The sequence below is a fragment of the Nerophis lumbriciformis genome, linkage group LG15 (genome assembly GCF_033978685.3).
Source record: "Nerophis lumbriciformis linkage group LG15, RoL_Nlum_v2.1, whole genome shotgun sequence".
NCBI classification, from domain to species: Eukaryota; Metazoa; Chordata; class Actinopteri; order Syngnathiformes; family Syngnathidae; genus Nerophis; species Nerophis lumbriciformis.
In genome coordinates, this window is record NC_084562.2 from 41,422,167 (window position 1) to 41,494,255 (window position 72,089).

The following is a 72,089-nucleotide window of genomic DNA, read 5'->3' on the forward strand; positions in this document are numbered from 1 at the left end:
TTGCGGGCACAACCGGGCGGATGAAATTTAAAAAAATTAGATTTTATCAGCGGGTCGGGTCGGGCGATTGAAATGAAAAAAAATTAGATTTTAAATAGATTCAGGCGGGTGGCAGTTAAACCAATTCGGAAATATATATACATAGTTAAATGTTGTTACCCACATACGAAAAACGAGCAGGCACCTGCTGCATATGCCACAACAGAAGAAAAAAAAGAAAAAGAGATGGACACTTTTACAGAGCGGAGAAGGCCCCCGACGCCTCGCCGGGGTCCGGGACCGAGGCCCCTTCCCCCGAGAGGGCCCCACCGGGAGCCGTAGCTGAGGCGATCCGCGAGAAGGGCCCGACGCACGTCCAGGGTCACCACCGCGCCCACCGCACCGACACCCCGCCTCGTCCGCCTTCGCCGCGGCCGGCGTCACGCGCAGCAGGTAAGCAGCTTACCTGCCCGCCACCCCCGTGGCCGGGGGCTCGTAACAGGGGTCACTCCACGCGCTCCGCCCGCGCAGCTTACCTGCCCGCCACCCCTGTTGCCGGGGGCGCGTAACAGGGGTCACTCCGCGCGCAGTGCGCTCACCCTGGTTGATATAGACAGCAGCTAGGACGGTGGCCATGGAAGTTGGAACCCGCTAAGGAGTGTGTAACAACCCACCTGCCGAATCAACTAGCCCTGAAAATGGATGGCGCTGGAGCGTCGGGCCCATATACCCGGCCGTCGCCGGCAGCGAGACGCGCTTGGAGGTGCGCTCAGCGCGGCTCCCATATGATTGCGCACTGGTGTGCGTCTGGGTCGTGACAGCGTGGCACGCGAATGTCTGTGCTGCGTTGGATCAGTCTCCTTTCTTTAACAGGCAAAAGCTTTATAACCTCACTAATGCCTTTCATCGTCTATATTAGATATATAACAACGGGCGGGTGCGGGCGGATGGCGGGCGGATGCAGTTCTGATCAAATGTTAGATCGGGTGGATTGCGGATGGTTGACGACTTTCTGATGCGGTTGCGGATTAAATAATTGCCTATCCGCGCATCTCTAATGTAAACAAACTACGGTGAGTTCAAGGACCGCCAAAATTAGTAGGACAAAGCGGCGCTCACCAAATACTCGAATCAGTGAAGCATGTTTAATACAAACAGTGTGCTTTATAACAATTAGGGAGGTTTGTGTCATGTTTGTCCTCCTACAGAAACCATATTAAAACAAAACAAAAAATGTTTCCCCTCATCTTTTTCCATTTTTCATACATTTTTGAAAAAGCTCCAGAGAGCCACTAGGGCGGCGCTAAAGAGCCGCATGCGGCTCTAGAGCCGCGGGTTGCCGACCCGTGCCCTAGAACATACCTGGGCAAATTAAGGCCCGAGGGCCACATGCGGCCCGTTAAGCTCTTCAATCTGGCCCGCCGGACATTCCCAAATAATTTGTTTGGGTCTTTAAGATTGAGACTGTTGCTGCCATTATGATGTGCAGTGCCATCCATCTATCCATTTTCTACCACTTGTCCCTTGTGGGGTCGCTGGAGCCTATCTCAGCTGCATTCGGGCGGAAGACAAGTCGCCACTTCATCGCAGATGATGTGCAGTGATGTTTTCAAATTACTGTAAATCTTGAACTATACAAAGTATTTCAATGGTTGGAATCTGCGCTTTTGCCTGATATACTAGTTCAGTGGTTCTTAACCTTGTTGGAGGCACCGAACCCCACCAGTTTCATATGCGCATTCACCGAACCCTTCTTTAGTGAAAAAGAAAATGTTTTTTTTTTTCAAATTCAAGACAAAGTTATATGTTTTTGGTAACACTTTAGTATGGGGAACATATTCTAAGTAACAAAGACTTAATTTAGAGTTTTTTGGAAACTAGGGGAACATATTCTAAGTAACAAATACTTAATTTAGAGTTATTTGGACACGAGCGGAACATATTTTAAGTAACAAAGACTTAATTTAGAGTTTTTTGGACACGAGGGGAACATATTCTAAGTAACAAAGACTTAAATTAGAGTTATTAAAACAAGCTATTAGTGCACTTTTGTGCACTAGGGGAACATATTCTAAGTAACAAAGACTTAATTTAGAGTTTTTTGACACTAGGGGAACATATTCTAAGTAACAAAGACTTAAATTAGTTATTAAAACAAGCTATTAGTGCACTTTTGTGCATTAGGGGAACATATTCTAAGTAACAAAGACTTAATTTAGAGTTTTTTGGACATGAGGGGAACATATTCTAAGTAAATAACACTTAAATTAGAGTTATTAAAACAAGCTATTAGTGCACTTTTGTGCACTAGGGGAACATATTCTAAGTAACAAAGACTTAATTTAGAGTTATTTGGACACTAGGGGAACATATTCTAAGTAACAACGATTTAAATTAGAGTTATTAAAACAAGCTATTAGTGCACTTTTGTGCACTACGGGAACATATTCTAAGTAACAAAAACTTAATTTAGAGTTTTTTGGACACTAGGGGAACATATTCTAAGTAACAAAGACTTAATTTAGAGTTATTTGGTTAGGGTTAGGGTTAGAGCCAGGGTTAGAGGGTAAGGGTTATAATAAGGCCATGCCGAATAAAGCATTAATAAGTACTTAATAATGACTATTTAAGAGCCAATATGTTACTAATTTGCATGTTAATAAGCAACTAATTAATGGTGAATATGTTCCCCATACTAAAGTGTTACCATGTTTTTTTTACTGGTGCACAATATGAACCGTGCATGAACATTACTTTGTTCAAAGAACAAAACCAACACAGTGCATAAACTCACAACAAATTACACACCTGCAAATCAGTCTGACTTCTGCTGTTGCCGTATCCGTAATACGCCGCTAGGGAGAAGTTTGTATTTACACGATGAGTCGGGTGTGTTTTGACCTCCGCCGAACCCCTGAGCCCGACTCACCGAACCCCTAGGGTTCGATCGAACCAAGGTTAAGAACCACTGTACTGGTTACTATGGTAATCTAATTAGTTACAAAGTCACAGCAGCTCAGACGAGACACCAAGCAGTGTGGGTGGGGAGCGTTTCCACAGAGTGTTTCCAGAGCGGCCATCCTGAAATGCGGATGTCAGGGACAAACGGGGAAGGAGATTTTTACAACAAAGTTCTATAGCTTAGTGATATATCAGATGTATCAGATAGTAGGTGGGGTTTTTATTTTACCCTTCGCGGTCATATTTTGCTGTGTTTTACGCTTTGCGGTCATATTTTGCTGTGTTTGTTGCATTTTTGTTGCGTTTCGCTTGATTGTAAAATATGTCGACCGAGAGGGGGTGTGACGTTCATATGTTGTCAATACTCAGTGTTTTATTGTTCATAGTTAATAATGTAAACCCCACCACACCTAGTGTGTGTGTGAGACAATCATTGGTACTTTAACTTTAACTTAACATTCTTTATTTTCATGTACATTCTGGGTGTCTCATTCAGTAAAAAAGTTAAAAATTCCATTCCATTTTTTTAAGGCGGTCTGTCATAACATACCTTGTTGTGAGATTTTGTATTAGTGTTCCTAAAAATGTATATACCGGCCCCCAGACACATTTTTTTTCTCAAAATTTGGCCTCGAGTCAAAATAATTGCCTGCCCTAGAAGGAGAACCTTATGTCTATATACCTTATGTTTTAATATCCTCTTCAATTTGTATGTGTTTTGCATAATGCGATAGTTCTCAAGTATAAAAGACATGCAATTGTATGCAGTACATGAAATCTTTATGTCAAAATGTATTTAGTAAGAAAGATGAAGTGCTTTATTGATGCACATTTCCCAGGCCACATACAGTAGGAAGGGGATTCATATGGCCCCATTTGTAGCGGTATACCTAACACATGAAATATGACAAATTGGGGGTGTGCACTATCCATTTTAGCCCCCAGATGGCAGTAGAGAGTCGAATATCTTAAAATTGGAATTCCTATGTTCACCACAGCACCAGTTGCTATTAAGAGTGGCACTTTCTAACATTTTCAGCAGACTGCATTGCAAAATAATTACCCCCCCCCCCCCTTCCTCTCAAGCAAGATCCACCTAGCAATGGGGCCATATGAATCCCATCCTTACTGTAACTCGATGTGGCGGGCCAGGTCTGGCCCCCGGGCCTTGAGTTTGACACCTGTTGTCTCGGGATATAATGTCTTAACCATAGGCCCATTGTTGGGCCCCCAAAAAGTATCTGTTTCTCAGCTGTGGTCCGTATGGGCCGCAGCGGTACTCAGTTGTAATACACTTTTTAACCACTTGTGGCAGAAATGACAATCTTAAACAAACAGAAGAAGTCTCGAGCTAAAGTCACGGAGAAGTTTCCAAGTGCAAAAATTACGACTAAAGCGTTATTTTCCTTTGCACTTTAATTTTATTGACATTTTAGTTAAGAAATATATTTCACATTTTCCATACTTTTGCAATATGTTTGGGTTAGCACTCATTTTTCTAATCAGCCTGACCAAAGACTAAAGTTGATGTGTCATACATGATAATCTTTGTGATTAACACATGGTTTTATATCATTTGACAAGGTTATAATATAATTATTGAATACAATTACAATCAAGAGTAACATTACTAATTCAGTGTTAATATTTGAGTGGGCCCCGGGCCCCTCCCTCTATGGTAGAAAAATTGGGCCCTGATGTCAAAAAGGTTAAGAACCTCCGGAGTAGGGTTGTACGGTATACCGGTATTAGTATAGAACCGCGATACTAATGAATAATTTTCGGTACTATACCGCCTCTGAAATGTACCGGTCCGCCACCCCCCCACTAATCCTCGCCTCCATGGCGACATACAAAGTAAGTTACTTACAAGTAGGGTTGGAAAGTTTCCGGAAAATTTACCACGGGAAGTTAAACTCAGGAAATTTTGACCATTTTTTGATTATTCAAAGTTGGACACCGTCCATCTTATTCTGTAGAATAAGATGAGAAGCTTGTAAAACACTAATGCAATGCCACACACGGATATAAATAGTCAGCTAAACAATTGGAGTCGTCTTTAGAATATTTTTACTGATGGACAAATGAATAGAAATAGAGTAGATTAATAAATGAACACTCAATCAGCATGCTAAATCAAAGTATAAGCTACATTCTTGTATGACAACAGAATGGCTAGCAGAACAGAAGGCGGAGAAAACTACACGTTTTGATTTAGTATTTGCTCGTTGAACTTTACACATCACAAAAAAGGTAAATTCGGATGGCTAACATTGTTAGCATAAATGAATGGGATTTAACATAGAGAAAATTAGCATCCCGGCTAACGGAGAAATATTTTCGGTTCATCATGAGACTGCGGTGGTACATAAACCTAGCTAGCTGGAGATATTGGCCCCAAAATCATTTAACAAGTACAAGAACAGCTAGCTGGATTGATTGGAAGTCTGCTAGAGTAGTCTACAGTCATACAGTAACAAGCAATTACACCTCTATTCAACTTAAATACCACAGATCAAATACATTTACCCCAGTAATATCATCAAAACTTACCTGACTGGTTCCTTGGGCTCAAATACTAGTGTAGCCTCAATAGCCCTGCTGTAGTGTGTAGCATGCTGGGAATTATCTGAGCATGTGATGGAAGAATGCACTGCACATGTGATGGAGGAATGCACAGTGGAGGGTTGAAATTCAACTGAATTTGCATTAAATCAGGTTGTTTTAGCTAATAATCATGCTACAAGATCTAGCATGTTGCATTCAATATTTATTCCCATTAATTTCCCATTAATTCCCGTTAATTCCTGTTAATTCCTATATATTCCCGTTAATTCCCATGGAAAGTTTCCAACTTTCCCTGCAGGACGAGGAATAGCTGAACATGCTTCACTACACACCGTAGCTCACCGGCGTCAAAATGTCAACAAACGCCATTGCTTCCTTACTAATAAAAGACAAGTTGTCTTGTATGTTCACTATTTTATTTAAGGACACACTTGCAATAATAAACATATGCTTAATGTACCTTAAGATTTTTTGTTAAAATAAAGCCAATAATGCAATTTTTTGTGGTCCCCTTTATTTAGGAAAGTACCGAAAAGTATCGAAAAGTATCGAAATAATTTTGGTACCGATACCAAAATATTGGTATCGGGACCACACTACTTTTTAGACCATTGGTTCCCAGGGGGCCATTTTTGTACTGAGCCTCTAAAAATATAGACAATGATTTATTTTTAAATCTCTCTATTTCTATTTTAACCAAAATAGTGACTGTGTATGATGAAACCAAAGATGTTATTCAATCATTTAGTCTTGCAGTTTCCCACATGTCAAAAACGTGGTCTTTTTTCTTTTTTCCTGAAAAGACCATAGAGGAAGTACCGTCAGCGTTCTCCCTCGGTGTGATAGCGGGCCCCTAATGACAGTAGCAGAACATAGTTGCATACTTTCACTGGTAGAGTCATTACAAGGACCAGCAACAACCCCCAGTGCGCTCCTTGGAACTTCTGTCTCTTCCTTCTTTCTGTTCTCACTGCTCTGGAGAAGCATTTTATGAAACTACAAAAACTTTCTGTATAACAGTTTCACACGGCTTTGAGGTCACAGGAATTATTCCTACTGTGTTTGAAATATGATGAAGTTCATCTGAGGCTCATTGACAGTGTAGTGCAGGGCAGTTACAAGAGCCCAATTGCTTAGGGGCCAGACATCAACATTTGGATGTTTCATCAGAAAGTGCCTCTGCAGGTTATATTTTTTTGAGGCTGCGTTTACTTAATTGCAAAGTAAATGCTGCACTGTCATAAAATTAATTATTCTACGCTTGCTTCTCTTTTCCAGTGTGTGCAGCTGGGCAGATAGTTAACAGCATTAAAAAACAAAATGTTCAGAAGTTTTGTTGCGGATAGATGTTCATTTTTTTTTGTTATTATCTTCCTTCCTCAGTTGTATTTCTTTACAAATCTTCCTGCGTTTAGACTGAAAATATAGACATGAAAAAAACGTTACAGAACGTACGTCCATTGTGCATTTTACACAAATAAAACAGAAGGTTTAGTGTTAATACATTCACACAATAAACTCCAGATGTTTACGTATATAGAAATTAAACAACAATGTGGCTCAACACAATTGAGCGTTATCGCCCTTTACTGGTCAAATTTAGCGCTACATGTATTAAACGAGCTTTGATATCAGACAAAATACAACATGAACACCAACACTAAAGATATCACAAAGTCAGCAATTTCAGTACAAAACAAACTAAATCGCATTATGCACAATATCTACTTACAACGTTCTGTTTCTGGATAAAGCTTGCACGTGTGGATATGCCGGTCTAGAACACTGTGTCCGCCTTTTAAAATGTCCGATAGGAAACAATGACTCGAGGACTTGCAAAACATTCATACTTCCTTCTCCAGTCGCTGTTAAATGTAAGATTTTAGCAATTTGTTCAGATTTTTTTTCAGGGTCGATAATTACATTTTATGAGTGGTCTTCTTCTACTTACCCCACTACTGCTTCATTGTGACACATTTGCCTCACTGTGGCCCCCTGCAGGGTGGCGGGAGCACTGCCTACATGAGCCGACCTAGTTAGAATGGTTTCATCGAGCCTATTTGGGTGATGTTTGGCGGGCCAAATGAAAAATTTTAGCGGGCCGCCAGTTGAATAGATCTGTTGTAGTGGCGGACTTCATAGCAGCCAGTGTGGGCGGAGGTCCTGTGAATGTGAGTGTAGTCTGTGCCTCGCCCGCACCCAGCTGTGATAGACTCCAGCTTTCAGACTCCCTTAACAGGGTAGAGAATCAGAAAATCCATCCGTCCATTTTCTACCGCTTATTCCCTTCGGGGTTGCGGAGGGCGCTGGAGCCTATCTCAGCTACAATCAGGCGGAAGGCGGTGTATACTCTGGACAAGTCGCCACCTCATCGCAGGGCCAACACAGATAGACAGACAACATTCACACTCACATTCACACACTAGGGGTAATTTATGGTTGCCAATCAACCCATCCCCAGGTGCATGTCTTTGGAGGTGGGAGGAAGCCGGAGTACCCGGAGGGAACCCACGCAGTCACGGGGAGAACATGCAAACTCCACACAGAAAGATCCCGAGCACAGGATCAAACCCAGGACCTTCGTATTGTAAGGCAGACACACTAACCCCTCTTTCGCCGTGCTGCCAGAATCGGAAAATGATGAAGTCATTGATGAAGTTATTTATTCATGCTTAAACAGTACACACACCTGCAGCCAGGTGGCAGCAGTGATAGAACTAGGCAGCAGTTTAATCAAAGTTGAACCTAGTAGAATAAGTACATACAGTTGGTTTGTACTTAAAGAAATATGTATCAGGTTCTCAATAGTATTTAATTTCAGGGTTGGGGCATGACAAGGGATGGCCATCAAATTCGGTTCCATAATAGCACCGGTTCCCACTTACAGGGTACTAACCAGACCGAAAAAAGAAAAATGCTCACTTTGGTGATCTATTAAATGTTTTTTTAATTAGTTAGATCTTGTTTTCTCTATTGGCTCTTGGCAAAGGCGGTCACACTCCTTCCCCTCTTTGTGTCTGACCTGCTTGCCTCTTTGTCTCGTCCTGTCTTTGTTGTTGCCTCTTTTTGCACTGCTCTCCAAAATCTAAATAATGGAATTGATCAACTTGTCTCTTAAAAAATGAGACAAGATCTTTGGTTCAGGTGAACCTGTCTGTCTTGTCAGAACGGTTGTTGCTGGACACACGACAAACTCTTGGGAGAAGAGTAGGGCCAGGCAATCCTCTCAGTTGAGGACGTTGATGATATCTACCTATTCAGAATCATGATAACAGGACATCTGCTGATGGGAGCAAGTGTTACCCGATGTATCGACAAATTAGAAGATGCTGACAGCCATTTAAAGTACCCCAAAGCTGCCACAAGTGATTGGAGGATGCGGGCAGAACTGTGGACACTCAGACTTTTATGATTTTGGATAATATCGGACCGTCTCCCCTGCAGGATGAATTTGAGGACCAGAAATAGACAATTAAGAGTGAAACGTTTAAATTAGTTTTCGCCCACTCAAACACAACCATCCTAATCTTGACGGTTTTCCCTGGCTGCGACATGGCAATGGCGGTGCTTCAAGATCCCCCTCGAACACAGTGCAACGGAGATGAAACAAACTCCTTCTGTCAACAACAATCAATCAATCAATTCCTTTATTGTCATTGTCATAATAACCCTTAAGTCATACATGTCAACAAGATTTTGTTTGAGCTTTGTCCAGCGGCATAGAAACTGCATTGACGTGCATGTTGACCATAGTTTACAGTTTAGCCTTGTTAGGAAGATGGCGAATAGAGGGACGTGGGGGTGGGAACAGTCAGATGTCTGATGGGTGTTACGTTGATGTTGCAGCAATGCAATATCCAGAGCACAATTATTGAGGTGGTGAAGAGTGAGGTAGTAAGATGGTCCGGGGCAGCAAAAGGAGCAGGCTGTTCATTTAGCAGTCTCACAGCCTGGGGATACAGACTGTGAGACATTCTGGTGGTCCTGGCGCAAATCGATCTATACCTCCTTCCAGAGGGTAGCAGGTTGAAGAGGCCATGTGCTGGGTGGTATCTGTCCTTCAGGATGTTGTGTACTCGCTTTAGGCAGCGAGTTGTGTACATGGCACTCATCAACACCTGGAAAGATAAACTGTTCCTTTGCCACGTCTTGCAGAGCCACCCCAGGCCTACAGACTTGACATTCACACACACCATGGACCATGGCTACATATGCACACACACCCCCAACCCCACCACACGCCTTTGCCGCTGCTTAAACTCCTTAAAGGAGATGGAGCGGCGCTAAGATAGCAGCAGCTCGCCACTGTAGCCCCACCCACGTTGCAAGTCTTGTGGTTTCCGTGTAACATGTTTATGTGTGCTTATTGACCTTCAAGTTTTTTTTTGGCCTCAGTCTGGATCTACCCCCAAGAGCCCAGTCTCAGATCAACCTTTATTTACTCGTCCTTCCCCCAGCATCCACTTTTTTAGGGGCGTCATAAGTGGCTACCCGTCAGCGTTTCCTGTTCTGTCTCCCTGAATGTTTGTCCAATCTAGAACAGGTCTGTGCTGAAATGTAATTTTGCTGCACTCGTGCAATGACAATAAAGAGCATATTTTTCTTCTTCTTCTTGTACCTCTGCTGGGGCATAGGCCAGCAACAACTCCCCGCCATTGTCCTCTGTCCTGGGCGATCCTGACTTTCTCCCTCCAGGTTTGCGCAAACTAAAACACATGCAAACTTAATAGCATATTCAAAGCAGGGGATTGCATCTCCTAAGTGAGCAGAATAAGGCGCGCAATCCTTTTAGCGCAGTGGTTCTAAACCTTGTAGGAGGTACCGAACCCCACCAGTTTCATATGCTTATTCACCGAACCCTTCTTTAGTGAAAAATAAAATGTGTTTTTTCTTAATTTAATCTTAATTTATAAATATTAATCATGAAATTATTTTATTATATTAAATAAATACTAATAAAGATATATTTTACAAACAGAAAGTTACAGGAATGTACACATAATCCCATGTTTACATCTCATTGTGCAACATGTGAATGTTTAAGTGGGAACTAAATGCGATATCTGAAAGGGGTACAAATTATTTCCAAAGCAGGACCCCCACCCAGACATACAATACTCGTACACAGCTCCTGAAAAAACAATATGTTTTGTTATTGTCATTGTAAGTGGGCCAAAACACTTATATTAAAAAATAATCTCATGTAAATGACTGATGTCATTTGATTATAATAATAAAACATTTAACTTGTTATTTAGTCAGGTTTGGAACAGGTGTGTTGCTGGTGTGGCTACAGTGCATGTGCACGTCTGACGTCGCTCACATGTGCTTCACTGAATGCTCAAGGAGTTTTTGCGTTTGCTCACACATATGGAAAATTAGAGGGGACATTGTTTGGGGGTATCCAAAATACGTCGATAGGGAAAAGTTATTTACACGATGAGACGGGTGTGTCTTGACCTCTGTCGAACCCCTGAGGCCGACTCACTGAACCCCTAGGGTTCGATCGAACCCTAGGTTAAGAACCACTGTTTTAGCGTGTCTGCCCTCATAGAGATGCAGAATATATGCTGATATATCGCCTACAATACTGGGAGGGGGAGATGCAAATACGATCATTCAGCACGCGTAATGTGATTTATCAAGACTGATCACTGTCCAGAGAACGCTATTTTGAAAAGTATGTGCAAATTTACAGAGTTACACATTCGGCTGTGAGAAAGGAGGCAATTGTGCTGCAAAGACATACGATGGACAAAGAATCCTTTGTTCTACGTGTGTGTGTGTCAACATTTTTAGACTGTTAGAAATGAAAAATATTGAACTAACTATTGACTAAATCTGGTTGATTTAAGGGACTGATTAAAACAAATCCAATTGAATGATTTTTGTCTTTTGTTTTTCAAATGCCACTTTTTTTTTCATTTACGAAATATATTTTATATATATCTCCTACGACGTACATGCAAAAACGTCTTTCAATATGCATTTTTTGCCTTCCAAATGCATGAATGTGCTGTGTTGTTGTGAGGGTTCACTGCCTCTCTGCAAAGCGTCAGCGTGCTAAAAGTAGTATGTGTTGTCTAAAAATTGGAGTAGACGAGGTACAGAAAAGGTGGTACAGTTTATAGACATATAGTGTGCTGCTATTTTAATAACACTGCACACAGGTCAGAGAGTATAATAGCACAAATGTGGTGGGAAATGAGTGTTTCCATGGCGCAGCCAATAGTACATGCAAAAGCCTTTTGAATAGGACGGTCTGCACCACAATTCAATTGTACAATTGTCTTAGTAGATCACACGCAACACGCCCACTAATAGTACACAGTTTATTTATAGTTTGCACACGCTGTTTAGCGCGTGTTACTTGTTCAGAACCAATGTCTTATAAGTAACGTAGTGTCCCGACTGAAGTACACAGAGTCTGATACTCTTTTTAAACTTTATTGCTGACCTTCCAGTAACACGCCCTCTTTACACCGCTAGCTAGTGACCACAACAGCAACACAGCACTTTATGCTCCAATGTTACAGCGAGCGAGGGTGCATTCAGGAACACCCAAATTTATGACGATCAAACATTTTTATAACTGAAGTAAAACGTTTTTTTGCATGTTCTTTCGTTAATGACAATGCAATCATTATGACAATTTGTTATATGCTTTATTTTGGAATCATTTAATTCATATACAAACCCCGTTTCCATATAAGTTGGGAAATTGTGTTAGATGTAAATATAAACGGAATACAATGATTTGCAAATCCTTTTCAACCCATATTCAATTGAATGCACTACAAAGACAAGATATTTGATCATCAAACTCATAAACTTTTTTTTTTTTTTGCAAATAATAATTAACTTAGAATTTCATGGCTGCAACACGTGCCAAAGTAGTTGGGAAAGGGCATGCTCACAACTGTGTTACATGGCCTTTCCTTTTAACAACACTCAGTAAACGTTTGGGAACTGAGGAGACACATTTTTTAAGCTTCTCAGGTGGAATTCTTTCCCATTCTTGCTTGATGTACAGCTTAAGTTGTTCAACAGTCCAGGGGTCTCCGTTGTGGTATTTTAGGCTTCATAATGCACCACACATTTTCAATGGGAGACAGGTCTGGACTACAGGCAGGCCAGTCTAGTACCCGCACTCTTTTACTATGAAGCCAGGTTGATGTAACACGTGGCTTGGCATTGTCTTGCTGAAATAAGCAGGGGCGTCCATGGTAACGTTGCTTGGATGGCAACATATGTTGCTCCAAAACCTGTATGTACATTTCAGCATTAATGGCGCCTTCACAGATGTGTAAGTTACCCATGTCTTGGGCACTAATACACCCCCATACCATCACAGATGCTAGCTTTTCAACTTTGCGCTTTTAACAATTGGATGGTTCTTTTCCTTTTTGATCCGGAGGACACGACGTCCACAGTCTCCAAAAACAATTTGAAATGTGGACTTGTCAGACCACAGAACACTTTTCCACTTTCTATCAGTCCATCTTAGATGAGCTCAGGCCCAGCGAAGCCGACGGCATTTCTGGGTGTTGTTGATAAACGGTTTTCGCCTTGCATAGGAGAGTTTTAACTTGCCCTTACAGATGTAGCGACCAACTGTAGTTACTGACAGTGGGTTTCGGAAGTGTTCCTGAGCCCATGTGGTGATATCCTTTACATACTAATGTCGCTTGTTGATGCAGTACAGCCTGAGGGATCGAAGGTCACGGGCTTAGCTGCTTACGTGCAGTGATTTCTCCAGATTCTCTGAACCCTTTGATGATATTACGGAGCGTAGATGGTGAAATCCCTAAATTCCTTGCAATAGCTGGTTGAGAAAGGTTTTTCTTAAACTGTTCAACAATTTGCTCACGCATTTGTTGACAAAGTGGTGACCCTCGCCCCATCCTTGTTTGTGAATGACTCCCACCCACCTGTTCCCAATTTGCCTGTTCACCTGTGGGATGTTCCAAATAAGTGTTTGATGAGCTTTCTGTGTGGAATTTGCATGTTCTCCCCGTGACTGCGTGGGTTCCCTCCGGGTACTCCGGCTTCCTCCCACCTCCAAAGACATGCACCTGGGGATAGGTTGATTGGCAACACTACATTGGCCCTAGTGTGTGAATGTGAGTGTGAATGTTGTCTGTCTATCTGTCTTGGCCCTGCGATGAGGTGGCGACTTGTCCAGGGTGTACCCCGCCTTCCGCCCGAATGCAGTAGAGATAGGCTCCAGCGACCCCCCCCCCCCCCCAGACCCTGAAAGGGACAAGCGGTAGAAAATGGATGGATGGATAATTTAGACCAAGCATGCGGCAACTGTTGGTCATTATGGCATTTTACTCTGTCTATTTTCACTTCATTTTTGACTTTTCATGCACTGCCACCAGATGAGTCTACTGGGATTAATAAATTACGAGAGTACATTTGTAACCACAGAGCGTCTTAACAGGACTGCCTGTTCTTAAAATGTTATGTAATGTGCCAAATCATTTCCACCAGTTTTAAGAAAAAGTCAACATCTCGACGGTTCATATGTAAAATATATTGGACAATTTGATTCTACCACTGACTGCAGCAGCTGGATGAAAAAAATAAACATTATATTTTCCCTGTTTGATATTCCTGCATCTGTTGGAGCATTATGTTGACTAATGACAACGTGCATGCCTGCCAGTTATTGTTTATTATAAGGATATTATTATATTGTGTGAAATTCCCTCATGACCTCATACAAGTAATAATTATACTTGTTACTTACTGTCAAAAGGCTGCATTACTCACAGTCAGGTGGCAATAAAATAAAATTAGAACTGTCTGCCTAAATGGAGGACATTCTGTCTGAAAGATGTGTCAGCATGTGTGTGTGTGCTTGTGTGTGTGTGTGATGGAATCGGAGTAGGTAAACACAGATGTTGCACATTGTCAAACAGTGTTTTGTAATGCTGTTACTGTGTAATTGTCTGTGAGACTTTATTTAAAATGCAAGATGAAAGACTTCTAGAGAACAAAACAATGATAGGCTGCGTCCAAACAGTAAATTCACGTTATCCTTTGTTTTTTTGATGGGAGATAAGTTGTTAAGTTGCTCTGAAAAACTTGCGCTTTGGTTCATGAACTTGCAGCATTTCTCCCAGCAGCTGTTTTGGAGGTTTGTGTCTGTTTTTGGAATTTTAAGCATTTTATCTATTGCATTTGTTGTTTAATCTTACAGCATTTATGTAAATATAGCATCTTTGATTTGCACCATTTTTACTACGTGGTGACAGATCTAAACATTCTAGCTTATATATTTTAAATATACAGCTCACTTTTCTCACATTTAGCTCATTTTAGAAATTAACTGGTGAAACTGACTGGTAAATCTAAATGTTAAATCTAAGTCTAAATGTTAGATCTAAATGTTAAAACTAATATTTAATGTCAATGTTAAAACTAAATGTTGAATCTAAATATGACTTGTTAAATTTAGATATAAATGTAAAATATGAATACAAATGATAAGTTGAAATCTAAATGGTAAATCTAATTGTTAGATATAAATGTTAAATCTTAATATTAATCTTTACACTTGGCGAGCCATTTATATTCCGCTTTAACATTTATATTTAGCAATTATGTTTACCATTTAGATTCCACATTTGTATCAATATCCCATTGGGTTGAGTTTTTCCTCGCTTGATTAAGGGCTATATGAATAAAATTTGATTGATTGATATTAAAATGTAACATTCATATTTAGCATGTATATTTAGATTAAACATTTTACAGTAGATTCAAAATGTACAGTAGATTCAACATTTAGATTTCAAATGTGAGAAAGTGAGCTTAATAATCAATATATATTAGCTAGAAAAGTGTGATTGGAATTTTACATTTGGCACTTTATATTCAAAATTGCATCTGTTTCATGGTGTATGTGTGTTTTTGGTTCTTGATCATTTCTGTATTCGGAGAAAGGGTAGTCTCGTTAAAAGAGCTATCAGGCTCATTATCATGAATTGCAGTGACATTCTCGTAATCTGACATTTGGTAACAACAACACAGTTAGTCGTGTGTTAGCGGCCCTGTGCAAACAGCCAAAACAATAGTACTCTCCGTTAAAGTTAAAGTACCCATGATTGTCACACACACACACACACTAGGTGGGGTGAAATTATTCTCTGCATTTGACCCATCACCCTTGATCACCCTCTGGGAGGTGAGGGGAGCAGTGAGCAGCAGTTTTGGTGATTTAACCCCCAATTCCAACCCTTGATGCTGAGTGCCAAGCAGGGAGGTAATGGGTCCCATTTTTATAGTCTTTGGTATGACTCGGCCGGGGATTGAACTCACGACCTACCGATCTCAGTTGTGGCCTGGTGCACCCCCACCCCACCATTGTGAAATGGAATTCCTTTTTGCAGCAAGTGCAGCACTTATGCCCAATGGTACAAATAAAAACATTTGCATACCTATTAATTATGCGGCTTTATAAGCAAATTAGGGCAGAGTGAGACAAACTCCATACACATATAAGATGTCAATATTTTTTTCTAAGAGTGTGCAACGTTAGAAAAGGCTTGATCAAGTGAAATTACTCAATTAACCTATTTATCATTAACCATCTGAAATAGACTAATGCCAATTTAAAGATGAAAGATTAAAGATTAAAAGATTAAAGTGGTCATTATTATTTATTTGGCAAAATCTAATGGCCACATTTATTCATTAAGTTGAGCTTATAACAAAGTACCTCGAATGATGCGGACACTTTTGTTACTGTATACCAGGGGTGTCAAACGTACGGCCCGAGGGCCGGATCAGGCCCGCAAACGGGTTTTATCCGGCCCGCGGGATGAGTTTGCTAAGTATAAAAATGTACCTGAAATTTTTGAATGCAAGAAACTGCTGTTCTAAATGTGTCCACTGGATGTCGCAATAGCAATTCTATGTAGATGATGCTACATATGTACAAAATAAACCACATGATGTTAGTACGTCAGTCGAGGAAAATGATCAAACTACATAAATAATAGAGATGTCCGATAATATCGGCCTGCCGATGTTATCGGCCGATAAATGCGTTAAAATGTAATATCGGAAATTATCGGTATCGTTTTTTTTTTTATTATCGGTATCGTTTTTTTTTTGTTTTTGTTTTTTTTATTAAATCAACATAAAAAACACAATATAGACTTACAATTAGTGCACCAACCCAAAAAACCTTCCTCCCCATTTACACTCATTCACACAAAAGGGTTGTTTCTTTCTGTTATTAATATTCTGGTTCCTACATTATATATCAATATATATCAATACAGTCTGCAAGGGATACAGTCCGTAAGCACACATGATTGTGCGTGCTGCTGGTCCACTAATAGTACTAACCTTTAACAGTTCATTTTACTAATTTTCATTAACTACTAGTTTCAATGTAACTGTTTTTATAATGTTTTACTTTCTTTTTTATTCAAGAAAATGTTTTTAATTAATTTATTTTTTTAAAAAGGACCTTATCTTCACCATACCTGGTTGTCCAAATTAGGCATAATAATGTGTTAATTCCACGACTGCATATATCGGTTGATATCGGAATCGGTAATTAAAGAGTTGGACAATATCGAAATATCGGATATCGGCAAAAAGCCATTATCGGAAATCCCTAATAAATAACGTCCTGTTATTTATGTAGTATTTTTGATATAATTTTTTTTATCTTGATAGATTGAAAATTAACACCAATGAGTTGACTGATGAACATTATCACATCATTTATTCAGAAAATATAAGTAACGACAAATAAAGTATTTATACTACTAACCGCAACAGGTAATTGAAAAAAAAAATCCCAACAACATTATTATTTGTACAATTTCAGAATGTGCTTGTTCTATTTTTAAACAAAGAAAACAATCTGAAGTTGTCTTTATTTTTAAGTTACCGTGCTGTGATTTTACCAGTCCGGCCCACTTGGGAGTAAATTTTTCTCCATGTGGCCCCCGATCTAAAATGAGTTTGACACCCCTGCTGTATACTTTCTAGCTTGTATGTGTGTGAAACTGTATTTATTTGACACTTGTTTATATTGGCAACTGTCCTGTTTTAGATTGCAATATTGTTCAAATAAGGACATTTACTACGTAGGTAGAGCTTGTGCACTATTGTGTGCTTAGCTGCTAACTCCTAGGAGCCTTTAGTCTACGATGTTTACCTTTTGTAGATGACTTGACTAAAATACAATAAAACATTGTCTGCATATTGGAGGACAGTGAGCTGGATCGCAATGTTTATATCAAAGGTATCGGAGAGTTTGGGTTTTAGATAAAATCCAGTTTTTTGCATTACCACTAATCAATTGTTACATTGTTTTTTTAAACATTGACTTTGGGAAGACTACAATTGCTTATAAGCTCATAAATCTGTCAGTGTACTTTGCCCCCATATCAGATTGTGTCGTCACCAGTCCTGTTCACACCACCACAAATGGACTAAGTATTTAAATGTTAAAGCATGTCCTTCACGTTTCCTGTCTGGCCTCCTCAACTCAGTAAACCTTGGAGACATGTTCTGTTGAGGACTAGATTAGAAACAGGTGGGCTTGACTGGGAAGACGGGTGATATAGTGTATTTTCCGAAAAACAAAGCCAAAGAAAAAACGAGTCAAAATTCACACTTAGTTGTGTCCCTGGGATTCACTCAGTCCTGTTACTCCAGCACATTACTAGGGATTGGTACCGAATTGGGCCCTTTAATACATATTCCGTATCCGTTTAGGGTAACTCAAATGCTGCCATAGTAAATGGTAACTGGGTTATACTTGTATACTGCTTTTCTACCTTCAAGGTACTCAAAGCGCTTTGACACTTGTGGGGGGAGGTGTGGCCAGCGCGCCTGCAGGAGCAAAGGTCACCGCCTCTGTCTATGGTGCTGAGGACGAGCACCATCGGATGGGGTCGGAGCATGTGCTGACGGCGAGACACAGCTGACAGGCGATTAGATTTCACAGGTGGTACGTGTTAATCTAATCATCTGTTGTCTTTAACAGTAAGCGGCGAGAGCAGTGGAGGGGAGAGGATACGGACGTGACTGAAAAGTCACGTTCTACTGGAGAAAAACTTTGACAAACAATCCATGCACAATAAAACTTTGTTAAAACTGTCCGCTTGGCTCCTGTGCCGTGTCTATAGTGGAACTGCGAGGAAGCAACACTATTTCCACATTCACACACTGATGGCGGGAGCTGCCATGCAAGGCCCTAACCACGACTCATCAGGAGCAAGGGTGAAGTGTCTTGCCCAAGGACACTACGGACGTGACGAGGTCGGTAGAAGGTGGGGATCGAACCAGGAACCCTCAGGTTGCTGGCACGGCCACTCTCCCAACCGCGCCACGCCTAGTTCGATACCTTTTTTGAACATGCTGTCACTCAAGCAGATAATGTTATATATTTTAATGCCAACAAAGCAAGTATGCCTGATAAAAAAATAAAAAATCCTCAAATGTATTTTCACTATTTTCATACAAAAAGCATATCAGATTATAAGGCGCATTAAAGGGGTAATATTATTATTTTTTTTTTCTAAATGTAAAACACTTCCTTGTGGTCTACATAACATGTAATGGTGGTTCTTTGGTCAAAATGTTGCATAGATTATGTTGTACAGATCATCTTCAAGCCGCTTTTCTGCCATCATATTGCAGTCTACACATAACTCTTATGTGTGACTGCCATCTACTGGTCACACTTATCATTTCAACACGTACCAAATAAAATAGCTTTGAGGTCGGTAAGCACAACAAAAAATTATTCCATACATTAGGTTATAAGGCGCACTGTCGAGTTTTGAGAAAATTAAAGGATATGAAGTGCGCCTTATAGTTCGAAAAATACGGTATGTATAGATTGACTTTACGAAAGAGAAGTGTGGGATACTTATCTTGTTGCCTTATTTCTATTTGACTTGATGAAATGTTTAGATATATTTAGTGCTTGGCAGAGCCAGACTGGAGCAGGAGGGGATGAAGAAGAAGAAGAAAAAAAAAAAAAATGAGGGAGGGGAACATTTTTGGGACAATTGAGGGGACAAGACAAAAGAAAAAAACAACAACCACACCCCGCGCCCCCCCCAATTATTTTATATATATATATATATATATATATATATATATATATGTATATATATATATATATATATATCAGTGACGTGCGGTGAGGTTCTTGGCTGGTGAGGCACTGACTTCATCACAGTCAGATTTACAAACATATGAACCCTAAAGAGTATCTTATTCACCATTTGATTGGCAGCAGTTAACGGGTTATGTTTAAAAGCTCATACCAGCATTCTTCCCTGCTTGGCACTAAGCATCAAGGGTTGGAATTGGGGGTTAAATCACCAAAAATGATTCCCGGGCGCGGCGCCGCTGCTGCCCACTGCTCCCCTCACCTCCCAGGGGGTGATCAAGGGATGGGTCAAATGCAGAGGACAAATTTCATTACACCTAGTGTGTGTGTGACAATCATTGGTACTTTAACTTAACTTTAACTTTACACATACAAACTGTAGCACACAAAAAAGCACATTCAATAAAAAAAACAATATTATGGTCTTACCTTTACTTATAAATGAAGTCCATTCGCCGCTGTTGTGCTGGATTAATGCAACCCCTGACGGGAGTGTTATATCAACTAAAGCCCTCACTTAAACTTTCCACGTGCAGGATTGGATCTATTTAAAAAAGTGTAACCGAGGGTTTATAAATGTCGCCTATACTGTATGAAACTACAAAATAACAAACACGGAGGCTCCAGTTTACACGAGGACCACTTTATTTACCTTCTTTCAAAAACTTCCGCTCCACTCCAATGTGTCCTCACTTCCGCTCTTAGCGCCTTCAAAATAAGAACTCAAGGCATATACTTTATAACAGCGCATAACAGGAACTTAACATCACAAAGAGGAAAGCTCATAAAAATAGGTTACAAAAGTTATTTAATAAGAAGCCAAAAAGTGCAAAAACAATAATGTTCGTGTTGGAGGAGTTGTGAATTAGGTACACCTGCAGTCTGCAGGTGTACCTAATGTTGTGGCCCTGCAGTCATTCACAACTCCTCCAACACGAACATTATTGTTTTTGCACTTTTTGGCTTCTTATGAAATAATTTTTTAAAATAGATTCAATCTTGCAAGTGGAACATTTAAGTGTGGGCTTTAGTTGATATAACACTCCCGTCAGGGGGTGCAATCTACGGCGGGGGTGCAGGAGGCGGGATTACTGGAGCCTCAGCCAGTGCGTCTTTTGCAGCCGTTTTATGATCGCTCAGCACAAGAAATACGTTACACACATACAGTTGTTGACAAAATACACTGTACATTATATACCTCAGCTAACTAAACTATGGAAATGTATAATATAGTTCATATAGCAATACGGTCTCACTGCACAGCAGGCCAGCAGTTAGCCGAGTCCGCAATCCATGGTGAGGCACAACGCAGTGACGTGCCTCTACTGGCTGCTGATCACCTCACCGTCTCTTCTCAGTATTTGAACGGCAAATGTGAAAATTCAGCGATTTTGAATAAAAATAATCTAAAACTGGTGAAGTTAAATGGAAAATAACTTTATAGTATAATCACTGTATACATATAACAATTTAATAAAAATGTTTTCTTTTTACATTTTTTTTCTTTCCATGATGGCAGGTGAGGCCCCGCCTCACCTGCCTCTAGTGACTGCACGTCACTGATATATATATATATACAGGCCACAAGTTTGGACACACCTTCTCATTGAATGCGTTTTCTCTATTTTCATGACTATTTACATAGTAGATTGTCACTGAAGGCATCACAACTATGAATGAACACATGTGGAATTATGTACTTAACAAAACAAGGTGTAATAACTGAAAACATGTTCTGTATTCTGTTTCTTCAAAATAGCCACCCTTTGCTCTGATTACTTTTTTTGCACACTCTTGGCATTCTCTCCATTTCAGGTAGTCACCTGAAATGGTTTTCACTTCACAGGTGTGCTTGAAGCTCATGGAGAGAATGCCAAGAATGTGCAAAGGGTGGTTATTTTGAAGATACTAGAATATAAAACATGTTTTATTTCACCTTTTTTCGTTAAGTACATAACTCCACATGTGTTCATTCATAGTTGTGATGCCTTCAGTGACAATCTACAATGTAAATAGTCATGAAAATAAAGAAAACACAGGTGTGTCCAAACTTTTGGCCTGTACTATATATATTTATATCATATGGCCGTCTCATATGTTTACATTATTAAATACATTAACAGTATTGTTGTGGGCAAAACAAACATGAATGTGACTCTCTATTTTCCGTATTAGTGAATACAAGTACTCTTTAGAATGGTCAGCTTCAGGCGATTTGAGTTTGGCAACATTGAAATGCAAATTTACTGCAGTGTGGAGAAAAATGTTACTGCGCAACGGGAGGCATCTTTTCCCCGTTCAGTTGAGTCACTAAAAGACAGGAAGCTCTTTTGTGATCCAGGAAAGACAGAAAGTCCTCTGTGAAAATTGTAGAAAAAATGTGGAGGATTTGGCAGCACTTTGAGAACTTTGGGCGTATCCACGCTGGATCTCTTGTCTCGTCCCTTCGCTTCAGAACTGTTTGACAGCAAGTATTTATGCTTTTCTACCCGACTTTTGCCATCTATTTATTAGATTGTAGTCCATGTACGCTGAGTTGCAAAAACATAAAGGGCCTGATCTACTAAGATCCCAAATAACAAGTTCTAAATAGTGTGTGCAAGCTATAGACTTGTTTGTACTATTAGTGGGATCTAAGATTTCTTTCACCAAGTACCACCTCATCAAACACCTGGCTCTCCAAGTACAAACCCCGTTTCCATATGAGTTGGGAAATTGTGTTAGATGTAAATATAAACGGAATACAATGATTTGCAAATCATTTTCAACACATATTCAGTTGAATATGCTACAAAGACAACATATTTGATGTTCAAACTGATAAACATTTTTTTTTTTTGCAAATAATCATCAACTTTAGAATTTGATGCCAGCAACACGTGACAAAGAAGTTGGGAAAGGTGGCAATAAATACTGATAAAGTTGAGGAATGCTCATCAAACACTTATTTGGAACATCCCACAGGTGTGCAGGGTAATTGGGAACAGGTGGGTGCCATGATTGGGTATAAAAGCAGCTTACATGAAATGCTCAGTCATTCACAAACAAGGATGGGGCGAGGGTCACCACTTTGTCAACAAATGCGTGAGCAAATTGTTGAACAGTTTAAGAAAAACCTTTCTCAACCAGCTATTGCAAGGAATTTAGGGATTTCACCATCTACGGTCCGTAATATCATCAAAGGGTTCAGAGAATCTGGAGAAATCACTACACGTAAGCAGCTAAGCCCCTGACCTTCTATCCCTCAGGTTGTTCTGCATCAACAAGCGACATCAGTGTGTAAAGGATATCACCACATGGGCTCAGGAACACTTCAGAAACCCACTGTCAGTAACTACAGTTGGTCGCTACATCTGTAAGTGCAACTAAAAACTCTCCTATGCAAGGCAAAAACCGTTTATCAACAACACCCAGAAACGCAGTCGGCTTCGCTGGGCCTGAACTCATCTAAGATGGACTGATACAAAGTGGAAAAGTGTTCTGTGGTCTGATGAGTCCACATTTCAAATTGTTTTTGGAAACTGTGGACGTCGTGTCCTCCGGACCAAAGAGGAAAAGAACCATCCGGATTGTTATAAGCGCAAAGTTGAAAAGCCAGCATCTGTGATGGTATGGGGGTGTATTAGTGCCCAAGACATGGGTAACTTACACATCTGTGAAGGCACCATTAATGCTGAAAGGTACATACAGGTTTTGGAGCAACATATGTTGCCATCCAAGCAACGTTACCATGGACGCCCCTGCTTATTTCAGCAAGACAATGCCAAGCCACGTGCTACATCAACGTGGCTTCATAGTAAAAGAGTGCGGGTACTAGACTGGCCTGCTTGTAGTCCAGACCTGTCTCCCATTGAAAATGTGTGGCGCATTATGAAGCCTAAAATACCACAACGGAGACCCCCGGACTGTTGAACAACTTAAGCTGTACATCAAGCAAGAATGGGAAAAATTCCACCTGCGAAGCTTAAAAAATGTGTCTCCTCAGTTCCCAAACGTTTACTGAGTGTTGTTAAAAGGAAAGGCCATGTAACACAGTGGTGAACATGCCCTTTCCCAACTACTTTGGCACGTGTTGCAGCAATGACATTCTAAATTAATTATTATTTGCAAAAAAATAAATAAAGTTTATGAGTTTGAACATCAAATATCTTGTCTTTGTAGCATATTCAACTGAATATGGGTTGAGAGGCAGGTGTTGTGATGTTGCGTCTGGAATTAACCATATGCGAGAAAATGCATATTGCGAGACATTTTTTTCCATATAAAAACGTAAATAAACGGCAGCAGACATCAACATACAAACTTTGAACATAGTAAAACAATCACTTACTGTACCATGTCTGATCTCAATAGGATGCCGACTGATGGGATGTTTATATCTTACTGTTTAGATGGATGATTACCGCATTTTTCGGAGTATAAGTCGCACCAGCCGAAAATGCATAATAAAGAAGGAAAAAACATATATAAGTCGCACTGGAGTATAAGTCACATTTTCTGGGGACATTTATTTGATAAAACCCAACACCAAGAATAGACATTTGAAAGGCAATTTAAAATAAATAAAGAATAGTGAACAACAGGCTGAATAAGTGTACGTTATATGAGGCATAAATAACCAACTGAGAACGTGCCTGGTATGTTAACGTAACATATTATGGTAAGAGTCATTCAAATAACTATAACATATAGAACGTGCTATACGTTTACCAAACAATCTGTCACTCCTAATCGCTAAATCCCATGAAATCTTATACGTCTAGTCTCTTACGTGAATGAGCTAAATAATATTTGATATTTTACGGTAATGTGTTACTATTTCACACATAAGTCGCTCCTGAGTATAAGTCGCACTCCCGGCCAAACTATGAAAAAAACTGCGACTTATAGTCCGAAAAATACGGTACTCATGATCCTCAAAAAAATGTGCCGCAAAGAAGAGTCTTTTCGTGTCTTTCTTCCCATCTCCAGAATTAAGTTTAATGTTAAGCTGACCGACATCTTGGTTTATGTCCACAGCCTTCTACTATCCAGGCGAGAGGCATATAATATCAATTTTGCTAATACGTGGTTAATATTCAAGTCACAAGATGTAAATGTAATTGCTGGCGTTTTGGATGTTTTTTGGAGGGATTTATGGACGGAATAGTGTACTCCCATTAGCTGCAGTGTTAGCCGCCTCGTACCGGCCGTAATTTACGAGTTACAATGTATAAAACAAGAAAAACAAACTTATATCCTATAGCAGGCACAAGACATTAAAACAACGTAGGTCCTGACGTTGAGCAACTCAAACGTAACGTCGAAACAACATGTTTTTTGACGAAGTTTAATCAATGTTGGGTTCTGACCTTAACTTGACCATTGAAATTTGGTCATTTCTCAACCAATATTCTGCAACACAAATAAAACGTTGAAACAACATACTTTTTGTCGACGTTTATTCAATGTCAGGTTGTGACGTTGATTTGACCGTAGAAATTAGGCCATTTCCCAATCAACAACGTAGATCCAACGTTGGACATAAACATTGTCTCTATTACAAATACAACTATTTTGCAAAGTTGTCTCAAAGTCAGTTTTAAAGGGCATGTATGTATAATCAACGTTGTATCAATGTCTTGTGCCTGCTGGGATAGGGCTTGTGAATGATAGGAAAAAATTCCAAAATGTGTCCTGTTCCCCTTTAATTCCCAAGCAGTATCCATTGAGTTTCTATTGGTGTACTACAATAAACCTTTTGAACCTAAAAGATAATTCCAAAACACACCACAAAATCTATCCAGCATGACTAGAAACATTGATATTAGCGTATTTTCCGGACTATAAGGCGCACTTAAAAACTTTTGTTCCTCAAAACTTGACAGAGCGTCTTTTAACCCGGTGCGCCTAATGTAAGGAATACGTTTGGTTGAGCTTACCCACCTCGAAGCTATTTTATTTGGTTAATGGTGTAATAAGTGTGACCAGTAGATGGCAGTAAAACATAATATATATGTGTAGACAGCACTATGATGGCACCAACATTTTAAATCTTCCATTGAAAATATAGAACATTACACACGACGCTCAAAAATCTATCAAAATGTTTTAGTACGACTTTGGTAAGCTATGAAGCCGCACTGCTTGAAGGATTGTCGGCGCATTAAACAAAAGAGTATTATTATGGTGTGTGTATAAGCCAAGACATATTATCTGGTGTTTTGTTACGCAATATTATGCAAAAACAAATTTTCTTACCTTCTGGTACCTGCTGATCTGTATTTTGGATCTGTTTAAGTCCTGAAAAATTGTGCGTGTCCGCACCGACGTCGTAGTTGATAAGCTTCTTCTTTTTCACTATTTTCTTGTTATGGGACATTCATCCTCCACTGTTGCCATTTCTAATATAAAGTAGTGTAAAGTTCTTACTTATATCTGTCAGTAAACTTGCCATAAAAGCGCTAAAACATACCGGTATAGTGAGTTTACATTGTTCACCCAAGGGACTTTTGTTATTAGAGTTCCAGGTCGGACGGTTTTTCACGGGACACATGTACGCTGTTGTTGTTTCCGGATGAGGAGATGCTGCGCCGTTATTGATTTAAGTAAAGTCTGAATGTCATTAAAACAGTTAGCTCCATCTTTTGACACTTCTTCCACTTCCATCCTTGCACGCTACACCGCTACAACAAAGATGACGGGGAGAAGACGCTGCCGAAGGTGAGCCATGTAAATAAGACTGCCCACAAAACTGTGCATCTGGAAGCGACTGTCAGAAAGCGACTTGAAGATTATCTGTAAAACATAATCTATGCAACATTTTGACCCAAGAACCACCATTACATGTTATGTAGACCACAAGAAACGGTTTTCAATTTAGAAAATAATTATAATAATATGACTCCTTTAATGCGGCCTTTAATCCGGTACGCCTAATATATGAAAAAAGATCAAACATAGACCATTCATCGGCAGTGCGCTTTATAATCCGGTGCGCCCTATGGTCTGGAAAATACGGTAATTGGTCTCATCATCAGAACTTTGGTAGCACAATGGCTCACGCATCTGCCTTTTACTCTATAAGATGTGGGTTCGATTCTTGGTAACTTCAGTTCTCAAATGTGTTCATCACTATAAACATTACATTTGTTAAACAAAAGCATTCTGTATGTATTCTTTTTTTTTTAAACCAGCAACCACAAATCAATAGCTGGAAAATGGAGAGGTTTTGTAAAAAAAAAAGAATCGCCCATAAAACCAAACATTTTAATTAACTAAATCTCCTCTGTTCTGTACATCATTGTCCAAGTTACATTATATTGTCATCTTCCTCCTTATGTCATTTCCTGAAGGTGACAGAAAAACATTATACAACCTGCCCTATCATATGATTCTACCATGTTGGCACAATACAAACACACAATTTTTATATACAGGTAAAAGCCAGTAAATTAGAATATTTTGAAAAACTTGATTTATTTCAGTAATTGCATTCAAAAGGTGTAACTTGTACATTATATTTATTCATTGCACACAGACTGATGCATTCAAATGTTTATTTCATTTAATTTTGATGATTTGAAGTGGCAACAAATGAAAATCCAAAATTCCGTGTGTCACAAAATTAGAATATTACTTAAGGCTAATACAAAAAAGGGATTTTTAGAAATGTTGGCCAACTGAAAAGTATGAAAATGAAAAATATGGGCATGTACAATACTCAATACTTGGTTGGAGCTCCTTTTGCCTCAATTACTGCGTTAATGCGGCGTGGCATGGAGTCGATGAGTTTCTGGCACTGCTCAGGTGTTATGAGAGCCCAGGTTGCTCTGATAGTGGCCTTCAACTCTTCTGCGTTTTTGGGTCTGGCATTCTGCATCTTCCTTTTCACAATACCCCACAGATTTTCTATGGGGCTAAGGTCAGGGGAGTTGGCGGGCCAATTTAGAACAGAAATACCATGGTCCGTAAACCAGGCACGGGTAGATTTTGCGCTGTGTGCAGGCGCCAAGTCCTGTTGGAACTTGAAATCTCCATCTCCATAGAGCAGGTCAGCAGCAGGAAGCATGAAGTGCTCTAAAACTTGCTGGTAGACGGCTGCGTTGACCCTGGATCTCAGGAAACAGAGTGGACCGACACCAGCAGATGACATGGCACCCCAAACCATCACTGATGGTGGAAACTTTACACTAGACTTCAGGCAACGTGGATCCTGTGCCTCTCCTGTCTTCCTCCAGACTCTGGGACCTCGATTTCCAAAGGAAATGCAAAATTTGCTTTCGTCAGAAAACATGACTTTGGACCACTCAGCAGCAGTCCAGCTCTTTTTTTCCTTAGCCCAGGTGAGACGCTTTTCGCGCTGTTTCTTGGTCAACAGTGGCTTGACACGAGGTATGCGGCAGTTGAAACCCATGTCTTTCAAGCGTCTCTTGGTGGTGGATCTTGAAGCACTGACTCCAGCAGCTGTCCACTCCTTCTGAATCTCCCCCACATTTTTGAATGGGTTTTTTTTCACAATCTTGACCAGGGCGCGGTGATCCCTATCGCTTGTACACTTTTTCTGACCACAGTTTTTCCTTCCCTTTGCCTCTCCATTACTGTGTTTGGACACAGAGCTCTGAGAACAGCCAGCCTCTTCAGCAATAACCTTTTGTGTCTTTCCCTCCTTGTGCAAAGTGTCGATGGTTGCCTTTTGGACAGCTGTCAAATCTGAAGTCTTCCCCATGTTTGTGTAGGCTTCAGAACTGGACTGAGAGACCATTTAAAGCCTTTTGCAGGTGTTTTGAGTTAATCAGCTGATTAGTTTGTGGCACCAGGTGTCTTCAAAATTTAACCCTTACACAATATTCTAATTTTGTGACACACGGAATTTTGGATTTTCATTTGTTGCCACTTCAAATCATCAAAATTAAATTAAATAAACATTTGAATGCATCAGTCTGTGTGCAATGAATAAATATAATGTACAAGTTACACCTTTTGAATGCAATTACTGAAATAAATCAAGTTTTTCAAAATATTCTAATTTACTGGCTTTGACCTGTATATATATATATATATATATATATATATATATATATATATATATATATATATATACACATCGTATTTTTCGGACTATAAGTCGCAGTTTTTTTCATAGTTTGGCCGGGCTCCAGTACGACTTATATATGTTTTTTTCCTTTTTTATTATGCATTTTCGGCAGGTGCGACTTATACTCCAGTGCGACTTATACTCCGAAAAATACGGTATGTATAATGTCTACGTGCTATCGTCATGTAATCAAGCTAGCGTCGTTAGCTTTAACTGACAATCTAACCTGTTTGCAAGTGTTTGTGATCGTATTATTAACTTACAATGGCATTCTGTTTGTATTGTTTCAGTTTCGTAAATCGTGGAGTTTTTGAGTCTGTTTAGCTGACTGGAGAGTTAGCTTCTGCAACTAGTGAGTCCATGACAATGACTTCTATTGTTTGATCAGTCGTTTCACTGTCATGTTACAGACACTGTTTGGAAACAATTAAGGTATGTAAATGAACATTTACAAAATCTTTCTTTGAAAATAACTCATTTTATGATCTAAAATCAGCCAGAACCCTTAAAAAGCACCATCCATACCTTCATCGTGATTGACAAACATGTAAGGCCACAGGTTCAATGCACAAACTCTTTATTGCTCATTTTGTCTTTCTCTATCATACAGTTCAACCCTGACCAACTTTTTGACTATTCTGCAAACCTCAAACAACATTGACGTTGGGGAAACAAAGGAAACATCTCAGAGTAAAAAAAAGCATGGCGCAGTATCCATTAATCAAAATAATTGGTTTCTTTGCAAATGTGAGCAACAAAAAGCACTGCAAAAATAGACTACAAAAATAAAACTTGTACTTTTCTTTGCAAATGCAAACAACAAAAATATTTAGAAATATAATGAATGTTATTTTTTTCAATTATGCCTTTCTGGAGCACATACAAAACAGTAACCAACAAAAAGTGCTGCAAAAATAGACGAAAAAAACAAACTGTGGTAAATCGGTAAATTTGACTTACAATAAATAAATTCATAAAATAACCTCACATTATAGACATGTACAAAATAACACTGCGTATAAATAAAAATGATTACACAGTATCACTTTTAAACTCAATTTGAAATAATTAAAATCCATTTACCAGTAAACCAGATTGATGCAGCGGCTCATATTCTCAATGCGTCCACAGGTTATGGTGGCGCAGCTCTGCGTGCTGCTGCTGTCCTCGGCAGGGATTTTATTCAGCTCAGCCTTCTGAAGCTCGCTGACAAAAAAGAAAGGAGCAGAGTTCATCAGTGGGCACATGAGTCTAGCGCAGAAGGTCCTTCAAAGTACTCATGAAAACCAAGTGATATTTTGAACAGTTTGGACTCAGAAGTTAAGCTGTAAAACCATCATATGACATACATACTGGTGTTTTAAAAGCTAATTATATACCCCTTAGTGTAATGGACATCTGAAAATAGGCAAGCAAGATCATTTCCTTGCATGAGCAAAAACCTAAGCTTACTTCTGCAAAAGAGCATTCTTGAACTTGAGGGTGTCAAGCTCGACCCAGAGCTGGTCGGCGCTGTAATGGCAAAATTAATATTACAGTAATCTCTTGTCTAAAACCACAATTTGAGTCAAAGAGTTTGTGTGTGCGGCTTTGTCTGTTTTTTGTCCTAAGACACTTTTATGGCCTATGCATTTCTGGAGCCCATTCGGGATGTCTCCAAACCCACAACTGAATAGGACAAAAACTGCTGAGATGTGGTTAATCACTAAATGATGTTATATTTGTCTTTTCAGTCAAATGTTATCCTCCACAATAGGTTTCTTTAATTTTTTTGGTTGATGTTAACGGCCTTGCCCAATGTTTAACCAAAACATTCTTGTTTTCGCTAGTATCACAAATTAGATAAGATGTGTTTTGCTCATTCCTCATTTCCCCTCCCAGGATGGGACATTTTTCCCGACCCCTCCCTTCTTCTTGAAATCATATAAGATTTGAAGTTTTTTGTCTCTCTTTCTTCCTCTTCTCATTTCTGCAGCAGCGAAAACCCTTTCATCTTGGTAATCTGATGTTATTTGAATACTCAAATATTTAATAAGACCTGAGTTTTTCTGGCCATTTATATAGATTAGGAAAAAATTCCAAAATACCTCTCATTTCGGCAGCCATCAGGAGCATCGGGTGACAAGTGAGGTCACAGCTGGAAGGTCGTCTGGCCGGGTTAGGGTTGATCATAAGCTGCGACATGAAACATACACTTGGTCACAGTGAGAACATCACAAATGGAATATGATAAGAAGTTGGCATTCTACAAGAAAGTGTAATCATTTTACGAGAAAATATTGCAACATGACAAGAACTACGTAAATTCCAGACAATAAGACGCTACTTTGCACCCTGTGGCTTATAAAATGGTGACAACAGCTATAATTCAACAAATAGTTATCAACAGACACTTATAGTACCAGTTGAGTGGAAAAACAACCAGTCACGTGATCGTGTGATGTTGCGTGAGGAACCACAGAGCCCTTCCCCCCAAACAAAAATGCTAATCAAGCACACTTTGTGATAGCCAACAATGATTACTTTGGAAAAAATTAAGATACAGGACCATATATTTTTGAGCCCGAACACAAATAGGATGACTAATAAGTTTTAGAAGCTGAGTGATGGATGCAGTTTCATTGTACAATTAGCGTACGCAGCATTGCTAGGCGCTAAACATACAAACTAATCATATTAAACCAAAATTAAACAACAACTTTCTGTAATATTTCTGCTCTCGCTGGGATGGCGACCGACGGGACGATCACATAATTCTGTTTGAATGAAGAATCAATCATATTCCTCACGAAGGGTTAAACAAAAGTTACTGCAGGAAGCGTGTTTTTTGCCTTCCCGCAGGGATGTACAGGTCGACCAGCCGCTCGTACCATGGCCACATTTGTCTACTATCAGGTGAGAGATGCATGATTTTTAATATAGAATTACTTTTAGCAAGTTTGAAACGAAGCAGAAGCAGCCGCTGGCTTATAGTGTTTCAACAATAGCTGTGTAAACTAGCATTAGCTCACTGATGTCAATGCACGGCTAAAATAATCTGTATGCGTTTGCGCTTGTAGTAACAATATCACTCATATTTGGTTAATTTGCAAGTCATGACATGTAAATAGAGTATTGTTAGCACTTTGAAGAGAGTATAATGAGCGCAACAGAGGGCCCTTGATCTGTTGACTAAATTGTTAAGCTTTTTATTTACAGTATCGAATGCCTCAAAAAAGACAAGCATACATGTTCTTGTCTTACATAGAAATTGTGAATGATAAACACCACATTTCTGTCAAATGTTTGCGTTTTTCCCTTATGACTGATCTGATGACATGCTCAGAGTGCAGAAGCGTTACTATCATGACGTCAACCTCTGAAAATTTTAGGAGCTGAATATTCAATATGGCTGCCCGAATTGTTGTATTTTCACATACTTAGCGGATTGTAAATACAATTGGATATGTTTCAATGGATACAATGAACCACAAATAAGCATATAAAATCAACTTGTTTTTCCACTATACTGGTACTTTTAAAGGTGTGTTATTGTGCCCTCTTTTGGATGAGTTTTCTCACTGCAGGTGCTGCGAGGAGAACATTGACAGTCTCTCCTTCTGTTTCGTGCTTTTAAGTATCGTTCTGTTTCTTCGTTGTCCTTGCGTTTCCACACGTATGGATTCTTCGTTCATCACTCCAAGCAATGTTTGCAAGTTTTACAATATAACTAAAACAATTCATACATATTAAACCGTCCAATGTGTGATGTCTGTAGGAGTGTTTTCATGTATATTTGTACGTTTTTCGTAATGTAATCGAGCTGGCGTCGTTAGCATTAGCCAATATGCTAACATCTTTACAAGTGTCTGTGTTAGCATTATTAACTTACAATGGCATCGCCCCCCGCGGCACCGAAGGGAATAAGCGGTAGAAAATGGATGGATGGATGGCATTGTTTGTTTTGCACCAGTTCGTAAATTCACCAAAACGTCACCGTGGACTTATGGAGTCTGTTTAGCTGATTGAAGAGCTTGCTTCCGCACCTCGTCGTGTTACAGACATAGTTTGGAAACAATTAAAGTATGTCAATTAGGGCTGCAACTAACGATTCATTTGATAATCGATTAATCTGTCGATTATTACTTTGATTAATCGATTAATAATCGGATAAAAGAGACAAACTACATTTCTATCCTATTCAGTATTTTATTGAAAAAAAACAGCATACTGGCACCATACTTATTTTGATTATTGTTTCTCAGCTGTTTGTAAATGTTGCAGTTTCTAAATAAAGGTTTATTAAAAAAATATATATATATATATACATAAAAAATAATAATAAAATAAAAACAACGAATCGATGACTAAATTAATTGGCAACTATTTTTATGATCGATTTTAATCGATTAGTTGTTGCAGCCCTAATGTCAATAAACATTTACAAAATCTTAATGTGTAAATAATCCTTTCACAACGTCTATATCTCTGGCTTGTAGTCCAGTGTGGCTAATATATGGGGGGATTTTTTTGTTTGTTGAGCAAACGGTGCAATTTTATGACAAAAAAAAAAATCTATTACAAAAAAACCTGAATTGTCAATAAGTTATTGAAATTTCACAAAATGAAAGGCATAACATTTTGGCATTATAATAGTCATTTAGCAATAAAAGTTAGCAATTTACAAGGAATCCAATTCTAGTTTTACAAGAATAAATTCTTAATCTTTTGAAAAGAGTGGGACTATTACAAGAAAAAGTAGCAATTGTACTAGATTAAATCCTAATTACCTTAATAAGATATACTTTAGGATCTTAATCCTAATCTTATGTTAAAAATCATGAAAGCTGTTTACACAAAATCTGAGCAGTTTTATGTTTTGTATTTTGTTCTTATTGTACCCAAAAAGAAGCCAGTCGTGATTCTCGTAAAAATCCAGTCAGCATGACTTTTTCAATGGGCTTGACATCTTAACCGCACATGCTAACCGGCTAACAAGCTAAGATGGTTGGGGCTGTCACGCCAAATTTCTTCCCCCTACAAACCCCCCCCCCCATTTACTTCCGGGGTTATTTCCTCTTACTTACGTCATTTCCTCTTACGTCATTGACAGCGATCGATAGAATCCAAATCTCCTGAAAATGGTGGTGTCACTGAATGACATTTGTCTTTATCTTTTCAAACACCAGCAGGCTTCGAAAATTTCAGGCGGAGTGTTAGGGACGCTGCTGGGAACTTCTGTCAAAACGAATCAAAAATCGTTTAATTCTCCGTCAAATGTGCAGTCAGGAATATCCTCAAGTTAATTTGTCCGATTAATACAGACGTTTTGTTAACGCTATATTATAGAAAATATTTAAAAAAAAAAAAAGTATCCTTCCAGCGACGGGCAGTCAAAGCCGAAGTGTTATCGATCGCTGTCAATGACGTAAGAGGAGATGACGTAAGTAAGAGGAAATGACGTAAGAGGAAATGACCCCGGAAGTAAATGGGGGGGAGGAGGTTTTTGTAGGGGGAAGAAGTTTGGCGTGACAGTGCCCACACACCAATAGGCCAAAGGTCATAAAAATTTACCTGAAGCAGGCTGACAAACTCTGGCGAGAGCATTTGGGGGATGGTGGGCAGTTTGCCATGGCGGATTTCATGCCACATATCTCCATTGGTGGGAAGAGGCTTTGCCCCTGAGGCGCTGATGACAGTGAGAGCGAGGGAAAAGATGTCTGCCTTGGCCAGGTCAGTGTAATCCTGAGGGAGACAACATATAGTGAGTATGTGAAGCGCACGTCGGAGAGAGGACATGTTTACAAAAAGACAGCAAACATTTTGGAGAATTTCGTTGGCCAAATATCGACTGTCGCCTTCCTCCGCCGGAGGGCTGTTGGTCCGTGTCACATGACCCAGATCCCCTGTAAGATGAAATATGTGATAGTCAAGTGTTTGTAATAAAGTGGTAAAAAGAAACATACAAACCTATCTTGTAGATCACGCTGGTGTTTGGGTTGTCGTAGCACCTGACAGACTGGCAACAGAGGAAGATGTTGCCTGGGCAACCAAAACAACATTGTTAGTTTTACAATGACACACTTGCTGTCAAACTACTTTCACAGTAAGAGCCTCACTTGGCTTGATGTCCATGTGCACCAGTGACATGGAGTGGATATACTTAAGGCCGTTGGCGACCTGCAGCAAGAGGTCCTTGAGTTCGACCTCTGTCAGGCTAGAGATATGTTGGGCAATGGCGTCGGACAGCGTGCCGCCATCGCAGTACTCATTCTGGATGAGCATGTGGTCGTCCTCAGTCCAAGCAGAGTAGTAGCGCACCACGTGGGAGTTGTGGCCCAGCACGGCGTGGGCATACACCTCACGCAGGGCGTCCTGCCTGTGGAGGAAGTACATTACATAAATGATTCGCTGGAAAAGAAACACCGCTAGGTGGTTTTAAAGTTACATTTTTATATAACCTGACTATGTTTACTTGCACTAACTATGATTACTTTTTCAACATTTTGTTATGTAAAAACTTTATTCCAAAATGGAATAAATTCCTTTTTTGTCGATAAAATAAATTCTACAGACAAAGTGAAAAGGTTTTTAATTCACAAATGTATCAAAAATAGAAAAAATCATATGCACATAAGTATTCACAGCATTTGCTCAATACTTTGTTGATGCACTTTAGGCAGCAATTACAGCCTTTTTGTATACGATGCCACAAGCTTGGCACACCTATCATTGGGCAATTTCGACCATTCCTCGTTGCAGCACCTCTCAAGCTCCATTAGGATGGAGGTGAAGTGTTGGTTTTCTGTAACCCCTGAAAGCTAGGGGCAGGCTACTGTATAAACATATTTTGTTATAAGTTACAACAATTATTCAGTCACCCACCTCTTCTAGAGTCTTAGATAGCATTGTAGGGACTATCTTTTCAAACGGGCTACATGAATAATTTCCCCAAGTCAGTTTTGCCGACGTACATCTATCTTCTTCTTCTTCAACTTCTTCCTGGCCCGATCATTAGTTTTTTTTTTATTTAAGCCTATGTTTAGTTCTCTGAGACACTTTGAAGTCAGGCTCACAATCGCTCTGCCGTTTGCTCCAAACACGAGAGAAGCACCCCCGACTGACTTGTGATTGGTCAGACCGTGCCAAGCTCAAGCAAAGCTCAAGCAGCACATGGGTACTTTCAATATGATTTGACACGTCTGCGGCATATTTTAAGTTGATTGCGATGTAAAAAAGAAATGTGCTTGAATTTATGCGTGCGAACACTTTAATACATCTGAATTTTTACTTGTGTATGCCGTTTTCTGGATTGGTCGTAAGTCCATGTCGCTCTTTTTACTCGGCTTTGTATTCATATTTTTTCCTCCTAATGTTTGTTTCCTTGCTGAGCTTCTCACTAGCGAGTTGTGACTAGCGGGGCTCTGTCACTGTTGGAAGCTCGCAGCCCATAGTAAGGTTGGCGCCATGTGGAAAGAGGCAGGGCTTAATTAGAGCAACTTCCTGTCCAAAAACAAAGATTGTTGAGGAATGACAAAAGGACTCAATCCATTTATTGCTGCTATTGAACGAATGCTCACAGGTGCTGAGAGCGATGCACAGAGTGAAACCTCTTGCACCCTGTTTGAAAGCGAAAGACCAAGTAAACAACCACACGGACATGGCAATTTATTGATGACAGTTCATTTGAACTTATTGTTCGATTAATTGATTATCGACCCAGTTACTAAATAATTACTCTTACAATGATGGATACATTATATGTAAAATCAGAGCACACTTACAAGGAGAATATTGTTTTAATCGCCTGTGGGTGTCATAAGAAGAACACAGGACAAAATTAACTGGTAATTTAATTGCTTCATGTTCTGTTGTTAAATAAGGTTTAAAACATGAATTAATGTTGCACATTGGCGTACTGTAATTTCCGGATAGCGCATACCCACATATAAGTCGCACCTACTTAATTTGGGGGAAAATTCTATTTCATACATATGTAGGCCGCAAGTTCAATACTTACTGCCCAGAAAAGATTTTACTGTTTTTTTTTTATATGTTAACCTGAGCACTTTATATGGACCTGATGTTTTATTTTAGCACATAAAACATGCAATTTCTGTTCAAAAAACAATAAATTACTTTATAAAGTCACAGTTATATATCTTTCTCTACATAATGGTGTAGGAACATTCAGTGTTTTGAGTAACAAGCAAAAATATAAAACAAAAAAACGTTCAGACGCGTGTCTTTAAACTGACAATATAAACATCTAGTGTAAGAACTGGAAACAACGTTTAGTTTAGTGTCTTTCAACTTCCTGAGAATTGGTGTACTCTGTAGGGGCCTTTTTTTTTATTGGTTTGGAGAATGCTGATTCTCCAGAGCATAACAGACAATACAACTTTTTAAAAAGTAAATAAAATTAATGTTTGGATTTGCTGGCTTCTTTGTTGCATCAATTTCATTTTCCGGGTGATGGTTCATCAACTGGTTTGTCCTAATACTCGTATTCCCCTACTTCTGATTTAAACTTCACAGGAGGTTTTCGATGGTTTTCCACTCTGTTTACCCGCACTGCGCAGGAGATCATGGGAAATGTGGTTAAATTCTTGGCCTGGCCCCGTCCATTGTGCCAGAAAACAACTACACTGACAGGAGTACACCACATTCTCGTTTGATACCGTCACATGCCCCTGCAGTATCATGATCATTTTGAAACTTCAATACAGTTGCATCCCTATAAATAATTAATCACACTTTTTTTTTTTAATCGCTTGGTAGCACTATATAAAAGTACAGACTACGGTTGTATGGTATACTGGTACTAGTATAGTATCGCAGTACTAATGAATCAAAAACGGTACTATACTCTATTTGAAAAGTACCGGTTTTGTCTATCTGTGTTGGCCCTGCGATGATGTGGCTACTTGTCCAGGGTGTACTGCGCATACCGCCCGAATCAGAATCAGAATCAGCTTTATTGTCATTACGCAGGGTAACGAGATTAGGCTCTATCAAGCCCCGCGACCCCGAAAGGGACAAGCGGTAGAAATGGATGGATGGTTGGGTTCCCCAATATTTTTTTAACGGGCATGACGGCGCGCCTTCACGACATTGCTGGGTTTACGAGCAGAGGAGTGTGTTCGGCAGCGCACAATCACGGAGCACTTACAAGCAGACACGGTGTGTAGACAGAAAGGGAAGAATGGACACATTTTGGCCTAAAAACTGACAATAAAGGTGAAGTTATAACACTGTAACGCCCTCAGGAAGAGGTGCTTTAAGACATGGCTATAGCTCGCTAGCAGCAAACATCCATCCGCAGTCGGCAGGGTTTTAGCTACTTTTAAAATCACTAATCCTGGCCTCCATGGCGACGAATAAAGTGAGTTTCTTACAAGTATCATCCCTGCATGCTTCACTACACACCGTAGGAGGATACAACAGCTCACCGGCGTCACCGCTAACAAAAGCTAGCGTGCCTGAATGTAAACAAATGCCATGGGTGGATCTACATCTGACATCCACTATAATGATACCAAGTACAGGAGCGTATCTAGTCGATACTACTATGATTACATCTATATTTTATATTGTCACAAAAATTTTTTTCCTTTTTTAAAAAATCATATGTTTATAAACTCAGTAAATATGTCCCTGGACAAATGAGGACTTTTAATATGACCAATGTATGATCCTGTAACTACTTGGTATCGGATCGATACCTAAATTTGTGGTATCATCCAAAACTAATGTAAAGTATTCAAACAGTGATTATTACATTTTACCAGAAGTGTAGATAGAACATGTTGAAATGGAAAATAACCAGATATTAACAGTAAATGAACAAGTTGATTAATAATCTATTTTTACAGCTTGTTCTTTATAATTTTGACAAAATAATAGAATGAGAAATGATAATATGTTACTGCATACGTCAGCAGACAAATTAGGAGCCTTTGTTTGCTTACTTACTATTAAAAGACAAATTGTCTAGTATTTTCACTATTTTATTTAAGGCCAAAATTGTTCTTCGATTGTAATAAGAAATATGTTTAATGTACCGGTACCGCAAGATTTTTTGTTAAAATAAAGCCAATAATGCCATTTTTTTGTGGCCCCCTTTATTTAGAAAAGTATCGAAATACATTTTGGTACCAATTCCGGTACCACAATATTGGTATCGGGACAACCCTAGTACAGACCCATAGATGTAACATATATAATTCAAAGTGTTAGCAGACTTACTCTTCCACTCCTCCGGCTAGAGGCTTCTTGGAGCGCTTGATGGCATAAATGCAGCCGTCCAGTCTGTTTACGCACTTGAACACGGCACCAAACTGACCACAACCAATCTTCTCCAGCTCCAAGAACTCAGAGTCGTAGCGAGAAGTTATCGTGTTACTAATACTAATCCTCTGTGGGAAAGAGAAAGTGCTACATTGATCTCACTGAGCGTTAAGACAATGCCCAATGACAGATTAAAAACGTTACCTTGGATGGTGGTTGGATTTCCTCGTCTCCCTCAGCGTCACCTGTCTCTATATCTTCACCACTTGAGCTGTGAGTAGGACAATAGTCAAGTGTGTAATTATCTGTCTGTCCAGCAAGGGGCAGCAAGTTGAGGTGTTGATTTGAAAGCAAACTGCGTAATGGTAATAGGTTTTAGGTGCTGCCTAATTAACAGGTTTAATGTTGCTGAAGTTACTAACTTCTTCACATGTAACAAGGAAGAGGAAGATTACTGACTATTGTGTAGCAACTAAAGGGGATCCATTTTACACAGATAAACAAGTGTTAAAGAGATGACGTACATATTGCAGTGCATTCGCTTCCTGTTGAGCTGCTGCGTGGCTGACTTGACGAGCATGGAGTCAGGGGTGAAGGGGTTAAAGTTGACCAGGGGTGTGGACTGTCTTCTGGTGAAGCTGTCTCTGCTGGACATTGCTGCAGGCTCCACATCCTTGAAGAGGGACCTCACGCTGCGTGAGCCCCTTGCGCTGGACCCAAAGCTCTGTGCAATCATACAATAGAGGTTTAGTGCGACACAAATATCAAAGAACAACCTACATACATCAGTGTTTCACACACATTCATTTATTTGTGGCGGCCCGCCACGAAATAATTATGTCCGCCACAAATGGATTTTTCGGCTTTTGACTCGCTCGACCGCTCATAAAAGCAATGGGACTGTCTGTGAATGTTGCTTGTAGTTACACCTCCGGTGCAGTAGGTGGCGGTAGCCTACTATGCATTGTAACTCCGCCAATAGCACTTAATTCACCTGGTGGGCCAGAAGAAGAAGAAGAAGAAGAAGAGGGACGGACGGACAGGATCAAAATACTCGCCGGCTACTTTTCATAATGATGGCGCTTCCTACGTTTCTACCTCAAACGTCCAAAAGCTGCTGAAAGCCTTGATCCAGGATGCCATGGGGAAAAAAACTTAAATGGTGCCTTTTGGCGATAGTTAGCAGCTTGGTGGCTCATAGCCGGCTAGCTAACGCTTGCTAGCGTGGTAGCATTGCTTCATTTTTACAGGTGTTATAGGTAGATATGTTATAGCTGCATCGCTCGCGGCTCGTCATATATTTAACGTTAATCCGCGATTTCACCGAGCGTTTCACTGACGGTTTCGCCTGACGCTGCTTCATTAACACCGCCGCTGTTTGACTCGGTCACCTGTTTTCATTCCGACGAGCTAACGTGTCCAGGTTATAACCCTGTTGTCAATAAACACACGTAGACTGAAGCTAAATTGTCCACTGTCCACCGCAGCATGTGAATGCAATGAAAATAATAACATCTGAGCCAACCAGCTGTTAAAATGTTGTCCAGGTTAATGTTTTGGCCATTAAAGGCCCTTCATTTCAAGATTTCAACTGTGATCGGGCTTTAAACAGGTGGCTGACCTGTTCAGATGGGTGTAACTGCTACTGGTCAAATAATGTGAAATAGCATTTAATTTTACATGTATGCAATGCCATTTAAATGTAATTATAGATAATAATAATAATAATAAATACTGTGTAGTGTTGTAAATAGTCAACGGGAAGGATTCTAGTAAGATATAAGCCATAAGCACTACACAGCCAGAAAAAAACCTAGGCAGGACAAGTAAAAATATTGGGGCAAGTAGATTTGAGAAATCGGGCAAGTAGAAAAAAACCTTAACGTTGAACCCTGCATGTGTTGAGCTGCTGCCGCTTAAGGTTAGACGGTACTGTACATAGAGCGGTTCTGCTCGTTAGTAATAAATTCTAATGTTGGATGTTCACTCCTTCACACAGATGAGTATAGAAAAATATTTTCAACGGCCGAAAAGGGCTCGACTTGGAGAGGAGGTAGGCCTACAGTTCGGACCACAGGTGCGACCCGTTCAGCAGCAGCAGCAGGAGGAGGAGGTTGACTGACTGTGGCAGGACACCTCTGCCTCTGTTTCACTTCATGTTGCTGGTAAATAATATGGTTGTAGTAGTAGGCTAAAGTTAAATTATTTAGTATTCACTAATTAAAGGGGCAGAGCTTTAAGAGACATTTTAGCTTTTATATTTTATGAGATATATTTTTTGTAAGAACCACAATTAATAAATATATTTCAGTGAATCACTAATTGTTCAAATCTGTATATAAATATGTACATAAAATGTTGTAATTATATTCCAACTCTGCGTTCTTCTTGGTCATCGCCGCTGCCGCCAACCCCCCCCCCCACAACCCCCCCGCCCGCCGACCAGACCACCACAAATAGATGCCTGTCCTGTGGGAAACACTGTACATGTTCACTTAAAAAAACTTTACCAAGCTTGGGTGGTTTATCCGGCTGCCAGTTATAGGTGCAAAATACAAAAAGGCACTTTCTGATGCAGAGGGCGGATATTGTTCTGTACAGCGGTTTTAAGGGTTTATGTAACTGTATACGTGGACATCAGTGGGGTGTGTTGGTACAATATTTGCACATGGATTGTAGTGAGTCGATTTGGACCAAAAAGTCCAGGGACGAATGTTTGTACCAGTCCACCTTTGCCTAGAAAAGGGATAAGGGATGGAACAACGGTTCTTATTCATAACCGGTTCCCAGTGTATTAATTCATTTGAATTGTTTGTCATTTTGTCAACCGATTCTGTTACCGGTTCTTCCGGGTGAGTTTGACATCATCACGCAACGTGCGTAGTGACGTCAGCCAGCGTCAGAGAGCAACATGGCGGCACAGGGCAGAATACACAATCCAAACTTAGCCGACATTTTACAAGAAAAGGATTGCAACAGCGCTATTTGTAATAATTCCAAGGAGGCTATTTCATCAAGAGGACGACATGCGAGCAAAATGCCAAAACATTTGAAAACACAGCACGCAATGAATGTTGTGTTTTTGAACTGCGCCGATCTCATCCTAAGCAGCAGCAGTTATCTGTCGTAAATACTACAGGTACTAACAACAGCTTAATGTTAGCACTATTACTTGGAAAATTTAAATGAATGCCTTCTCATTTAGATGAACGTGAGGAGACATATTCTGACTGGTTTGGAGGCGGGCAGTAATAGCTCTAGATCACGTCTACCGCAAGCTTTCACTGTGGCAGGAAAAAGTACAATGACTCAAGCCAGTAACGACGACTGTCACCAAGCAGTGACTAAGTTTGTGGTCAAAAGTTTACAACAATTTGCCACATCGATGCTCCATTTTTCGGTAGGTGTATGTTGAATTGTATATAGTAAGAGAAAAGTTGTATGTCTTTCCTCAAACATTTTCACTCATATTATACAGGTAGAACTCTAAAAATGAGAATATTGTGTAAAAGTTCATTTATGTATAATTTATATTTTATTTTATTTATATTTTAGGGACGGCGTGGCGCAGTGGGAGAATGGCCGTGCGCGACCCGAGGGTCCCTGGTTCAATCCCCACCTAGTACCAACCTCGTCATGTCCGTTGTGTCCTGAGCAAGACACTTCACCCTTGCTCCTGATGGGTGCTGGTTAGCGCCTTGCATGGCAGCTCCCTCCATCAGTGTGTGAATGTGTGTGTGAATGGGTAAATGTGGAAGTAGTGTCAAAGCGCTTTGAGTACCTTGAAGGTAGAAAAGCGCTATACAAGTACAACCCATTTATCATTATGTCAACAATTCAACTCCAAATGGGAAACTAATAAGTTATATAAACTCATTACATGCAAAGTGAGGTATGCCAAGTCTTAACTATTATTTTGAAAATCATGGCTGACAGTTTTTAAAAAACACATAATTTCTGAGATTTTCAATTCAAGGTTTTCATAATCTGTAAACCATAACCATCAAAATTATATCAAAAGAAGGCTTGAAATATCTTGTGCTGCATGTCATGAGCCTATGTCATCACATTAGTTCCACCTTGTAAATCTAAACAAACCTTTACCAGGTATATTTTCTCGGCAGATAACAATTCTTAAAAGTTTTAAACATGTTACGAAATGTTACATTCTTGTGTAATTTCCATATATGTTTTCTTTTGTTAAATTCTACAGAATTGTTCTATTTATTTATTTATTTTCAAAATAGTTTTTCTATGCTATGTGCCTTTAAAGACATCACTGGTGGCTTTGTAAGGTCATGTTAGCTCTCAACTAAACAATATTGATGGTAATCCACTTTTGTATCTTTTTATTTAAATAAGAATCGACAAGAGAACTGATGAAGAAACGAATCGCTAAGCAGAATCGAAAGTGAAATCGGAACCAAAAAAATGTATCAATTCCCATCCTTAAAAGGGATGGATGGCATTTTATATTAATGGAGAATACAGCATCCGTTTTAAGATACATCTACTGGACAGGTGACAACCTCAAAGCCCGGGGGCCGAATCGGGCAGGCCGCTTCATTTTAGGTGGCCCACGAAAGCCTGTAAGCAATGTCAATAAAATACTTCATCTTTTCTAACTAAAAGTATTTGTTGTTTTCAATTTGACAGAAAAACATGTACCATACTAGAGGGCAAATCTATGCCAATTTTGACCAAAGTAAGTGTTTTAAAAGTAAAACAAAATCACATGACCGCTTTAAATGATCATACATTCCAAACATTTTCAATACAATAAAAATAAGTACATTTCTGCTGGACTTGAGGTTATCTGTCAAATCATACACTGTAAAAAATATTTTTGGAACACATAGATAGATAGATAGATAGAAAGTACTTTATTGATTCCTTCAGGAGAGTTCCCTCAGGAAAATTAAACATGTCTACGTTGCTATAATTTTACTTTTAAAACCAGTGGTACTGTTTTTTCCATTCACAATGTTGTAAAAACACAGGTTTTCTGGACAAGTGCAGCTATCAGTTGTTGAATTACCATAACATATACAGCTCTTTTTACACTGTATGTAAAACTATACTGGAATGCATATGCAATAATATCATGAAACACATTTTACATTTATAATCACAGTAGCAAGTGGCCCTCTATGAAATTGAGTTCGACACCGTATTCCGTTGTCCGTTACGAGGTCAGTCTTTGAACCGTTAAGGCACGACTGAACTGTACTTACAAGGAAAAGTGGTTCACAGAGATGTTATTTGCGGACACATCAGACGCCCATCAATCCGTTTTCTACCGCTTGTCCCTTTCAGGGTTGCGGTGGGTGCTGGAGCTTATCTCAGCTACATTCGGGCAGTAAGCGGGGTACACCCTGGACAAGTCGCCACCTCATCACAGGGCCAACACAGATAGACAGACAATATTTACACTCACATTCACACACTAGGGCCAATTTAGTGTTCCCAATCAACCTATCCCCAGCTGCATGTCTTCGGAGGTGGGTGGAAGCCGGAGTAACCGGAGGGAATCCACGCAGTCACGGGGAGAACATGCGAAATCCACACAGGATTGAACCCAGGACCTTCTTATTGTGAGGCACACTCAATAACTCCTTTTTCCACCGTGCTACCCACAATCAAAGTGGAGGTACGTAAATTAGATCCGCCCACTAAGGGGCAAATCTATGCCAAATTTTGACCAAAGTAAGTGTTTTAAATGTAAAAGAAAATCACATGACCGCTTTAAATTATCATACATTCCAAACATTTTCAATACAATAAAAATAAGTACATTTCTGCTGGACTTGAGGTTATCCATCAAATTATACACTGTAAAAAATATTTTTGGAACACATAGATAGATAGATAGTACTTTATTGATTCCTTAAGGAGAGTTCCCTCAGGAAAATTAAACATGTCTATGTTGCTATAATTTTACTTTTAAAACCAGTGGTACTGTTTTTTCCATTCACAATGTTGTAAAAACACAGGTTTTCTGGTCAAGTGCAGCTATCAGTTGTTGTATTACCATAACATATACAGCTCTTTTTACACTGTATGTAAAAATATAGTGAAATGCATATGCAATAATATCATGAAACACATTTTACATTTATATTCACTGTAACAAGTGGCCCTCTATGAAATTGAGTTCGACACCGTATTCCGTTGTCCGTTACGAGCTCAATCTTTGAACCGTTAAGGCACGACTGAACTGTACTTACAGAGAAAAGTGGTTCACAGAGATGTTATTTGCGGACACATCAGACGCTCATCCATCAATTTTCTACCGCTTGTCCCTTTCGGGGCAGCGGTGGGTGCTGGAGCTTATCTCAGCTGCATTCGGGCGGTAAGCAGGGTACACCCTGGACAAGTCGCCACCTCATCACAGGGCCAACACAGATAGACAGACAATATTTACACTCACATTCACACATTAGGGCCAATTTAGTGTTCCCAATCAACCTATCCCCAGCTGCATGTCTTCGGAGGTGGGAGGAAGCCGGAATAACCGGAGGGAATCCACGCAGTCACGGGGAGAACATGCAAAATCCACACAGGATTGAACCCAGGACCTTCTTATTGTGAGGCACACTCAATAACCCCTTTTTTGACCAAAGTAAATGTTTTAAATGTAAAAGAAAACTACATGACCGCTTCAAATTATCATACATTCCAAACATTTTCAATACAATAAAAATAAGTACATTTCTGCTGGACTTGAGGTTATCCATCAAATTATACACTGTAAAAAATATTTTTGGAACACATAGATAGATAGATAGTACTTTATTGATTCCTTCAGGAGAGTTCCCTCAGTAAAATTAAACATGTCTATGTTGCTAGAATTTTAGTTTTAAAAACAGTGGTACTGTTTTTTCCATTCACAATGTTGTAAAAACACAGGTTTTCTGGTCAAGTGCAGCTATCAGTTGTTGTATTACCATAACATATACAGCTCTTTTTACACTGTATGTAAAAATATAGTGAAATGCATATGCAATAATATCATGAAACACATTTTACATTTATATTCACTGTAACAGGGGGCCCTCTATGAAATTGAGTTCGACACCGTATTCCGTTGTCCGTTACGAGCTCAATCTTTGAACCGTTAAGGCACGACTGAACTGTACTTACAGAGAAAAGTGGTTCACAGAGATGTTATTTGCGGACACATCAGACGCTCATCCATCAATTTTCTACCGCTTGTCCCTTTCGGGGCAGCGGTGGGTGCTGGAGCTTATCTCAGCTGCATTCGGGCGGTAAGCAGGGTACACCCTGGACAAGTCGCCACCTCATCACAGGGCCAACACAGATAGACAGACAATATTTACACTCACATTCACACATTAGGGCCAATTTAGTGTTCCCAATCAACCTATCCCCAGCTGCATGTCTTCGGAGGTGGGAGGAAGCCGGAATAACCGGAGGGAATCCACGCAGTCACGGGGAGAACATGCAAAATCCACACAGGATTGAACCCAGGACCTTCTTATTGTGAGGCACACTCAATAACCCCTTTTTTGACCAAAGTAAATGTTTTAAATGTAAAAGAAAACTACATGACCGCTTCAAATTATCATACATTCCAAACATTTTCAATACAATAAAAATAAGTACATTTCTGCTGGACTTGAGGTTATCCATCAAATTATACACTGTAAAAAATATTTTTGGAACACATAGATAGATAGATAGTACTTTATTGATTCCTTCAGGAGAGTTCCCTCAGTAAAATTAAACATGTCTATGTTGCTAGAATTTTAGTTTTAAAAACAGTGGTACTGTTTTTTCCATTCACAATGTTGTAAAAACACAGGTTTTCTGGTCAAGGGCAGCTATCAGTTGTTGTTTTAACATAACATATACAGCTCTTTTTACACTGTATGTAAAAATATAGTGAAATGCATATGCAATAATATCATGAAACACATTTTACATTTAAATATAATGCAACAAGTGGCCCTCTATTGAAATTGAGTTCGACACTGTATTTTGTTGTCCGTTACGAGCTCAGTCTTTGAACCGTTAAGGCACGACTGAACTGTACTTACAGAGAAAAGTGGTTCACAGAGATGTTATTTGCGGACACATCAGACGCCCATCCATCCATTTTCTACCGCTTGTCCCTTTTGGGGTCGCGGTGGGTGCTGGAGCTTATCTCAGCTGCATTCGGGCAGTAAGCGGGGTACACCCTGGACAAGTCGCCACCTCATCACAGGGCCAACACAGATAGACAGACAATATTTACACTCATATTCACACATTAGGGCCAATTTAGTGTTCCCAATCAACCTATCCCCAGCTGCATGTCTTCGGAGGTGGGTGGAAGCCGGAGTAACCGGAGGGAATCCACGCAGTCACGGGGAGAACATTCGAAATCCACACAGGATTGAACCCAGGACCTTCTTATTGTGAGGCACACTCAATAACCCCTTTTTTTCCACCGTGCTACTACCCACAATCAAAGTGGAGGTACGTAAATTAGATCCGCCCACTAAAGGGCAAATCTATGCCAAATTTTGACCAAAGTAAGTGTTTTAAATGTAAAAGAAATTCACATGACCGCTTTAAATTATCATACATTCCAAACATTTTCAATACAATAAAAATAAGTACATTTCTGCTGGACTTGAGGTTATCCATCAAATTATACACTGTAAAAAATATTTTTGGAACACATAGATAGATAGATAGATAGATAGTACTTTATTGATTCCTTCAGGAGAGTTCCCTCAGTAAAATTAAACATGTCTATGTTGCTAGAATTTTAGTTTTAAAAACAGTGGTACTGTTTCTTCCATTCACAATGTTGTAAAAACACAGGTTTTCTGGTCAAGGGCAGCTATCAGTTGTTGTTTTAACATAACATATACAGCTCTTTTTACACTGTATGTAAAAATATAGTGAAATGCATATGCAATAATATCATGAAACACATTTTACATTTAAATATAATGCAACAAGTGGCCCTCTATTGAAATTGAGTTCGACACTGTATTTCGTTGTCCGTTACGAGCTCAGTCTTTGAACCGTTAAGGCATGACTGAACTGTACTTACAAAGAAAACAGAGATGTTATTTGCGCGTTCTTCAAAACCTTTTTAACAGACCACGTTAATAAACCAGTGCTGGAATGGAAAAGTGGGTTGTTAGACAGCGACAACTGACCTTTTTCTGTGTTTTGCGTGCAGGTTTGTCGGGGCAGGTGGGGATCGGAGAGGTGACTTTTCTCGGCGTGGTGGCGCAGACCGCCAAGAGAGCCGAGGTCTCGCCGGAGAAATGGGACGGGCTCCCGAAGCCCTCCTCTTCCCAAAGCTTCGCCGATTCGTCCAAGCTGGCGCGCATTAGACTGCTGACATTAGGATAGTTTTCAAAAGAGTCTTGCTCTTTGAAACCAGACTCGTTGGTGTCGTCGATGGGCTCATCTTCTCCATCGCTGGTTGTAAAAATCAGCTTCTGGCAGACCTTGATAGCTTTGGGCGAGGGAGAATGTGTCCAATGTTGGCTGTAGCTCGACATGCTAGCTCACGTTTAAAATGTCGTCACAAACAAAAACACCACCAGTATTGCTTTTTCCAAACAAACTAGTTAATTTTACCACATTAGCGAAGGTATTCGATCCGAAAAAGCGAGTGCCGCGAAGCGTCTGAGCGGAGCTAGCAGTTTCCTCAAACTGACGAAGTATTTTAAATTGGTCCCGAGTGACTCCACGCGACCAAAGTGACCAACTCCATCCCTGATTGGTTGATTTGAAAGCAAGCACTTCAAATAGTCGGCATGTGATTGGCTCAAAATACATCACCTCAAATTAAGCCCACCGGCTAGATCGGTGTTTTTCAACCTTTTTTGAGCCAAGGCACATGTTTTGCATTGAAAAAATCCTGAGGCACACCACCAGCAGAAATCATTAAAAAACAAAACTCAGTTGACAGTAAAAAGTCATTGTTGCTATTGTTGGATTTGACTTTAAACCATAACCAAGCATGTCACATGCATGACTTGTCAGATCACGCCCTGACTAATTTAGATTTTTTTTTAATGTTTTCCTGTGTGTAGTGTTTTAGTTCTTGTCTTGCGCTCCTATTTTGGTGGCTTTTTTCCTCTTTTTTGATATTTTCCTGAAGCAGTTTCATGTCTTCCTTTGAGCGAATATTTCCCGTTGTTTTAGCCATACTTGCCAACCTTGAGACCTCCGATTTCGGGACGGAGGTGGGGTGGGGGTGGGGGGCGTGGTTGGGGGCGTAGTTAAGAGGGCAGGAGTATATTTACAGCTAGAATTCACCAAGTCAAGTATTTCATATATATATATATATATATATATATATATATATATATATATATATATATATATATATATATATATATATATATATATGCAGGGGCGTCACTAGCTTTTAAGGACAGGGGGGTTTAGCCCCCAGGAGAACGTAGCGCACAGCACAAAACCTCACAAACGGCTAACAAAGACTTAGAAATTATTCATTGTTATTATTATTATTTCAGTCGGTTTATTTTCAATCTGTGTTCGGTACAACAACAAACATGGGTTTGCACAGTGACATTTTGTTTACAGCATCAACAAGAAACAATGACTTGCATGATCCTTCAAGATACACTGAAACACAATGAAAGTCATGCAGGCCCGGCCCTAACTAATCTGGCGCCCTAGGCAAGATTTTAGGTGGCGCCCCCCCACATCGGCAGTGAAGTGTATATACTCACAAGAACCCGAATAGCTTTGTCTTTGACCTTTTTTTTTTTTTTACTTACAACTATACCTAATATATAAAGGGGTGGAAAAGTGACTATTACCTGCAGGGCAAACATTAGCTAACCAGAAGGCAATAACAATGTAAACAAAAAACACCTGCTTGAGAGAGATCTAATACAAACATTCATATGCACGTACAACACTTAGAACTTTTAGCATATCAGTATGTGGAATTAAATTATGGAATGGATTAAGTAAAGAAGTTAAAAATTGTACTGATATGATCCAGTTTAAGAGGTTGTTCAAAATAATAGTGCTTACAGAGTACAAAGAAGAAGAATTATGAGAAATACTTTCAACCTTATTGAAAATAAGATATTCTTCATCTCAGTATGTTAATAATGACTGAATTAATTAATTAATTACATAGTACAAAACTGTTGTATACTAACTCATAGATGTTATTTTATTATATAAAAAGGTCAGTAAATGATTCTATATATTTGTAAACGCTTTGAAGTGGGAAAGAGGTAGGATTAAATAAGCTTTGCTTCTTCCTACTCCTTTTCGGGCATGATGTAAAATGAAATGATATGAAATTGTGTGATGTATTATGATGTAAGTGTGTTCATGTTCGAAATAAACTAAAGAAAGAAAGAAATGTCCCTGAGGAATGTAAAGTGGGAGTACTGTAATTACCTAACGTTACATTATTATTTTCCATAACAATTTAGCCCCCTCCACAATATTAACCCGACGTTAAAACACAACTATTAGCAATTGCCGAATCATGTAACATTAGCTTAATGCTAAAAAGCCAGGTTACTATCACATTCTGTAACAGACAAATAATTTCATGTAGGCTAACGTTACCTACCTGCTACCTCTGTCTTTTCTCGTTTCTCCTCCTCTTCTTTTCTCTTTTTTCTTCCCTGGGCTCCTGACAGTTTTGGCATCTTGTGTTGATTTTTTGATGTGGTGACTTCCAAAAAGAGTCACGATACGGGAAGGGAGGCAGGCGCACCGTGCGGGGGAGGAGGGGGGGGCGTAATGTTGTAACAAATAATATTTCTATTAAATAGGCTTTACTTTGCATTTTAATTAACGTGGGATTATTTTTTGTATTTAGAAATAATAGTACCAACTTATTTTTTTTTAATTTTTTTTTCTCCCAACATTTGTGGCACTGGCGTGGCGCCCCCTGATGGACGGCGCCCTTAGCATTTGCCTATACGGCCTATGCCACGGGCCGGCCCTGAAGTCATGGCATTAGCCTCTATGTTATTAATTCACAACATAAAGGCTAATGCAACGACTTTCACTCACAATACAATAATTGTTTGTTCCCAAATATTTTGAAGTTGCACAGATTACATTTTGGGCACATATGTGACTGAAATGGTTGTAAATTCAAGCCCTGGAAATATTACTTAATTACTTGAATTAAAGTAATATCTGGATAGGGATGATTTGGCTTATATATAATATATATATATATATATATATTATGGCAAGTCGTTAAGGAAATTAAATATATATGGAAGTCTGAATAGCAATGAGAAACGTTTATATATACTGTAAATAAGAAAGACTTAGAGTCCGTCTGCTGATCTGAAAAAGAGCCAAAGCTGTCAAAGAGCTGAGGGACCATCTTCAAATTTCAATGCTGAAACAAATAATGCAAACAACAAAATGTAACTTCCAGGGCTTGAGATTAACTAGTCCCGTCGTCCCGGGGACGGTAAAAAAAAATGCACGGGACGCAATTAAATGCTCTCCGGGACCATGGCTTTTAACCATTTTTTTTCTTTTTATGTATTTATTCATTTTACATTTTATATTAAATGTCTTGGTTTTTCCTCCCTCTGAAAATCCTATGAAATGTTTAACAAGCCATCCTATAACAATACAACAGCTATTAATGTAACAATACATCCATCCATCCATCCATTTTCTACCGCTTATTCCCTTTTGGGGTCGCGGGGGGCGCTGGAGCCTATCTCAGCTACAATCGGGCGGAAGGCGGGGTACACCCTGGACAAGTCCCCACCTCATCGCAGGGCCAACACAGATAGACAGACAACTTTCACACTCACAGTCACACACTAGGGCCAATTTAGTGTTGCCAATCAACCTATCCCCAGGTGCATGTCTTTGGAGGTGGGAGGAAGCCGGAGTACCCGGAGGGAACCCACGCAGTCACGGGGAGAACATGCAAACTCCACACAGAAAGATCCCGAGTCCGGGATTGAACCCAAGATTACTCAGGACCTTCGTATTGTGAGGCAGATGCACTAACCCCTCTGCCACCGTGCTGCCCTTGTAACAATACAATAAAACAAATATATTTAATTATGTTTTTTTCATTATTTTAACAATAGGCTAATGTACATTACTTTATATGGATTCTACAAGAAACACAAAACTTAAAAACTAAATTATTTACAATTGCAGACACAAGGTTCCGTGCAGCTTCACTCATTGTAAAGGAAGACGGAAGTCCACGTAGGAGAAAAATGACTACAAAGATGGTGTCTGGGTTTTTCTTATATATATATATATATATATATATATATATATATATATATATATATATATATATATATAAATACATATTAAGTATTTCATACATACATACATATATATATATATATATATATATATATATATATATATATATATATATATATATATATATATATATATATATATATATACAATATATATATATATATATATATATATATATATATATATATATATATATATATATATATATATATATATATATATACTGTATATATATATATATATATATATATATATATATATATATATATATATATATATATATATGAAAGACTTAAAGGTATACGAGATAGGCTCCAGCTCCCCCTGCGACCCCAAAGGGAATAAGCGGTAGAAAATGGATGGATGGATAGAGGATGTTGTGGATCATGTTGACTATTGGTCCTCCTAATTGTCAATCATTCTGGTGATGTTACGTAAGGACATATATATATATATATATATATATATATATATATATATATATATATATATATATATATATATATATATATATATATATATATATATATATATATATATATATATATATATATATATATATATATATATATATATATATATATATGTATATATATATATATATATATATATATATATATATATATATGTATATATATATATATATATATATATATATATATATATATATATATATATATATATATATATATCAAATAAAACAAATGGCTTTTCAATAAGCCATTTTTTTATTTTTTATTTATTACAATGCCAAAATAGGCCTAACAACGCCAATGGTTGTAATTCTGTAGCACTTTGAGATTTGGAATCAAACGTAAAGTAGATTACAAATACAATCTATTATATCAATAAATTATATATATATATATATATATATATATATATATATATATATATATATATATATATATATATATATATATATATATATATATATATGTCCTTACGTAACATCACCAGAATGATTGACAATTAGGAGGACCAATAGTCAACATGATCCACCCAGAAATAAATAAAACAAATGGCTTATCTATAAGCCATTTAAAAAAAAAATTGTTTTAATATTTATTTATATGTATCATTATTCTCCTACTCACCTTTCCAGTAGAGGCCTCTCCCCTCTCACTTTATGTGCACCTCTGCCCTGACTCCTACAGGTCAATAGGGGTTGTGGAGTGATTATTATTATTATTATCTACTGATGATAGTCATACGTGAATGAGCTCAGCTCTTGTTCTCCTCCATGTGTAAAGTGAGAAACACAGCTGATGCGCCAGAAGGAAGTAACCCCAAAGATAGCAAATGGTAAAAAAGAGTGCACATTTAACTTATAAATAACCAGGACCTTCATGATGCATTTCAGGCTAACTAGCTAACTAAGTAGCAGCATTGTTTTAGAGTGGGAATGTAACTTTTTGTCAAACACAGACCTGGTGTAAAGGGGACATACTTGACAACCTTGAGACCTCTGATTTCGGGGCGTGGTTGGGGGCGTATTTAAGAGGGGAGGAGTATATTTACAGCTAGAATTCACCAAGTCAAGTATTTCATATATATACATATAAGAAATACTTGACTTTCGGTTAATTCTAGCTATATATATATATATATATATATATATATATATATATATATATATATATATATATATATATATATATATATATAAACAAGAGAAATACTTGAATTTCAGTGTTCATTTATTTACACATATACACACACAACACTCATCTACTCATTGTTGAGTTAAGGGTTGAATTGTCCATCCTTGTTCTATTCTCTGTCACTATTTTTCTAACCATGCTGAACACCCTCTCTGATGATGCATTCTGCTTCGTCTCCTTGTTGTGTGCGCAGTTGTGCACTGCACTCTCTAAAAGCCCTCGATGTTATTGTCACATATGCATGTACAGTAGATGGCAGTATTGTCCTGTTTAAGAGTGTCACAACATTGCTGTTTACGGCAGACAAACTGCTTTTCGGTAGACAAAAACATGACGCTGTAGTTGTGTGTTGTTGCCGCGCTGCGAGGACGTTAATGAAACTGCCTAACAATAAACCCACATAAGAAACCAAGAACTCGCCCTCGATCATTCTACAGTTATAACGTCATTGGGCAGGCACGCTGTTTATATTGTGGGAAAGCGGACGTGAAAACAGGCTGGACTCAGGTCCGCCTGAATTTTGGGAGATTTTCGGGAGAAAATCTGTCCCGGGAGGTTTTCGGGAGAGGCGGTGAATTTCGGGAGTATCCCGAAAAATCCGGGAGGGTTGGCAAGTATGAAAGTGGAGCTAATAAATTTTAATACAAGCAGTGATGAATACTTACTTTCTTGAAAAAGTTTCTTATGTCCATTTTGCATCCGTTCACGTTCTTGTTCTGCAGTGCTGTGTGCTAATGTGCTTCGTACACCTGCAGGACCGCAAGCAAGGTCGCAGAGAAAATGCGGACTGGATTTTGAGTGATGTGGGCATTTTCTATATGAACAAGTCCAAAGACCGCTAGCAAGGTCGCAGAGAAGATGCGGACTGGATTTTGAGTGATGTCGGCATTTTCTATATGAACAAGTGGAATGGATTGGATACTGACGCACTAAAGGGGCTCTCTACCTTACGCTATGAAGTGAGGGGAAACTGAGTGAATAATGACAGGTTATATGATTATTTATTTAAACTCATATTCGGGCCACTTTATAATGAATATGTCGGCATGTATTTGTAAAAAAAAAAAAAAAATAATAATATATATATATATATTTTTTTAACACCAAATTATTTAGGGGAGCTTAAGAAGCTTGAGCTTGAGCTTGAGCCCCCCTAAAATAGGCCTAGCAACACCAATGTATATATGTAAGATATACTTGACTTTCAGTGAATTCTAGCTATATATATATATATATATATATATAAGAGAAATACTTGAATTTCAGTGTTCATTTATTTACATATATACACACACATAACACTCATCTACTCATTGTTGAGTTAAGGGTTGAATTGTCCATCCTTGTTCTATTCTCTGTCACTATTTTTCTAACCATGCTGAACACCCTCTCTGATGATGCATTCTGCTTCGTCTCCTTGTTGTGTGCGCAGTTGTGCACTGCACTCTCTAAAAGCTGTAGATGCTATTGTCACATATGCATGTACAGTAGATGGCAGTATTGTCCTGTTTAAGAGTGTCACAACAAAATGCTTTACGGTAGACGAAAACGTTACTGCTGTTGTTGTGTGTTGTTACCGCGCTGGGAGGACATTAATGAAACTGCTTAACAATAAACCCACATAAGAAACCAAGAACTCGCCCTCCATCATTCTACAGTTATAACGTGATTGGGCAGGCACGCTGTTTATATTGTGGGAAAGCGGACGTGAAAACAGGCTGGACTCAGGTCCGCCTGAATTTTGGGAGATTTTCGGGAGAAAATCTGTCCCGGGAGGTTTTCGGGAGAGGCGGTGAATTTCGGGAGTATCCCGAAAAATCCGGGAGGGTTGGCAAGTATGAAAGTGGAGCTAATAAATTTTAATACAAGCAGTGATGAATACTTACTTTCTTGAAAAAGTTTCTTATGTCCATTTTGCATCCGTTCACGTTCTTGTTCTGCAGTGCTGTGTGCTAATGTGCTTCGTACACCTGCAGGACCGCAAGCAAGGTCGCAGAGAAAATGCGGACTGGATTTTGAGTGATGTGGGCATTTTCTATATGAACAAGTCCAAAGACCGCAAGCAAGGTCGCAGAGAAGATGCGGACTGGATTTTGAGTGATGTCGGCATTTTCTATATGAACAAGTGGAATGGATTGGATACTGACGCACTAAAGGGGCTCTCTACCTTACGCTATGAAGTGAGGGGAAACTGAGTGAATAATGACAGGTTATATGATTATTTATTTAAACTCATATTCGGGCCACTTTATAATGAATATGTCGGCATGTATTTGTAAAAAAAAAAAAATAATAATAATATATATATATTTTTTTTTAACACCAAATTATTTAGGGGAGCTTAAGAAGCTTGAGCTTGAGCTTGAGCCCCCCTAAAATAGGCCTAGCAACACCAATGTATATATGTAAGATATACTTGACTTTCAGTGAATTCTAGCTATATATATATATATATATATATATATATATATATATATATATATATATATATATATATATATATATATATATATATATATATAAGAGAAATACTTGAATTTCAGTGTTCATTTATTTACATATATACACACACATAACACTCATCTACTCATTGTTGAGTTAAGGGTTGAATTGTCCATCCTTGTTCTATTCTCTGTCACTATTTTTCTAACCATGCTGAACACCCTCTCTGATGATGCATTCTGCTTCGTCTCCTTGTTGTGTGCGCAGTTGTGCACTGCACTCTCTAAAAGCTGTAGATGCTATTGTCACATATGCATGTACAGTAGATGGCAGTATTGTCCTGTTTAAGAGTGTCACAACAAAATGCTTTACGGTAGACGAAAACGTTACTGCTGTTGTTGTGTGTTGTTACCGCGCTGGGAGGACATTAATGAAACTGCTTAACAATAAACCCACATAAGAAACCAAGAACTCGCCCTCCATCATTCTACAGTTATAACGTGATTGGGCAGGCACGCTGTTATATTGTGGGAAAGCGGACGTGAAAACAGGCTGTCGACACGTCACTCAGGTCCGCCTGAATTTCAGGAGATTTTCAGGAGAAAATTTGTCCCGGGAGGTTTTCGGGAGAGGCGCTGAATTTCGGGAGTCTCCCGTAAAATCTGGGAGGGTTGGCAAGTATGGTTTTAGCAATCAAGAACATTTCAGTTGTTTTTAATCCTTCTTTGTGTGGACATTGTTGATTGTCATGTCATGTTCGGATGTACATTGTGGACGCCGTCTTTGCTCCACAGTAAGTCTTTGCTGTCGTCCAGCATTCTGTTTTAGTTTACTTTGTAGCCAGTTCAGTTTCATTTAGTTCTGCATAACCTTCCCTAAGCTTCAATGCCTTTTCTTAGGGGCACTCACCTATTGTTTATTTTTGGTTTAAGCATTAGATACCTTTTTACCTGCACGCTGCCTCCCGCTGTTTGCGACATCTACAAGGCAATTAGCTACCTGCTGCCACCTACTGATATGGAAGAGTATTACACGGTTACTCTGCCGAGCTCTAGACAGCACCGACACTCAACAAGAACACATAATTTGCGGACTATAATTACTTTTTTTCAAAAAATATCTTTAACCCAATTAGGTGAAACTAGATAATCTCCCACGGCACACCAGACTGTATCTCACGGCACTACCGCGGCACAGTGGTTGAAAAACACTGGGCTAGAATATCCAGTTCAGTTCAGTTTCAGTTTATTTCGAACATGCATACCATACAATGTAATGCATCACATATTTCCACTTGTTTCATTACAGCACGTCCGAAAAGGAGTAGGAAGAAGCTGAGTTTATTTAACCCTACCCCTTTTCATACCATAGCAATTTTTTCCCATTTCCTTGTTCTCTGTAACAGAACAGTGAATAAATACATAATAAATAATGAATATACCATAGTAAGTAAACACACATATTAAACACATAAATAATCTTTATCTCAAGTGTACTTTTATCAAATACTTTGGACGGCAATTCGACTTTGTAGGTTCCACTGTAGTTACAATGAATAGGAAATAATAACAAGGTAACCGGACATTTTACTTGGACATAAAGGAGTTCCATGCAGTTTTTGACAGGAAAGGAAGTATTATTACTTACATTATACCGATTTGGGGCTGCGCATGATGACATCCATCCCGAGGAAAATTGGAAGTGGCGTTGAAGCAAACTGGTCTTGTTACTATATTTTGAAATAATACGCTTGCGTATAGTTCTATCTACACATACTCTATACAATAACTGACAATAAAACATGCTTTTATTTCGTCAAAGTATAATTTTGCTGCTACATTCCTGCAGTGTTTCGTGACCACAAAATACACAAAATGACCCCCCAAAAGAATTTTCCCCCTCATTTGACCAAAATCTTCATGAGCTTTGGACCCACAATCACAGAAAAAATATGACTTGTGTGGGAACAATGTCAAACTGTGGTGTTTGCTTGTAATCACTGTATTGTTCTAACTGATATTTCTTTCGTGTAGCATGGCACGTGAATATGTGTAGTGTACATTGGTAATTATTCCCCCATATTTCTATAACTCAAGCAAGCAGTAGGGAATAATGGGGTGATTTCTGGTCCAGAACATCTTTTGCTTTATTCATTATTGATGTGTTTCTTGCCATTTTATGTTGTATATTTTTATATGAGACTTCCAGTTCATTTGATCATCTATTTTTGCACCCAAATTTTTATTTTATTTTACTCTGTTAATTTTTACTCAATCTATTTGTATTTGTGTTTGACTTTCTCTTCTGTTACCGAATTGCATTTTTTTTTAGTTTTACTGAGATTCAAATATTGTCTCTTAAATGTGTTCATTTATCCTGTTATTATTTAAATTAGCTTCTGTGTGTTCTCTCCTGAACAATAGGTCGACGTAATGTCGTGTGTTTACCTGGGACAAGACTCTGTAATTGGTAGCTCTCCAGTGCTGACGACGAACATTCACTTCCCTAACTTGTCTTCTTTCCGGGTTGAAGGGAAAGTGATGTACATTTTTTCCACACTTTGGGCAAACGGAGCAGATCCATGCTGCACAACAAGGCATTTTTACACGTCGAGACAAGCGGTAGAATGGATGGATGGAAAAACTAACGAAAAACTAACCCATAAGGCGCCACAAACAGCGCATTAGCTCAAAATTAGTAGCAGTTATGGCGACATATAGTCACGTGAGTGCCTTTTGACCAATCATGTACCGAAACCGAGTTGGTCATACTCTCTTTATACACAACTCTGGGTTAACTATGAAACTATGGAAAAAAAAAATACCCTAATGGTATGTAGTGTTGTCCCGATACCGGTAGCGGTACCAAAATTATTTTGATACTTTTCGGTACTTTTTGATACTTTTCTAAATAAAGGGGACCACAAAAAATTGAATTATTGGCTTTATTTTAACAAAAAATCTTAGGGTACATTAAACATATGTTTCTTATTGCAAGTTTGTACTTAAATAAAATAGTGAACATACTAGACAATTTGTCTTTTAGTAGTAAGTAACCAAGATCATCAGGACTCCTCTTCCTCCTATCCAGGAGATCGCAAAAAGCCGCTGCCTGACCAGGGCTCAGAAAATCCGCAAAGACTCCTCCCACCCCCACCAAGGACTGTTTTCACTGCTGGACTCTAGAAAGAGGTTCCGCAGCCTCCGAAGCAGAACCTCCAGGTTCTGTAACAGCTTCTTCCCTTAGGCCGTAAGACTCTTGAACGCATCATAATTAAATTATCCCCTCAACTCCCCCCAAAATGAAAAACTCGCTGGAATAAAAAAGACAATATAACATACATCCATTAACGTGGACGCATGTGAAAAAGTGCAATATATCTATCTGTACAGTAATCTATTTATTTATTTATATATATTATATATATATTATATATATTGGGACGGCGTGGCGCAGTGGAAGAGTTGCCGTGCGCAACCCGAGGGTCCCTGGTTCAATCCCCACCTAGTACCAACCTCGTCATGTCCGTTGTGTCCTGAGCAAGACACTTCACCCTTGCTCCTGATGGCTGCTGGTTAGCGCCTTGCATGGCAGCTCCCGCCATCAGTGTGTGAATGTGTGTGTGAATGGGTAAATGTGGAAGTAGTGTCAAAGCGCTTTGAGTACCTTGAAGGTAGAAAAGCGCTATACAAGTACAACCCATTTATCATTTTATTTATCATTTATATATATTTATTTATTTTATATATGTATTTATATATTATTTATATATATTTATTTATTTATATATGCACCTTATTGCTTTTTTATCCTGCACTACCATGAGCTTATGTAACAAAATTTTGTTCTTATCTGTGCTGTAAAGTTCAAATTTGAATGACAATAAAAAGGAAGTCTAAGTCTGTCTAGTCTAAGTAAGCAAACAAAGGCTCCTAATTTAGTCTGCTGACATATGCAGTAACATATTGTGTCATTTTCCATTCTATTATTTTGTCAAAATTATTAAGGACAAGTGGCAGAAAATGAATTATTAATCTACTGGCATGTTCTATCTACACTTCTGTTAAAATGTAACAATCATTTATTCTTCTGTTGTTTGGATGCTTTACATTAGTTTTGGATGATACCACAAATTTGGGTATCTATCCGATACCAAGTCATTCCAGGATCATACATTGGTCATATTCAAAGTTCTCATGTGTCCAGGGACGTATTTCCTGAGTTTATAAATATAATATAATTTTTTTTTAAACAAAAGATTTTGTAATGCCAAAAAAATATTGACGTAATCATAGTAGTATCGACTAGATACGCTCCTGTACTTTGGTATCATTACAGTGGAGATCAGGTGTAGATCCACCCATGGCGTTTGTTTAAATTTTGCCGCCGGTGAGCTACGGTGTGTAGTGAAACATGTTTAGCTATTCCTCGTCCTGCAGGGATGATACTTGTAAGAAACTTACTTTATTTGTCGCCATGGAGGCGAGGATTAGTGATTTAGAAGTAGCTAAAACACAGCCGTCTACGGACCACAGCTGAGAAACACATAAGCCGCATCGGTACTCAGTTTTAATACACTTTTTTACCACTTGTGGCAGTAATGATCAGAGGTGGGACCAAGTCATTGTTTTGCAAGTCACAAGTAAGTCTCAAGTCTTTGCCCTCAAGTCCCGAGTCAAGTCCCGAGTCAAGACAGGCAAGTCCTGAGTCAAGTCCAAAGTCAAGACTGGAAAGTCTCAAATTAAGTCCCAAGTCCTGCATTTTGAGTTTGGAGTCCTTTCAAGTCCTTTTAACCACAGACTAATATATTTTCACAGTTTGTCTATGCTTTTAAAACGCTGTATTTATTTATTAAAACAAATGCATTTGAAATTGCAGGAAAAAAATAGTGCTGACATCGCACTTCATAATAGCACTATTAACCAGTCATTTTAAACATGTAACTCATTCCTTTACAGAATAAACACATTTGAAAAAACAAGTGCAACTGTACTTATTTGCACAAAAGTGTTAACATTGTATTTCCATGGCATATTGCATTGTAACTAGTTCCACAGCAGTTTCTATCTTGTTCTTACCTTATCTCATTGATCTCATCTCATACTGTATGTGTGTTTATGTGTGCGTACACATGAAAAACATAACAAATACATGAACATAACAATGAACAGAGTTGTACTTTTTAGATGTCAGGGCCCTATGCAATATGTACACATATTCTTAATATAGTATACATTTTAACTGACCTTTATTTGACTATGTTTGTCTTTTTGTAGGTGGCTAAAATACGCGGTGCTGCTGACCGCCGTCTAACGTTACGTTACTGTGTGTGAAACATTGACTAACGTTACGTTACTGTGTGTGATACATTGACTAACGTAACATTATGTATAGGTACCTCATGAAACCCTGCTTAAAAAAATCACTTGACAAAAAGTATGAATAAGGTAGCGGACTGCAGTGGACGCAACAGATTGCTGTGTTTGCAAGGACGTTATAACCATAGACATCTTATAGGTAGACGCAGCATTGGCTGCTGTGACGCGATCTTGAAGTGGTGATGAGGATCCCGCGAGCAGCCTAAACTGACAGTTGACAGGTAGAAAACAAAGATTTCGGGCTGGTGTTCAGCGTTTTCTGCTCAAATGAGCGGACTGTTGAAAATAGGAATCGGGGGATTACTTTTCACAAGTAAGATTTAACATTAACGTACTATTGGTTGTATTTTGTGAAAATAATATTACCACCAGAGTTGAGAAGGAGCAAAGATCTTCAATATTTGTATGTGAACATCACAAATAAATCTTCTGGGGGAGGATGACTCCCCTACAGGGGTTTGGTTTACAAACTTTCAGCCCCTCTTAAAACAAAATTCACCAGCCGCCACTGATTATGATACATTCTCATTTTAGGCAAATTATAAGACAAGAATTTCTTTACAGTATAATTGTAACCAGGAATAAGTCTTCAAGTAACAATATTCAAATACTAACATTGTTGGGTAAGACAGAATTTGGTTTTATTCTGAATCTAGTGAAACAGATTGGTGGTTTTAGCTGATATAAAGACTTTCAGGTGTTTATATATGTTTATGTTTAAGTATTTGGCAGACACTTTTATCCAAAGCGACATACATAAAAAATACATATAAAACAAATAAAAGTTACGTTACTTAGCCAATAAACGTTATCTTACATTCAAAACTTACCCTTCTTTGTGCAACTTCAAATGTCGAACAAAGTTAGAAATTGTTGCGTCTCCGTCTGTAATCTTCGAACCGCATGTTTTGCGTACTGCAATTCGTTGTTTGTTGACCGACTCGTAGTTTTTATACCCGAACAAAACTATCTTTGGCAGAATTTTTTCTCACTGGCGCGTTGTTTGACAGCTCTTCTTCGTTGGTTGTCCTGCAATTTGATTGGATGAATGCTGTGGGATGAAAACAACGTGGATCTAATTTGATTGGATGTTGTACTGACAGGCAGCACACACGCTGACAGACACACAATGAAAGATACGGAGCGCTCCCGAATAACTTTTTAATCTTTGGGTTTTGGGGAAAGTAGCAAGTCTTGTCAAGTCAAAAGGCTCAAGTCCAAGTGAAGTCACAAGTCATTGATGTTAAAGACTAAGTCGAGTTGCAAGTCTCCTTACATTTTGTCAAGTTGAGTCTAAAATCATCAAATTCAAGACTTGAGTCTGACTCGAGTCCAAGTCATGTGACTCGAGTCCACAATATTCGAACTGAGAGACGTTATTTTGTTTTTGCACATAATCACTAACTTATAATTTAATGGCAGCAACACATTGCCAAAAAGTAAGCAGAGGGGCATTTTTACCACTGTGCTACATGGCCTTTCCTTTCCTTTCCATTTTTTTTTTTTTTTTGTCCTGTCCAGCTTCTCAGGCAAATCATATAGTTGATGTCGATGCTCATATCGGCTGTTCAGATTTACTTTACGAAAGAGAAGTGGAGGATCTTGTTGCCTTATTTGTATTTGACTTTACTAAATGTACTTATATTATCATATGGTGCAGCCGGGCCGGAGCAGGAGGGGATAGAAAGAGAAAAAAAAGAAGACAGAGGGGAGAAATTGTGGGGACAAGAGGGGGATTAGACAGAGAGACAAAAACAACAACAGCAAACACAACAACAACAACAACAACAACAATAGAGCAACATCAGCAAATACGACATGTACAAATATGATGGTAAAAGTGATAGCAAAGAAGCAGTTAGCAAAAATAAAAAAGAATACAGAAATGACAATGAGCATTATAACACTACAAATGGAGCAATAAAAATACCACTAGAAATAGCGCTATTGATAATGAACAATACCAATACTTTACCTTTATTATCAACAATACAGTTGTTCAAATGCAACAATACATATACGTAATGATAACTTGAGATACGAAAGAATGCAGAAAAATGGAGGGGAAGAAAGAGAAGCAACCTACATTAACCTTGTAGATTGTTATAGTAACAATAGGTTAAGCTTTGTCAGTGTGCCATGTGTTATACCCAGTTTACTCTAGGGCAACAACGTTAATATATGTTTGATGAAACGTGATTATGTGCATGAGTGTATGCAAATGTACTTGTATATGTACAGAATGTGTATATGTGTTCGTACAGTGAATGTATATGTACAGTATGTGTATGTTTGTACAATAAATGTGCGTGTGGATGTACGAACTTTGAGTATGTAAATATGTACTGTATTTGTATATGTATGTGGGAGCGTAGGTACCTATGTATGTGTGTATGTATGTATGTATGTATGTGAGTATATGTGAATTTGTATGTACAATACATTTGACTCCCAGTGTGCGTGGGAGCCAGAATACGGCCCCAGCTTCCCCGAGAGCCCAACCCACAAACGGTAGGTGTGGTGCCCAGGGAACCAGGAACCACCGCCCCCACGCAGCCAAGCCGGCCAGCGACAGGAACCCCAGAGCCCGGCCCACCGTGCCGCCCACAAGGGCCAGCAGCAGGCCACAGACAGACGCACCCGGCAGAGGACAAGGCACGAGAAAAGCAGGGGACAGCCAGACCCCAAGCCAGCGAGAGACCACACCCCACACGGGCAGAAAGGCGGGACGCCCCACCCGGGGGCCCCGGAGACTCCCCGCAACAGGATGGGAAGTCCGCCCCCGCCCCACCGGCAACCGGGCCCCCACGAGACCACCCCCGGAGAGCGTGGCAAGGCTAGTCCCCGGCCACCCCACCCAAGTCGCCGCAGGACCACCCAGCACGGGGCCACGGGAACCACCCACCCCACCCGTAGAGTCCACAATGATGGAGATCGAACAACCAGCAACCGCCCCGCCGAGCCCCCCCTTAGGAAGGGGAAAAAAAATAAATAATATGGCCTTTACTTTTAACAACACTCAGTTAACGTTTGGGAACTGAGGAGACCAATTTTTGAAGCTTTTCAGGTGGAATTCTTTCCCATTCTTGCTTGATGTACAGCTTAAGTTGTTCAACAGTCCGGGGTCTCCGTTGTCGTATTTTACGCTTCACATTGCGCCACACATTTTCAATGGGAGACATGTCTGGACTACAGGCAGGCCAGTCTAGTACACTCACTCTTTTGCTATTAAGCCACATTTTTGTAACACGTGGCTTGGCATTGTCTGGCTGAAATAAGCACGGGCGTCCATGATAACTTTGCTTGCTTGAAACCTGTATGTACCTTTCAGCATTAATGGTGCCTTCACAGATGCGTAAGTTTCCCATGCCTTGGGCACAGATGCTGGTTTTTGAACTTTGCGCCTTTGTTCCAGAGGACACGACGTCCTCAGTTTCCAAAATTTTTTTTAAATGTGGACTAGTCAGACCACAGAACACTTTTCCACTTTGCATCAGTCCATCTTAGATGAGCTCGGGCCCAGCGAAGCCGCCGGCATTTCTGGGTGTTGTTGTTAAATAGCTTTCACTTTGCAAAGTAGAGTTATAACTTTCACTTACAGATGTAGCGACAAACTGTAGTTACTGACAGTGGTTTTATGAAGTGTTCCTGAGCCCATGTGGTGATATCCTTTACACACTGATGTCGCTTTTTTGATGCATTACCGCCAGAGGGATTGAAGGTCCGTAATATCATCGCTTACGTGCAGTGATTTCCCCAGATTCTCTAAACCTTTTGATGATATTACGGACCGTAGATGGTGAAATCCCCAAATTCCTTGCAATAGCTTGTTGAGAAATGTTGTTCTTAAACTGTTCGATAATATGGACACATTTGTTGCCAAAGTGGTGACCCTCGCCCCATCCTTGTTTGTGAATGACTGAGCATTGCATGGAAGTTTCTTTTATACCCAATCATGGCACCCACTTGTTCCCAATTAGCCTGTTTAACTGTGGGATGTTCCAAATAAGTCTTTGATGAGCATTCCTCAACTTTGTCAGTCTTTTTTGCCACTTGTGCCAGCTTTTTTGAAACATGTTGCAGGCATCAAATTCCATATGAGCTAATATTTGCAAAAAATAACAACGTTTTCCAGTTCGAACATTAAAGGCCTACTGAAACCCACTACTACCGACCACGCAGTCTGATAGTTTATGTATCAATGATGAAATCTTAACATTGCAACACATGCCAATATGGCCGGGTTAGCTTACTAGAGTGCAATTTCAAATTTTGCGCAAAATATCCTGCTGAAAACGTCTCGGTATGATGACGCCTGCGCGTGACGTCACGGATTGTAGTGGACATTTTGGGACAGCATGGTGGCCAGCTATTAAGTCGTCTGTTTTCATCGCAAAATTCCACAGTATTCTGGACATCTGTGTTGGTGAATCTTTTGCAATTTGTTCAATGAACAATGGAGACAGCAAAGAAGAAAGCTGTAGGTGGGAAGTGGTGTATTGCGGCAGGTGTTGTGCTGGATAACGCACCATCCCGCGTGGAATGCCCCCCCTGACTGTTGTGCCGGATAGGAGTGTGTTGTGCAGGTGTTTGAGTTGTATTGGCGGGTTATATGGACGGGAGGGGGGAGGTGTTTGTTATGCGGGATTAATTTGTGGCATATTAAATATAAGCCTGGTTGTGTTGTGGCTAATAGAGTATATATATGTCTTGTGTTTATTTACTGTTTTAGTCATTCCCAGCTGAATATCAGATCCCACCCGCCTCTCACAGCATCTTCCCTATCTGAATCGCTCCCACTGCCCTCTAGTCCCTCACTCTCACTTTCCTCATCCACAAATCTTTCATCCTCGCTCAAATTAATGGGGAAATCGTCGCTTTCTCGGTCCGAATCGCTCTCGCTGCTGGTGGCTATGATTGTAAACAATGTGCAGATGTGAGGAGCTCCACAACCTGTGACGTCACGCTACTCGTCTGCTACTTCCGGTACAGGCAAGGCTTTTTTATCAGCGACCAAAAATTGCGAACTTTATCGTCGATGTTCTCTACTAAATCTTTTCAGCAAAAATATGGCAATATCGCGAAATGATCAAGCATGACACATAGAATGGACCTGCTATCCTCGTTTAAATAAGAAAATCACATTTCAGTAGGCCTTTAAGTATCTTGTCTTTGCAGTCTATTCAATTGAATATAGGTTGAAAAGGATTTGCAAATCATTGTATTCTGTTTTTATTTACGATTTAAACAACGTGCCAACTTCACTGGTTTTAGGTTTTGTAGTTAAACCAAAAATGTTTGCTGTACAAACCAGCACAAACATAGCACAAACGATTGGGACTGGTTTGGGGAGGTACAAGGTGGAGAAGGGGGAGGCTTATCAATATTAAAATGTTAGTACCTTAAAATATATAATAGTTTAGAAAAAGAACAATTGCAACATAAACCAGCACAAATGTAGCACAGACGATTGTGACACGTCTGAGGAAAACTTGGACAAGGTGGGGGGGGCCAACTTCACAAAGGTATTTAGCAAAGGTTCCAGAAGTGAAGGAAAGAGCAGTGTTGCTCTCTGGTGGTGAACTGGTATTGATCTCTTTTGACAGTGATCAGGAATTTCTGCTGGCAAAACTAATAAAATGAGCTTGGCAATACCAATGTTCGGCCTGTAGATGTCCCTCTCTGGCAGTCCAATTCAACCTGAGCGTTGACACAACTATCATCAATGGTACCGGAAGAATGTCTTCATTTAGGATTCATCAGTCCTAAAAAAACACTTTGGTGAAAGGTTACATTGAATGTGTGAGGCCAGCTGTTCTGTTAGGGGTGCAGTTTCTCATTAAAACACCATGGTCTTTAAAGGTCAGCAAAGCTGACTGTAAAGGAAAAGGTCAAAACCGACATAACCTATGATTTAAAAAAAAAGAAGTAAAATTACACAATGCATGTCTTTGTTTCTTTGATTTGCTTGGTAAAAATATTTCTTTGCTGTGTCACTTAATGTAATCGATTACCCTCAGCTGGAATACGAGCATGTAAACACAGAAGACTCCAATGTTTGTGCATGTGTGTGTTTCGCCATGTAAGTGTGACCTTTCCACCCACATTCAGGTAATAGATGTAATTACAAGTGGTCACTGTTGCTACCGTATAGTCGTTCTTGTGAAAGTCACATGGTCCTTGCAGGGTCACTAAATATCCCCCCCAGCATTCCTTTTATCTAATTAAGGTGCCTGGCAGATGTCTTTCTCCTTTTAGTCTGCTTAAAGGTTGATGGTATGACATTGTCGACTTTTTTCTTTTATATCCTGTGATATGAAATGATTTCATCATTAGCATGCAGCCAGTGTCGTAATTATTTTTATGAGCAAGCATATTATCTTGTTATTCTGTACACTTAAATGTCATGGTCAAGCTGCTAAACTTTTCAAAGTCATCACACGGCTGTAATCGTTAGTCATTAAGTCGCGGTTTACATTCAATATGGCTCAGTGCCAAATGACAAAATCACTCACCAAGAGGAGACGCCAACAAATTAATTAGCTTTTGTCATACGCAAAATTATATAGAGTGGATTGCATATTAACTAAATGCATTTTAAAAGATTAATTTAAACACTGTAAAAAGATCATTGTCTCCACGTCCTGAAATTTGACTTTTACATGAAATACCATTATTTAAAGGGGTTCTATTACGCAAACAAAACTTTTTTTTTCACGTGTTGGAACCTGTTTTTGTGCATTTGGGACTTGCATAAGTCCCAGAAATTTGAAATCTTAGAAAATAAAATAGAGCCACACCAACTCCAACCCATACCCAGCTTCACAATACTCAGGATAGAAATGTACAATGCAGTTTAGAAGATATACAAATATAATACTAAAAAAAAGAAAAACCCCAAAATTTATAAAAGCAAAATAGTCAATAATAATAAAGATACTACTACTAATAATATATATGGTTGTTTGTTGTTTTTGATGCAAAAATTAAAACAACAAACTTTTGACTTATGCGTGCAGTGTTGGACTATAAAAATTATTTTTTTAAATGTATTAAAATATTTATTAAAATGTTATTCATAAAAATCACAGAATGTCCCTTCCAGGGTCACGTGGGGTGCTGGAGCCTATCTCAGCTGCATTCGGGCGGTAGGCGGGGTACACCCTGGACAAGTCGCCACCTCATCACAGGGCCAACACAGATAGACAGACAACATTCACACTCACATTCACACACTAGCGCCAATTTAGTGTTGCCAATCAAACTATCCCCAGGTGCATGTTTTTGGAGGTGGGAGGTAGCCGGAGTACCCGTAGGGAACCCACGCAGTCACGGGGAGAACATGCAAACTCCACACAGAAAGACCCCGAGCCCGGGATTAAACCCAGAACCTTCTTATTGTGAGGTAAAATTGATGGTAATTGTTCATCTATATATTTCATCCATTATTGTATTTCATGTTTTTTCTGCATGTAAAACTACAATCCTTACAAAATGTGTTATGCCATTATTTTTGTTTGTCTGGAGATACATTATTGGTTTATGAGATTAGTTTTTTGTCAAATATTTTGGAACGGCTGACTAACCAAAACCGAGGTACCAAAGTATGTGGTTAAAAAAAATGAAAACACACCTACAATATAATGCACACATTAAACTATTGGCCCAGAATATACAGTACATGTATGTTTTTAAGTTTTAAAGGTCAAGTGTGTACAAAAGCAACATCTCTACCCCATGTGATACGGCAACGTTCCCATGAAGGGATAGTGATATCGTCATGATATCTGTCAACAGCTGTCAAAGATGCACACACACACACACGCGTGCACACACACACACACACACACACACACACACACACTCACACACACGCACGCACGCACACACACAGGCCTGGCGCTCGCTGTACATACTGTACATACAACAAGGACATCATGTATTATGTTTTTTCTTATAGAATCAGACTATTATATCTGAGTGATGGGGCAGGACATTATAAGCTTTTGCATCTTTCTTCTCCTTTTCTGACACACACCATGTTTTCTGTGTAGATGGATAGCATTTTCGGTTGTTGTGATCGAAATAAAGGATAAGATGACGATACAATACACATATTACACACCGTATTTGGTCCTCGTTCTCTTGGTGTCCTTCAGTGAGTGTGTTCGATCCAAATGTTGTTTTTATTGCAATCAAGATTGTCGTCGATGTTAATTTTCACAAATATCTGTGTGTTTTTCGTATTGGTACATTTTTGACGTCGTAAAATGTATATATTGTTTACAAACTCAGGGAATAGTCACTAGAACACAGAGGAGCATTTGGGACAAAAAACAAAGGATTTGAATGACAGCCAATAGTATTTTATTTGTTTTACTTATTTTTGCAGTATTAACTTAATTTTGCTCAAACAATTGTAAATAATGAAATAATACTATAATTTGTTGATATTGTTACATTTTCCAATATTGTTAGTGCTGGCAAACAATTACATGTTTTATTCAGATTAATCACATTGTTGCCATGGATTCATTTTGAGCAGTCCATAAAATAAATGTTATCTTTCAAGTTTGAATGATTTTTTTTGGATACATCATTATTTCATCATAAAATAACATATTTGCATGTTGAGTGTTCAAAATGATTGAATATACTGTAACAATGTTACAAGAATGAATGTACCTTTGCATAAGTACTTAGGTACCTTATACCAAAAATAAAAAGTACAATGCAACCAGAAACATGTAAAATCTCTGAATTCCATCCATCTTCTTCCGCTTATCCGAGGTTGGGTCGCGGGGGCAGCAGCCTAAGCAGCGAAGCCCAGACTTCCCTCTCCCCAGCCACTTCGTCCAGCTCCTCCCGGGGGATCCCGAGGCGTTCCCAGGCCAGCCGGGAGAGATAGTCTTCCCAACGTGTCCTGGGTCTTCCCCGTGGCCTCCTGACCAGATGCCCGAACTACCTCATCTGGCTCCTCTCGATGTGGAGGAGCAGCGGCTTTAGTTTGAGCTCCTCCCGGATGACAGAGTTTAAAATCTCCGAATTTCAGAGGCAAAATAAAGTGCATCGGGAAAGTATTCACAGCGCTTCACTTTTTTCACATTTTGTGATGTTACAGCCTTATTACAAAATTAAATAAATGAATGAATACTACGTATAATTGTTTTTAACTAAATAGCTAGTGTACTAATAACTATAAGAAAAAAAACGATGATTGATTTCTATTTAAATAATTTGGGTTTTGCCCTCGAAGCCTTCCTGTCAGAACTGCAGCTATCAATTGTTTTAGTAATTGAGTAATCTATTATTCATTTGGTTTGATATACTCGAGTAAATTGGATAATCCACACTTTATAGCCTCAATGTATTTTTAAGGGAAAACATTTTCAACAATTTTTCTGCTTGCAGTAATATTATTTAAAAAAAAATCAACATCCAAACTGGCCTTTTTAATATGTGTGTATTAATAATTGAAGAAAGGGAATAACAGACTCTCAGCTGTTCGCAGCCACACAGATCATAGCACCCTCACACCACCGCTCTCATGTGCTCTCTATTGCAGTTGCGGTGCGGAAAGTCCCTGGCACTCAAAGCGGTCCGGATTTGACCAAATTTTATTAGTCACACCCGTTAAACGTTGAATTGAAGCAACAGAATATAAATCAAAGCTTTTTTCTAAAACAATTTAATTGCCTTAATTCCTGCGTCTAGAGGCTTACTCCTAAATTTGTAAACAACAAGAAAAACAACAACTAAAAAGATTTTGTAATAATAACAACAGGAAAAAGAAAAATATTGATTTAATCACTTTATTATCGTATATACCAGGGGTAGGGGACCTATGGCTCTTGAGCCAAATATGGCTCTTTTGATGACTGCATCTGGCCCTCAGATAAATCTTCGCTGACATTGCTTAACACGATAAGTAATGAATAATTCCGCTGGTAATCACAGTGTTAAAAATAAACTTCAAAATGTAAAATAATTTCATGCATTTTCATCCATTCATCCGTTCAAAAAGTCGCATTAATGGTAAGAAGTGTTTTATTTATTATTTGTTAGCTGTCACCTATCCTGTTTGTGATTTTCATGGACAGGATTTCTAGGCGGAGTCGTGACCATGGCGGAGAGGGTATACCTCTCGGGGGGCTAAAGGTTGCGTCACTGCTTTTTGCAGATGATGTGGTCTGAAGGCACCTTCGGTTCTTGACCTTCAGCTATCACTGGATCGGTTCGCAGCCGAGTGTTCAGCGGCTGGAATGAGGATCAGCATCTCCAAATCTGAGGCCACGGTTCTCAGC

General features: G+C 39.1%; 1 protein-coding gene across 1 annotated transcript; it reads right to left on the reverse strand.

Moving 5' to 3' along the window:
- Nucleotides 1-29,331: 29,331 nt before the first annotated feature.
- On the reverse strand, nucleotides 29,332-48,683 carry LOC133616258 (wee1-like protein kinase 1-B). The gene is made up of 10 exons (XM_061975445.1): nucleotides 48,188-48,683; nucleotides 39,536-39,735; nucleotides 39,216-39,282; nucleotides 38,970-39,139; nucleotides 34,841-35,100; nucleotides 34,692-34,763; nucleotides 34,542-34,627; nucleotides 34,296-34,466; nucleotides 30,830-30,917; nucleotides 29,332-29,948 (listed from the first exon to the last, which is right to left on the reverse strand). Exons 1-10 carry the CDS (start codon nucleotides 48,536-48,538, stop codon nucleotides 29,926-29,928), a joined length of 1,488 nt encoding a protein of 495 aa, XP_061831429.1. The 5' UTR covers nucleotides 48,539-48,683; the 3' UTR covers nucleotides 29,332-29,925.
- Between the last annotated feature and the right edge of the window lie 23,406 nt (nucleotides 48,684-72,089).

Coding starts and splice junctions, on each gene's coding strand:
- LOC133616258 (XM_061975445.1), bottom strand. CDS start 48,538: ATGTCGAGCTACAGCCAACATTGGACACATTCTCCCTCGCCCAAAGCT. Junction 35,101..38,969: donor CTAGCCGGAGGAGTGGAAGA/GTAAGTCTGCTA, acceptor CTTCCTCCACAG/GCAGGACGCCCTGCGTGAGG. Junction 30,918..34,295: donor AGTTTGTCAGCCTGCTTCAG/GTAAATTTTTAT, acceptor TTCATGTCGCAG/CTTATGATCAACCCTAACCC.